Below are 72,089 nucleotides of genomic sequence, written 5' to 3'. Positions count from 1 at the left end.
ATTTGACCAATAACCTGAGTTCACCGCGACTTTAACCAATCCCAGCAGTCCAACGTGCCAGACTCTGTATCAGTACGTGTCTCCGAGAGCCAATGACCAAGCGGGAGTGAGAACGGGTTGATGTAATGCATACGCCGCCAAATTCACTTCGCTGCTGTGAAGACGAGACACGTGTGACGCCAACATCTCACATTCATCAACAAAACGTACAGTTCTGCCAACCTGTAACATTTCAAAAAAAGTACACTGGAATGATTTTTCACTCTGATGTTGCTGAAGCGGCTGATGTTTCAATTAGCTCTCTGCTGTGGGCGGGGCTGCTCAGTTCACCTCGCAACTTACGCGCGCACACACACACACACACACACACACACACACACACACACACACACGGTGGATGCAGGACAAACCAGAGACGATACAGACAGGATGGCCTAAATTAACAATGTAAAGATCAACAAGCCGCTGACAGACATGTTCAAATTTGATTCATTCAATAAATTACAATTTTTTGTCTTAAATCCACCAGCATGCTGAGTCTTTTTGGTAAGGTTACTAAGACAACTCAGCCTATTTTTTATTCTCCCCCTAAACAGGTTTTGCAATTTTTTACAAAAAGCTCCCGCAATATCAGGCATTTTGGGCAATCTCAAAAAAAGTCTGCGAAATCCCTGGAGGGACTGAGATATTAACTGAATCGGTGGTCTGTGAGCCACTCTTAAAAGAAAAATCCTTCATCCATTTGATGACGTTCTTCCAACTGGAACAAAATACACAGTAGGTTTCGGGGAACTCTGTGACATCCACACATGTGTATTCTATCTTTGGTTACAAACATATTTCCTGTACGTTTAAATGAATTAAAAGACATAATGTGGGGTTAACTCTTACCCAGATTCCAAATGATTATTTCCTTAGAAACCCTTTGCACTGATCTGCAGTGATGCTTTCAATTTCAGTAATGAGTGCAGGAGTTCCAGTCGCCAGCGTAAAGCCTTACAACACGCAGCCTTGAAGAGGGCTGTCAGAGGAGCTTCATTGTCTCCTTAATGGTGAATCACAGTCTTGGTGGCAGCGAAACAGCTGTGAAGTGAGAAGTCTGCTGAGGTTGTTATCCCTAAGTGCTTCTCTCCTTTTGTCTGCACGACTCGGCTTTCTTTGGATCACATGGCCACTGCAGAAAGAAGTCCAGACATATAAAGGTCAACCTTTTCTCTTAACTGTTCAAGGATGAATATGCTTGCCAACAGGTATACTGGAGGTTGCTTCAAAAGAGCACTGGCACGGTGAGAATGGTGGTGAAGCGAGGAGGGACATGATGTTTGGCGTTGTATGCAAAGAGTACATATGCATGTAGGCTACTCTGCATATGTGTGTGTGTGTGTGTGTGTGGTTGTTAGACTCTCCTCTGTGCAAGCCCTGAAGGTTGGCCCAGACTTTACTGTCATTTCTCATCCTAATGGTTCCTGCCACATCCTCCTGCCAACACACGGCTGGAGAACAACCAAGAGCCAGGAGGAGAAAAGAAAACTCAACAGACATTCAATCTATCTCTCTCTCTCTCTCTCTCTCTCTCTGGCTGTCTGTCTTTCAGCACAAAACTGCTGTTTCTTGCCTAGAAAATTGTTTTCACATGCATGTACAGATATATTATAAGGTGATAAATCAAAAGGCTTATTATAGTCACATCTGCAATATTAGCAACATTAGCACAGACAATCAATGATATATTGTGGGCTTGGCACTAGTGAAGACAATGCAGTACAGGGTGACACAGGAATCAGCTGTTGCTCCCATCCCATCCCGAGCACAGGAACATACTCCTGACATGTCCTGATCACGTGACTGCCCCCCCCCCCAAAAAAAAAATCCTGTCCTGCGAGCTCCTAAGACAAAGGCTAGCGGATCCCGCCCCGCTCCCGTTTCATTCCCTATGTTGTTTAAGCAAGTTATCAGACTCCGTTGCCCCCCCCTGTAGCATGTATCTGACTCTGGAGAGACACTGGATTAGTGTCTTACCTTCTATTGTTGTCTCCTCTGTCTCTGATTTTTTAGATAGCATCCTGCATTGTCATTGGTTGAGCATATTTTTCCCCGTCTTGTTCAATCCTTCCATCCATCCTTTAAACAGTCAGAAATCATCAGACTACTACCTAACTAGTATTAATACACACTTTACACAGTCAGATATCATCAGACTACTATCTAACTAGTATTAAGACACACTTTACACAGTCAGATATCATCAGACTACTATCTAACTAGTATTAATACACACTTTACACAGTCATATATCATCAAAATACTACCTAACTAGTATTAATACACACTTTAAACAGTCAGATATCATCAGACTACTATCTAACTAGTATTATACACGCTTTACACAGTTATATATCATCAAATACTACCTAACTATATTAATACACGCTTTAAACAGTCAGATATCATCAGACTACTACCTAACTAGTATAATACACACTTTACACAGTCAGATATCATCAGACTACTATCTAACTAGTATTCATACACACTTTACACAGTCAGATATCATCAGACTACTAACTATTATAACAACAGTCATATACATCAAATACTACACTAACTAGTATAATACACGCTTTAAACAGTCAGAATCATCAGACTACTATCTAACTACACACTTTACACAGTATCATAATACTACTAACTATATTAATACACTTTAAACAGTCAGATATCATCAGACTACTACCTAACTAGTATTAATACACACTTTACACAGTCAGATATCATCAGACTACTACCTAACTAGTATTAATACACACTTTACACAGTCAGATATCATCAGACTACTATCTAACTAGTATTAATACCACTTTACACAGTCATATATCATCAGACTGCTACTAACTAGTACTACCTACACTATATATTTAATACTACTACTAAATACACGCTTTACACAGTCAGAATCATCAGACTACTACCTAACTAGTATTTATACACACTTTACACAGTCAGATATCATCAGACTACTATCTAACTAGTATTAATACAGTTTTTAAACAGTCAGATATCATCCTACTACTACCTAACTGGTATTAATACACGCTTTAAACAGTCAGATATCATCAGGCTACTACCTAACTAGTATTAATACACGCTTTAAACAGTCAGATATCATCAGACTACTACCTAACTAGTATTAATACACGCTTTAAACAGTCAGATATCATCAGATTCCTACCTAACTAGTATTAATACACGCTTTAAACAGTCAGATATCATCAGATTACTACCTTTCTACAGCTGAGTCAACCACACATATACAGTAGGCCTATCAAAGCCTTAACTTTCCCTCAATCTGATTCAATAATGACACTGTGTAGTTTTATATTTATGTCACAATGCAGTGAAAATCCTATTCAATAAACCACATGCTTCATTGACAAATTAATATTGCTTCCTTACTTAATACCACATATTGTTTAATTATATTCTATAGCTTGTTCTGTCCATGTAACGTTAGCATAAAGCCACTCAAATACTACGACTATTCTACTCTACTTTCTTTGAGTTGGCATTCTAAGTTCAAAACTCATTTCCTATGCATGTTAGGGCTCTGCGCCACTTGACTCGACTCACTTTTTTGGTACCTATACTTTTCTTTTTCCTTTTTTCACTGTGGATAGTACCCCCTCAGGGTAGGGTTCTCAGCTGATCGCCTTAGCGATGTCACATGGAACTGCTGTGACATCATCTTCAAGGCGGCGCTCACTGAATCCTGTCATCGGCAACCAAACAGGGGACGGACGTTCCTCTGTTAGGTCAATTGTACGCCGTAGTTTTGGAGGAAGTGCGGTCAACAGGAAGTGGAAGGAAGTAAAAGGGCCAGAGCAACCGTATATTCTATATTAAAAACTAAAACACAGCCACATTTCTTAACAGGACTAAGTGGAAGAAACCATTTAAAGAGGCCCTATTATGCTTTTTTAGAATTTTCCCAATCTTTTAGTGTGCTCACTCCAAATGGAGCTTTCTCTCTCACACTTATTCCCAACTCATTGAAACACTTCGTCCACATTCCTGTTTGAAATTCCTCCATTAGTGATATCACTGATTGAGAAAGCAATTACAGCCCGCCCAGTGGCAGTGGTTGACCAATCACAACACAGTGGGCCAGCTCACCAATCAGAGCAGACATGGCTTTTTCAGGAAGGCGGGCCAAGAGCTCAGACAGAGTGTTCCAGGCAGAGACAGTGCAGCAATGGGCAGTATGAGAAACATGATGTGTTTTTTTGAACATCAAAGCATGTAAACCTATTCTAGTAGACGAGAAGAAAACAAACATGACGCTGAAAAGGAGTATCATAGTGGGCTTTTTAACTATGCAGAATGCATACGCACAAACATCCAGGAAAAATGACCAAAACAACAAAATCTGCATCTGCACCTGGTGGAATTTTGGGGTGGGAGAAAACCACTTTGACTTCTGTAAATCTACCCGCCTTGGCCAATCACAGGTCATTTCAGAGAAAGAGAGAGTTTGTATTGGCCGCTCTGCCAAAGCAGATGGGTGTGCAAGTCCAATTTGGTAAAGGTTCTGTTTAGGCCTGCAGCTAATTTAAGGCTAAACCATTAGATAAGAGACTTTATTGTGATGAGTCTATATACAGTCCAAATAGGAACAAAATTGTGCAAAAATGTAGTCCAGTTTATCATCCAGGGATTGGACAGTTTGTAAAAGTATGGCTAATAATTGAAAAAGCCCAACTAATTATTAGAATATTCTAGGATTTTCACTTCCAGAATCCCATTGTTGAGCTCTAAAATACACAAAATGGGTATTGTTGAAAGAAAGATTTCAACAGTAAATAGTGTCAAAATGGGGTTTGATGCATTACAAAACATATTGTAACTTTAAGAGCCAGAGAAGTTAGTTTTTCTTAATTAAAATTGGATTCAGTCATATTAAGCCCAGGCTATGCAGGAATAGATCCTGAATGCTGAACCTGTGACTCCCCCAATTATCACTGCATCCTTTCCAGCCATTCCATCTTGTCCTCCGAGCAGATTAAATGACTGCAGTGGATCCGCAACATCCTCCTCACTCTGGCTTGTATTGTGGCAGTTAGGAACTCAGCGGCGCACTTGGCAAATGTGGTGGCACCAACTGTCAGCAAGAGATAACTTCATTTTTTGAAAAGATTAAAGGATTTAATTAGCTGCACTCGTGTACTGTGAAATAAACTGCACACTGGTCTCCAATACTTTCTTGTTAGTCGCTGGGTGCAGAGAATGGGGCCGGTGGAATGAGATGTTGTCGTTGTTGCATCCGTCTTCCTTCGGATGGATGGACCATTCGTTTGCTGCTGTTGGGGAAACTTTCATGCGTCACCTTCTGCGCAAGGAGAAATTTCCCTTCAACGATGACATCTGACTTTGGCAAAGACGATGAATCTTGGACAGAAGTTATGGGATACCCTTTTCTGCAGCAGCGCCAATTCATTTGTGTTTTAGGCTGTTTATATGGGCATTTTTATACTTATAACTCGTGCCTTGTGCAACCTATCTTTTCCAACTCATGCAATCATTTTTTGTGTCTGAGCACATCAGCCGAAGGCCTGAAATGTCAGATGCAAATGCAGCTGCTAAGGTATTTTCGGACTCAGCTGCTGTCTCTGTTTTTTACCCGCCTTTTAAAGTGTCAATCAGTTGGTTTCAGTGCCCGTCCAAACCCCCCACATCACCCTCCATACCTGTTTCTCTCAGGGGACACAGCACTCTGCAGCACAAAGACCACATTGTCTGTCTCACAATAAGGAGTTTTAAATTTTGAGATGCTGCTCGAGAGTCTGCCTCACAAAAGGTAAAGCCACTTCACTGATAATAACTCGGCACACATGTACTGTCAAAGCAATATTTAACATTTTAATAGATCACCAAACCAAAGTGCATTACCTTCCTGTCATTCATTGTATAGCTTGATTATGTCTTCTAACACCTAAAGTTTTTTACTTCTAGTTTTTCAGGATTGCCTTCAAACACATTGCTGCATTTGGAGAAAAACAATTGGAAGTCACTGTATTTGCATTCACTTTGAGTCATTTTTTAGAAAAACATGTTTGTTTGAAACCCTCCTCTTATATTTGTGACATCTGTGACACTCATGTTACTGACATAACTATATCTTACATCACAGTTAAGGAGTGATTTATTCATTTCAAGTTTATTTTCGTTCCACCAAAGCGAGTTCCTTCCTGAGGCTGTTTTACAGTGGCACAGAAGCCAAAGATGATTGTGATTGGTTTAAAGAAATGCCAATAAACCAGAGCACGTTCATCTCCCATCCAGGAATGCTGTGGACTAGCCAGACCCTCCTCTGCAGCGCTGTGGAGGAAGGTCTGGCAAAGTGAAACTATGTACGGTGTAATGTAGATGTAATGTGATGCCTGTTTTAAAATCTGGCTTAAGTGAATAAAGACATTTTTGAATTTCAAAGGGCGTGAGAGTTGGATTACACACCTACAGAGCCCTTTCCATGAGTCTGCATCGATGCAGATGTCACCAAAGGGAATTACCCACAGTTCAAAGCGGTGAGACCATAGGGAAATCCATCTCCTGGGCCTTGGTCATGTGGAAAGCAACCAACTTAAAATGAAAATGCAACTAAAATAGAGCGAGTCGAGCTTTACCATGCAGTGAATATCCAATCCAATTCACTTTATTTGTATAGCACACTTTACAAACACATATGCAGCAAAATAAGTAATAAGCAAAAGAAATATGAGATGACATTAAAAAAGCTAAACACAAAATTGCAATACAATACAGTATGGACTACAGACTGCAAAGTGAATTGTTCAAACACTATTTGTGCAAAAGAAGTGTGGTAGTGCAATTAATGTGAGAAGAACTATATATTTAGGCCTGCATAGTATAAGTTTACATGCGGAAGTTGAATACTTAGCCCAATATACAAAATATGATAATGTTATAGATTATTTTCTGTAGTTAGTAACCTCAATAAAACACAGACCAAACTAAGTTCAGTTTCATTTTGGGTTTAGTTTCACTTTGACCTCACTCTTTTCCAGGACAAAGCTGTTATTTGTGGTGTAGAAATATCAGAAAGAGAGAGATCAGGGACATATGTTTGCATCCAGCATATGTTTTTCTAAACTGTCTGAACATCTGGCTGTTTCTTTTTTCAAATCACTCTGTGTTTTAGTAATGTGCCGTGTTCCCAGATCTAAAAGAATATTTAGGTAAGTGTAATGTTAACATAGTTAATAGAAACGATGGGCAAAATTGTGAAACTAAGACCAACAAACTAATAAAATGGAATAAGAGATCCTAAAACCCATTGCATCAAACTGCAGAATAAGAGAAACACGTGCACATATAATCATTGTTTACATACTATAGCTTTAGAAAATTAGACATACAGTAATATAATTAAATCTTTCTGTGTGTAAGTCAATGATTATGTGACCATCTTTACAGCATGTACATGTCATATCCCTTATCCAGTATTTATGCAGTTCATTCTTCTCTCCTCTTGAAATATGATTTCTCATTTTAAGTGAAAGTAGTGTCTTCCTACAGTATACTTTAAGGGCCTCCCTAATGCTCTATAAAAAGAGTCGGCAGCAGCCCATACAGGTTGTAACCAAATGATCAAGTTACCCTGGTTGCCTGCTGGCTAGGTAACGGTCTGGAACGTTTTATTTCTTCACGTAAGTCACTCGGACGTGCGCTGTATATTAAATGTGAGCTGTGCCAATGAATAGCCACATCCTCAACGTTGTGCAATGGTTGTGTTATTCTGCAGAAAAAAAGGAGATGGATAAAAGGTCATGACGTGGGAGTAAGAGAGGAGTAATTGTCTTTTGTGTCTTTTTTTCTAAAAGTTTCCATGAATATCTGGAGCCTGCGTCAATCATGAGCCCTAAACATCCATCTCGGAACTCACACTTACATCTGTGACAGCTTGAGTGTGTGTGCCGTCATCCTATGCATGTGCCGGCAGTTGGTATGCATTGTATGTATGTGTGTTCACACAGGTGTGTACAGAGCCATGTGCTGTACATCCAAGTGCTCCAAGTCGATATTTTCCAGACTGGCACATCTGTCGTCGCTTTCAAAAAAGATGACCTCGCCCTCTCCTATGATAGTTAATGCCTCATTGAAAGCCGTTTGATACCCTGTCCTTAATTGTGGCTAATAATCCAATCACACTCTCGGTATCAGTGTGCCAAGCATCATTAAGATAAAATGGGACCATCAAGGAAGGAAGGCAGACTAATGACATTCACAAGAAAGTGGGCGTTTGGTCCTAGCTGGAGGTCCAGAGTATGGCTTTTCATTTGATATCATTGAGATTTAACGACTATAAAATAGACACTAACGCTTGCTACTTACACAAATTGGACAATGTCCTGAAAATAATGCTATTAGCACTTATAGATCACCCAGTTTCAGACAGCTGACACTTGGACAATAAAGTGAGGAGTCTACCATCATGCCAAGCACAACAGAGAAGAATATAATTCTTCATGGTCTCATGAAGAATGACGGTCAGGGATGGTGCAGATGTGCCAAGAGCAAAGTCTTGCATCGCAAAAAACATCTTCACATACATGCTTGGATAGGAGAAAAAGACACTCTGGGTTGTTTGCATTTCTTTAAACCAATCACAAACGCCTTGGGAGCATAAAAGCTCCCGATGTAGCGACGGTGGCTCTGCTAAATAATCTCTGGATGGAACTTGTTTCGGTGGAAAATTTGCATCCCGCAAAAGAAACCACCGCGTACAATATCAAATAAAGTTAACTGTTGACACAATACAGTAACATGAGTTATTTAAATTAGCTGATACATGGTTACACCTTATTATCTCTTACCAGCGGATCTCTGTGTACTGCATCCACAGAAACCCCACCAATCTGTCCCAGAACGTCCCAGTTAGAAAGGAAATGCCGTGCGAACACAGCACCTGCAGCAGAGTGTTGGTAGACACTCACTCTTTGAGTAATCTGATGTCATTTTGCAGCTGCAGCAGCCTGAGTAAAAGCTAAAAGAATGCAAGGAGAAAAGAGTTGGCCTTGAGGAGTTTGTTTTGGCGGAGCTCATTCAAATGAACAAATATGAGACCATTACAAAGCTGCTTGGCACCTCGGTATTTTTGCCGCTGCTTGATATATGCATCCTTCCCTCCAAAGCAAGCAGAGCTTTTCAATTAGGCCGGTGACAGTTGACCGTGTTGCTATGGAGAAGACTTTGATGTGCGCCTTACAACATGTTCGGCAACTGTGTTAAAACACAGGCTGTCCCAGACACCCCGTAATATGCTTGACAACAGCGGAGCCAACGTGCCCGGGATAAATTGAAGGCCAATTCACCACATGTATTTTTTAACATATATTTTATGAGGCCCACTTGGGAAACTTTAACATCCTCCAGCTGGATTAGTATGGGCGCGGGGCATCACCTTAACAACAAATCCCAGCCCAAATACTAATTTGTCTTCTACGGATGAAGGCAACATAATAATGGTGCTTTATAGAACGGAGCAATGTTTATATTCATGTTTTTTAGTGATTAGTGGAGTCTTGCTTGGAGAAGAAGATTTCAACTGCTTGCTTGTCAGTCTGCGGCGTGGAGCACACACAGCTCGTCTGAATTACTCATGAGGTGGACGAGCAAGCAGAAGGTGACCCATTTCACTGTTCTAGTTCTGTGCCCTCCAGTCTCACAGTTCTCACTGCTCACTAGGTGTGTTTCATGCAATTGTTATCATATGCATTTTTTTTTATTTCCATCCAGCAGAAAAAAACAACATGTGTGGGTTTTCTGTTGCTTGAGTTTCTGAAAGGTTTATTGAAATGTTCACCACATTTGCATACAAATAAAAGAGACTTCAGATCCAGTATTAGGGGGCCACTAAGGCCTATATAAAAGAGACTTCAGATCCAGTATTAGGGACCACTAAGGTCTATATAAAAGAGACTTCAGATAAAGTATTAGGGGACCACTAAGGTCTATATAAAAGAGACTTCAGATACAGTATTAGGGGACCACTAAGGTCTATATAAAAGAGACTTCAGATACAGTATTAGGGGACCACCAAGGTCTCTATAAAAGATACTTCAGATACAGTTTTAGAGACCACTAAGGTCTATATAAAGAGACTTCAGATACAGTATTAGGGGACCCCCAAGGTCTCTATAAAAGATACTTCAGATACAGTTTTAGAGACCACTAAGGTCTATATAAAGAGACTTCAGATACAGTATCAGGGACCACTAAGGTCTATATAAACGAGACTTCAGATACAGTATTAGGGGACCACTAAGGTCTCTATAAAAGATACTTCAGATACAGTATTAGAGACCACTAAGGTCTATATAAAGAGACTTCAGATACAGTATTAGAGACCACTAAGGTCTATATAAAGAGACTTCAGATACAGTATTAGGGACCACTAAGGTCTTTATAAAAGATACTTCAGATACAGTATTAGGGGACCACTAAGGTCTATATAAAGATACTTCAGATACAAAATAAGGGGACCACTAAGGTCTATATAAAGAGACTTCAGATACAGTATTAGGGACCACTAAGGTCTTTTCCCATGGTAGATGAGAAGATTGATAATCATTATTACATTGTTATAACTATGAAGCTAGAGCCAGAGACCAACAAGCAACATGCTTTGCATTAATGTAAATGAACTGATTCTACATAGCACTTTTCTATATATGACTGCTCAAAGCTCTTAACATAGTACAGTAACCTTTCACCTAGTCTGGACCAACAGCACTTCATTTTCTATAATAGCTACTCCGGCGGATGTCCCTCGACTCGCAAAACTGTGTTCGTTTTGTGAAACAACAATGACCTTCGAGCTAGCAAGCTACATGCTGAACATATCAAGTCTGGAAGAAAATTTAAATCGTGCAACAAGGCATTCTGCTTGTTTTTTTTCAGGGGATGATTGTAAAGACTAACAAAATATATGTTTACGGCATTTCCTCTCCAAATAGGATGTTTTAGGAACAACTGGTAGGATTGCACACACAGTAACACTGGTAAGAGACAATGAGGTGTAACCATGTATCCTGTTAATTTATATATCTCATATTTTGTAAAGAATTCACTTTATTTACAATTGTATGTGGTGTTTTTGTTTGCTGGGTGCAAATGTTCCACCACTGCTCATTAGATAAACATTCCCACACAGATGACGCAGCATTGGGAGCAATTCAGAATACACTTGGACATGGGACAGCGGGACAATGGGACTGCACGGCCAGACCAGTCTGGGAGACAACCACTGTACTACCTGGGCCAAAGCCTCCCAAACTGGAACGAGGTTTAAACCCTCAGTCTGGCTCAGTTTAGGAAGTGACATGCTTGGCCAAGAATATGATACAGTATGAAACTCTCTGGGGAACTATAAGATGTCCTTAAACAAAAAAAAATAACATGTTGTGAAATTCAGAGATGGTGGTTAGGCAGATTTAGTTTACCTTTGGACAGAGCCATGTTAGCAGCGTCAACCTTCAACCAGTCTTTATGGTTTAATGTCCACTAACGGATCAAAGCATGTGTGTGTGTGTGTATCCAAGTAATCGTACATATTATCGTGCTGTATATAACTTTTGCATATCTGCAAACTGGTCTCTCCTGATTGAAATGTGCATATAAACCCTAACGAGTGTGAGGGATAGTATAGAGAAAGGGAGGCAAGGGGGGCGAGTCAGTTGATAGTAAGCATCATTTGTTTTACAGCAGTTTGCACATGACAGAAGAAAAGCGCCGGGCTAATACAATTAAATGTCACAAGAATAAAATACAAATTAGCAGCTAATCATATGACACATTTGTGTAATTACCAGTACCTTCCAGCTGTGTTTGAAAGTTATTTTGACTTCAGGCAATTTCACCATGTAAGGAAACGCCCCCAAAACCAGGACACATTGCTTAATAATTCATCCCATTACATTATTCAACAGCGGTAGATTTTTTTTGAATGGATACTGTTGTTTTGTACTGTAACTACTGCTGTTCTCAAGTGATGTCATGTGGCACGCAAAGCTTTTCAGAGGAGAGCTAATGACCTAGGAGGCTGGGATGGAACTTTTTTTTTCTGAACTCCATCCATGCTAAGATCCCAGCCGGTTCCCCCTCATCATCCCATAATCATCTTTTTATGGTTGCTTTCTTTTAGGACTGGCTAATGTCTACTTGGATGTGTCTTACATTATGATCACCCATCATCCCGTTTTTATTCCTTCTCCATTAGGCTAAATGTTTTATTCGTCCTTGCCACTGCCAGTACATCTAAGGGAGTGTCACTGCGGGCACTCTCAACTCACAATCGTGTTTTTGAAAGGAAAGAGACAATGCGCTGTCTTGTACCATCAGTCACAGTCATCAGAGGGTCGTCTTAAGTGCAGAGAATGACTTTTATCTTATTCATCGTCTGGCCAGGGGATGGGCCCCAACATCTCTCTTGTTGTGGTGACAGCTCTGTCTCATGCACGCTCGTGCAGACATTTTAGTTTAGGTCAATGAATTTTAAGTATGCTTAATTCTAGGATGCTTGGATTATGTAAAGTTCAAAGTTATCTGCTGTTGGAATATGTGTTTATTCTACGACCTGTATATTCCCTTAAGATGCGACACACATAGACCCATTTTTGTCCTTTTTAGGGGGTGCAGGGGATCTTCATGAGGAGATGGCAGGTCAACAGTAGGTGTCACATAGAAGGTTAAAATGAGATGCAGCTCAAGTTTTTCTAGTCAAAAAGGCGACCCATTCAATGTAGGGCTTAGATATTATGAACAAAGTATATGATTGTCAATCCCATGCTCAATTAGGTCTCATAAGTTGTTTTGGGGGTTGAAACCATTTGTTAGACAGCTTTTACAATTTTTACCACTTAATTTCTACAAATGGTAAAAAATCTTTCTGAAATACCTCATTATGACACCAAGACCTTGGGATACACCATAGCAAAATTCATGCCGTGATTTGGTATCAAACCCTATTGATAGTTGGAGATTTCTGCAATAATTACGTTTTTCAACGATTGGATGGCAAGCACTTCTGTTCTGGAAACTGCTCAGAAAGTCCCTTCTCGTCAATATACCTAGCAAAGCCATGCATCCTCTGAATGTCTTTAGTTTTGTGAGTTTGTAAGTTTTCCTAGACTGTTTTTAGCCTACAAGTCACATGTTATGTTATACAAGGCCACGTTTTCTCACTACAATTGAATGGCTGTCATTAGGACTAGCGTCATCAAACATGAACACAGTTAAACTCATTTAATCCACACGAGTCTCAGCTTTCCTCCCATTGCCAAGAAGAAAATATCATCGGTGTCCATTTCTGTGATGGGTGGTCCAGTCATGTATTTGCAAAGGGCCGAGCAATACTTTTCAATGAGAGAGTAATTTCAAATTGGCCAATCATATCTTCACTCTAAATGGGCAGGGTTGTTATCGTCAACTCTATGGCGAGAGACACCTGACGTGGAGGACACACAACAGCCTAGCTAGCTAGGTTGGTTCGCGATAAAAGCCGCTAGTAACGTTACTGTTGGCGAGGAGGACCATAGCTACGAAAAGGACAATGTGGCGAAGAGTTAATTGGCAAAGTGAGACCTAAACCAGAGCTTAATTTGGTGCAGAAAACCAAGGCTCTTGAGAGGCAATTCAATTCCAGCAACTACACATGAATTTTATTTTAAAGTACTGCAATCATCATAGGATAGGCTTAGTTATTTATAATCAAAGAGGCCGCCGTGCCAACTAGTTTTACTCTGGCGGCCGCTGCCGTCATGTTAAGTTATTAACAGATAATGGAAGTGTTGGCCAGAATATGATTGAAGTGTATAAATACACACATGGCCGATAGAAAAGACTATATATAGAACACACAGCAGATAACAGCCATCACAATTACATTTTCTCAAGATTGTTAACAAATTAAGAGCCAAGCCCCAAAGTGCTCCTGTGAAGATTGATAATTATCAAATACTGCACTTATACAGTTTGTGTAGTTTATTATCACTGTGTGCATACAAAACTGGACGCTGAAAGGTAACATCTCTGCTCAACAGATTTATAGGTTAACAAGAAGAAAAGCACACCAGAGCAATACTGTATTTTAGCCCCCATCCTACAGTTCTTTGGATTTTCTCCGACCTGACAGACAAGAAGTATAATTATTTGGACGATTTGGCTAATGATACAGCCAGTGTCTGCAGACCGAGCAGTTCTATGGATGCTGTTAGGCATCTTGTCCTTAATGGCAATTCCCACAACCTCACTTTATGTCCAGATCCAACCTGTTTGTCTGAGTTGTAAATTACCAGCTGCCACCTGAAATATATGGCAATTTGCTCCCACGTTATTGTAGGCCACCACAAGGTCAGTAGCACTGCCTGAGGTACCACTTACTATTCTTCTCTGGTCCTAAACAATGAGCTCCTATCACACTGGGAATTATGCTGAGACTACTGCACATTATTGTGTCTGATGCTGTTGTTCTGCTTTCAAGAAACAATGCAATTCAATTGGCCAACTGAACTGTAACATGCTGATGATTCAGTGGATGCCATATAGTCTTTAGAGGACTGGACCTCTTGTGACATCGGTACTTAACTGAATAGGATGCACAGTAACAATGACTCTGACAATGCTTTATTTAGACTGTACGGCACATGAAACAGCTGGTTTGGGTTTTACTTCAGGGTGGGGTGACTTCATGAGGCCTAGTACATTCACTGTCCTTAGCAACCAGTAATGAAACGGAAGTCCAGGAAGCAGGAAAGCAAAACAGACAAATGAGAGGAAGATATAGAGAAAGGGGATGCGTGGGGAGAGAGACATGAGGGAAAGGTTCTGCAGGAGGTGAATCTTTTTTCAAACATCATACTCCTTCTCAAATGTGTCCAAATAGGGTGCCTTCCACTTCCTGAGGAAATCAAACAAACAAAACGTCCAAAGATTCCCCTTATGCCTTCAGAAGTTGCCTAAGAATCTTCCCATTCGTAGGTTTTTTTCAGTATTAAAGTAAACCAGTGATAAAGTGGAACCGCTGATTGCTAATTCAACGCACTTTTAATGGTACCAATTTGCCAAAATGTAAACACAGATAAGATAAAAAGTTGTAGCCCACAGATATCTTGATTCCATGGCAACATTATACTTCCTGCTCACATCCCAACAAAGTATAGGAACTGCAATTCCAAAAATATGGGCAAGCTTGTGCCTGAAATAATAGTAAGACAAAGAATTGTGGTAGGAGTAATACAATCTATTAATGACGGCTCTTTTTTAATTACTGTCAGTAATCTTTAGACATCACTAAGGCTCATAATTACACTCCATCCCTCTCTGGACTCTAGACTAGTCCAGGTTGTAGGCAGAGGTAAACAAGCTGCCATTACTGTGGTGACATATCACCTGCAAACATGACTGGAATTTATGCAAATAATTTTATTTTCTCATCACTTGAAATGGGTCTGGGAGATCTTGTAGATCCCGCTATGTGTTGACAATATTGTAATTCAAAATCTTTTCATCATGCTGGGATGAATCATGTTCAAGTTTAAGAAGCTGAATTGTACCTTGTACGATTTCATGTAAAAAATAAAAACTATTGGTTGTATATATTTATTTGAATAAAAGGGTAACCCTATTTGAAGGGGCGTGCATGACGCTGACATGACACCGTTATGACCATGACATGAAATATGTCATGAACAGAAAGAAGCCTCTAAGAATGTTTATGATGGCTGTCATGAAGTGTCATTAAGGAAATTAGGACACTTTTAACGCAAAGTTGGCATTGTTTGAGATGTTTGTGTTGTGACATCTTGACATAACATACAACACAACCTGTTATAAATTTGTCATGGCAGGCCTAATTATCACAACTTAAAGAAACTATTTAGCTTTTATGTGTTAACATTACATTAAATTGTCATAGCTAGCTAGCTAGGCTGTTGTGTCCCCCCATATCAGGTGTTGTCATAGAGTTGGTCATAACGTAGCCCGCCCATTTAGAGTGAATATGATTGACCAATGTGAAATTACTCTCTCATTCCATGTGCCAATGCGCTGCAATAGCTGCAATCGGCACAATGACTATTATTTTTATTTCCTAGCGGGATACAGTCTGGAAATGTGTCTATGGTGCACTGTAACTTTTATTCTTGTGTTTTATGTGTCTATTTTTTTTTAACTGTCTATTCATGTGTCTTACCGGTTTTTAATGCTTATGATTTTTAACTGTTTTATCTGTTTAACTGATTTTGTGTAAAGCACTTTGAATTGCCCTGTTGCTGAAATGTGCTATACAAATAAAGCTGCCTTGCCTTGCCTTGCCTATTCTAAAATTCCACTTTTACAATCTCCTCGTCCAGACTTTTATGAAATGATGTCGTTCATCTGATCACAATGTAAGACATCCTGGACTTTAACATAGTTGATTTAAAATCAGCTAGCAATTAATGTGAGCTACAGTTTCCCTACAATGCAGCACTCTCGCTTAGAACAGTTTTGAACCAATGTTTGGACTGATTATGTTCACATTCGCACAGACTACCTTGAGAAGTTGCATTTTATTTTGGAGGGGACTGTAATCCACCCAAGCATTCATGCTTTTGATGGCAGTGAAACAATTAAACTACTCTTGTAAGTAGCAGGAGGTGCAGGTAGAGAACACAACACATGCTGAGAATCAGCAGGTGGGTTAATCCATAGATACTAGTAGTAGAAGTAGTAGTGTTTATTCCAATCTTGTACATTTTTTCTTATCTTTTTTTCTCTTCATTTCTTATAGTTGGTCACATATATTTATTATTTAGTGTATATTTGTGTGCTGTATTTTGTTGCTGTAGCCCTTAAATTACCAATTTGGGATCAATAAAGTCTACCTAAACTAATCTAATCTACTCTAAATAAATAATAAATAAATAAATAGCTGGTTTAGCTTGACAGATGCCGGATTTTATTAGTTCAAAAAATCAAAAAAAGTAATTTATGATGTCGATATATAAACTCATATCGTCCGATATTCTGCCCTAGCCCATTTTTCAGTGTAACTTCATGCTTTAGCTTTTTCTAGGTGGGCACAGGAAATTGGATTTGTGATGTTGAAACATACAATATGTGAGGTAGTTTTAGTGGTGGTGCCTTTTAACACCTCACAGTTAAATAGCCAGGGCTTCCTTGTATATCCCAGGACAGTCATATTAACTATCAACAGATTAGCAGGACTAAGGTAAGCCTGTTAGCATTTTGTCCTGTTAGCGTGAGTATTTATGTGGAAACACAAACCGGTCCCTGTTCTCTCGATTTGTCGACAGGCTGGAACAGGAGTGTGTTTGATCAAGTGAGTAAGCTTCTCTATGACCTGTCAGGACTGGGGTCCGGTACCAATGGACGAAAAGGATCCTGTTTGATGTGTCCGCCGTAGGGGCATGACGCCTGACGGCCTGGGCCATAACTGGAACTCTTGTTTGTGTTTGTCTGGTTTTGATTCCCCACCCAGGGAGAAATGACCCTGTGGGCGAGCTCCGGTTTCACAGGCAGAATTCAAACAACTTCTGCCTGAAGGATCTAGACACCCTCGCTGCAGTAGGGGCCAATTAGGATCAAGTGTCGGCCCGTTGACATGTGAAGGATGGAATGTGTGAGAGTTTGGTCAAACAAGGATAGGGAGGTAGTGTTGCTGATGACAGGCTTTGTCTCAGACACGGAAGAAGGATTTAAAACACATGGCCGGCCACCAGAAGGAAAGCTTCACTTCCAGGCTGATTGGCTAATGTCAGCCGTTCTCAGTCTTTCTTATCTGTCTTATTTGTTCTTTCATTCTCTTTGCTTTCCATCCTCCCTGCTTGATTTGTTGATTCACAGGCTGACGTGCAGCATAGTACACATTTGAGCTGCTTGTACTTTACTTGAGTCTTTTTTTTTCAGGCCACTGTCTACTTTTACTCCACCACATTCATCTGACAGCTTTAGTTACTAGTTACTTTAGTTACTATATTTGTTTTAGGGTCAGCAAAAAGAGTGTAGTTTGGATTAAAACACTCCTAAAGAACATGCATTTCTTGGGGAAAGTAATTTGTTTTCCCAGGAAGCCAACGCCCCTGCGCGGTTTGAAAGTCCTGTTTTTATGACCCGACCATCCATCCAGCACCAGTCAATATGGTGCATATAGTAATAATACAGTACATGTCAGAACAGTAGAAACAGCCGTGCTAACACACCAGTCCCTGCAGGCTCGTGTCTCATCTGTTCACATCAAAACATCATCAGATCTTCTAAAGCAGCCATCTTGAGCGCATCAGCAAACGACTCTTCAAGAACGCAGATTTGAATGGGTATGCCCATTCCGCGCATATTAATCTTGCGTTTGGCGCTTCCGTAATGGCGGCGTTTTATTATGTGGAGAACAACCCGCTGATGCTCTCGCTGGCCTCTCCCTTGTCCCGGCGTGTTTTTCCTCTGCGCTCACGTTGGCAGCTGTATCTTTTAATGAGATCAGACTTCATTAACGAGGGGCCCGTCATCACCTTCCCCAGGTCTTTTAACGCAAACGCTTCAATTAGCCGCAGCGGATGGTGGCAGATTGGAGTTGTTAGGTGCAGAAAGGAGAGGCGATGGCGAAATGAATGAGCCTAATGAAGCTGGAGTGCTTTGAAAAGTTTGTGTTGAAGAAATCTATATTTTCATGTGTGAAACTGTCGTGTAAGTAGAGTACATGTGCTTTGTTAGTCACTTCCTAAAAACATTTTAATGTAAAAGCTTGATTTAATGTAAGGTTGTGTTGTTTGTCTTTTTCATCACTTATTTGAGGTTTTGTACAAATAAAGCTATTATTATTTTACATCTGTGTGTGTGTGTGTGTGTGTGTGTAGAGCTGTGCTGACCATGTGTGTACAGCAATCTACAGTAAAGCTCCCAACCGAGTCAGTAGTCATGGGGAGGCAATTTGTTTCTCTTTAGGCACATATGTGAATGTTCTGTGTCTGAGAGGTTGTCATGGCAACGACATGCGGAAAAACGTCTGCCGTGTCACTATGGTGATAGATTTCATGAAGCTTCTGATATGGTAAGTGCAGGCACATCTGTGTAAAGTAAACACAGTATGAAGCTAACAGGACAAATGCATTGGATGTATCCTTTGTATTCAGATATGCAGTCTGGTTGAATGTACTGTATGCCTTGATGCTTATAGCTCACGCCTGCAACTCGGGGAAAAGCAGTCCCAGAGCAGCGTGGGGAGTCTAAATGTGTCTAGCTGTGGTTTGAAGTACATCACAAACACAGCCGCAAGGTGCTGGTTTTGAGTCACGTCAACAAAGAGCCATGGCTTGGAGATGAGTCTGAGGGAAATTTAGAAAGCCTGTGTTGATCGCTTGAAAGAAGAGAGACAGCATTTGATTTTGGCCCAAAGGACATTGTCCAAACACTGTTAGAACACGGTTTGTCTGTTTGAACTAAACTGTTTCCCTTTTTTAATCCTCTTAATATTTTCAAAGCTGTGGCTTTCTAAAATGACTTGGCAGCTTTTCTTCTTAAAGTGGGATCCACTTCGATGCATGACATTAGCGGTCTATCTTAAAGGGAAAATATGCTGGATTTCAGTTTTTACAGTGGAGCTGCAACAATTAATTTATCAGTTGACAACCATTACATTAATCGCCAAATTACTGTGGTAATTGATTGATCGGTTTGAGTCTTTTTATTTAAGATTCTCTTCTTCTAGGTTGTGAATATGTTCTAGTTTCTTCTCTCTGTGACAGTACACTATTTTTGAGTCTTGGACAGAACAAGGCATTTGATGACATCATCTTTGGCTTTGGAAAACACTGATCCACATCATTAAACATTTTAGAGACCAAACAACTAATCCATTAGAAAATATAGCAACAGACCGGGGATCATGTCCGGAGTGTCGCATTTCCTAAACTCAAACGCCGGTTTAGTTGTTTACTAAAGCCAACCCTATTCTTCTTTGCCAAAACCCAACCGGTTCTTCTTCTCCTAAACCCAACTTGTTCTTCTTTTCCTAAAACTTACCGGTTCTTCTTTTCCACAACTCAACAGTTCTTCGTTTCCACAACCCAACCGGTTCTTCTTTTCCTAAACCCAACCGGTTCTTCTTTTCCACAACCCACCGGTTCTTCTTTTCCTAAACCCAACCAGGTCTCCTTTTCCTAAACCCAACCGGTTCTTCTTTTCCTAAAACTCACTTGTTCTTTTTTTCCACAACTCAACCGTTCTTCTTTTCCACAACCCAACGGTTTTTCTTTTCCTAAACCCAACTGGTTCTTCTTTCCAAAACCCAACTGGTTCTTCTTTTCCTAAACCCAACTGGTTCTTCTTTTCCAAAACCCAACCGGTTCTTCTTTTCCTAAAACTTACCGGTTCTTCTTTTCCACAAATCAACAGTTCTTCATTTCCACAACCCAACCGGTTCTTCTTTTCCTAAACCCAACCGGTTCTTCTTTTCCACAACCCAACCGGTTCTTCTTTTCCTAAAACTCACTTGTTCTTCTTTTCCACAACTCAACCGTTCTTCTTTTCTTAAACCCAACCGGTTCTTCTTTTCCTAAACCCAACTGGTTCTTCTTTTCCTAAACCTAACCGGTTCTTCTTTTCCTAAACCCAACCTGTTCTTCTTTTCCTAAACACAACCTGTTCTTCTTTTCCTAAACCCAACCGGTTCTTCTTTTCCTAAACCCAACCTGTTCTTCTTTTCCAAAACCCAACCAGTTCTTCTTTTCCTAAACCCAAATGGTTCTTCTTTTCCTAAACCCAACCTGTTCTTCTTTTCCAAAAGACAACCGGTTCTTCTTTTCCTAAACCCAACCTGTTCTTCTTTTCCCAAACCCAACCGATTCTTCTTTTCCTAAACCCAACCTGTTCTTCTTTTCCAAAACCCAACCGGTTCTTCTTTTCCAAAACCCAACTGATTCTTCTTTTCCTAAACCCAACCTGTTCTTCTTTTCCAAAATCCAACCGGTTCTTCGTTTCCAAAACCCACCGGTTCTTCTTTTCCTAAACCCAACTGCGTGTCACATTTCCTAAGCTCAACCGTTGCTTTCTTCTGGCGATAACACGCTAAACGGTGTTCACACGCCAAATGGTGATAACACGCCAAGTGGCGTGTATGTGTACGCCCGCTGTATGCAGACATACAGTAAATTAAAAGATGCACATCAGGTCACTTTATAGGAGCTGTCCGTTCAGCACCACAGCTGTACAAGACAGCAGCAGCAGTTACTTTTCCACAGTGTCCTCCAGCTTGGGTTTTGTATTTTTCCTCACTATTCATGGCTAATAGACGACTTTTGTTAAATAACAGCTGTTTTAACGCTTGGTAGCTAACGCTACCTTACTTTAGCTTAGCTGCTAACAACTTTAGCTTAGCAGTTAGTTATGTCGGCCCCCTCTCCGACTTTCTCCTGCTCGGTGTGTGAGATGTTTAGTTACTCCTCTGCATCCTTTAGCGGTGATGGCGTGTGTAACAAGTGTAGTTTATTTTTGGACGTGGAGGCGAGGCTTAGTAAGTTAGAAGTCCGGATCCGCACCATGACAGATCAGTCGTCAGTTACTGTAGCTAACCTCCCCCCGGTAGTCAGCACGGGCCGGCCTGAGCCTGAGTTAGCCTCTGGTAGTTCCTCGCGAACTCCGGAGCAGCCAGGACATAGTGGCTGGGTTACTGTGCGAGGACGAGGAAGAGACAGTCGTAAGCTTTCCAAGAGATCGGACCGCCACCAGCCTGTTAGCGTTTCTAACAGATTTTCCCCACTCAGCAACCCCCCCGCTGAGAAACCAACTCTGGTTATCGGCAGCTCCATTCTGAGAAACGTGAAGTTAGCGAAGCCAGCAGCCGTAGTTAAGTGCATCCCGGGGCTAGAGCGGGCGACGTTGAGTCTTATCTGAAACTGCTGGCTAAGGATAAACGTAAATACAGCAAGATTGTTATTCACGTTGGCGTTAATGACTCCCGGTTACGGCAATCGGAGGTTACTAAGATTATGTTGAATCGGTGTGTACATACGCGAAGTCAATGTCGGACACCGTAGTTTTCTCTGGACCCCTGCCAAATCTAACCAGCGATGACACGTATAGCCGCATGTCGTCATTTCGCCGCTGGCTATCGAGGTGGTGTCCAGATAATGATGTGGGCTTTGTGGATCACTGGCAGTCTTTCTGGGGAAGACCTGATCTGATTCGGAGAGACGGCATTCATCCCACTTGGACTGGAGCAGCTCTCATTTCTAGAAACATTGACAAGTGTATTGGTGGACCTAATCCTTGACAATCCATAGTTGGGACCAGGAGGCAGAGTCCCAGTCTAACACACTTCTCTGCTCCTTTATTCCAGGTGTTACCTAGTAAAAATCCCATAGTGACGGTGTCTGCCCCCCGACCATTAAAATTATTTAAATCAAAGGTAAACAGAAGAGGAGCTGTGCATGAAAACCTCATAACAATTAAAACCACAAGTGCAATAGTTCAAAAGAATAGGAGAATTAAATGTGGACTCTTAAACATCAGATCTCTCTCTTCTAAAGGGGTACTAGTAAATGAATTAATATCAGATTCTAATATTGATTTATTTTGTCTTACTGAAACCTGGCTGAGTAATGGAGAATATGTTAGTCTAAATGAGTCCACCCCCCCAGTCATATTAATACTCACATTCCTCGAGGCGCAGGCCGAGGAGGTGGAGTTGCAGCTATCTTTGATTCCAGTCTACTAATTAGCTCTAAACCTAAACTAAATTATAACTCATTTGAAAGTCTTGTTCTTAGTCTTTCACACCCAAGTTGGAAATCAATGCAACCAGTTCTATTTGTTATAGTGTACCGAGCACCTGGTCCATACTCTGAATTTTTATCCGAATTTGCAGAGTTTTTATCGAACTTAGTGCTAAAAACGGACAAAGTTCTTATTGTAGGGGATTTTAATATTCATGTGGACGATGAGAATGATAGCCTTAGCACTGCGTTTATCTCTCTATTAGATTCCATTGGCTTCTCTCAAAGTGTACATAAACCGACTCACCGTTTTAACCACACCCTCGATCTTGTTCTGGTATATGGTGTTGAAATTGAACATTTAATACTGTTCCCACAGAATCCCTTCCTATCTGACCACTGTTTGATAACTTTTGAGTTTATACTGCTGAACTACACGCCGTTAGGCAAAACATCCTATACAAGATGTCTATCTGATAGTGCTGTAACTAAATTTAAGGATGTGATTCCATTAGCATTTAATTCATTACCAAGTCCCAAAGTAACGGAGGACTCCTATGCTAATTTCAGTCCATCCCAAATCGATCATTTTGTTGATAGTGCAGCAGGCTCGCTGCGAACAACACTCAACTCTGTTGCCCCTCTAAAAAAGCAGATAATAAAACAAAGACGGTTAGCTCCATGGTATAACACTGAAACTCGCAAATTAAAGCAAATATCACGGAAACTTGAGAAGATTTGGCGTTCCACCAAATTGGAAAATTCTCGTTTAATCTGGCAAGATAGTCTTAAAACGTATAGGAAGGCCCTCCGTAATGCCAGAGCAGCGTACTACTTGTCGTTAATAGAGGAAAATAGGAACAACCCCAGGTTTCTTTTCAGCACTGTAGCCAGGCTAACGGAAGGTCACAGCTCTACTGAGCCAAGTATTCCCACAGCTCTTAGTAGTAACGACTTTATGAGGTTCTTCAATGATAAAATTATAACTATTAGAAGCAAAATTCACCCAGACCTGCCTTTAAGTGGCACTGACTTATCTCTAAACTTAGGAACTTCAGAAACAGCTGTAAAACCAGATATATGTTTAGACTGCTTTGCTTCACTTGATCTTTATCAATTTAATTCAATTATTTCTTCATCTAAGCCATCAACCTGCCTCTTAGACCCTATCCCGACTAGGCTACTTAAAGAAGTTATACCATTAGTCAACACTTCTCTACTAGATATAACCAATCTATCTTTATTAACAGGCTATGTACCACAGCACTTTAAAGTAGCTGTAATTAAACCTCTTCTGAAAAAGCCCAACCTTGATCCAGATGTTTTGGCCAACTATAGACCTATATCCAACCTTCCATTTCTCTCTAAGATTCTTGAGAAAGCAGTTGCCAAACAGCTGTGTGACTTTCTGCATGGCAACAGCTTATTTGAGGATTTTCAGTCAGGATTTAGAGTTAATCATAGCACAGAGACAGCACTTGTGAAAATTAATAATGACCTCCTAATTGCATCAGACAAAGGACTTATCTCTGTACTTGTGTTATTAGATCTTAGTGCTGCATTTGATACCATTGACCATCATATCTTATTACAGAGATTGGAACATTTAATTGGCATTAAAGGGACTGCTCTAAGCTGGTTTAAGTCTTATTTATCAGATCGATCTCAGTTTGTTCATGTTAACGATGAATCCTCTGTGCATGCCAAAGTTAGTCATGGAGTCCCACAAGGATCTGTGCTCGGTCCAATCCTGTTCACTTTATATATGCTTCCTTTAGGCAATATTATCAGGAAGCACTCCATAAACTTTCATTGTTATGCAGATGATACTCAATTATATCTATCGATCATGCCGGATGAAACTAATCAGTTAGCTAAACTTCAAATGTGCCTTCAGGATATTAAAACCTGGATGACCTGTAATTTTCTAATGTTAAACTCAGATAAAACTGAAGTTATTGCTCTGGGGCCCAAGCACCTCCGTGACGCACTATCAAAAGAGATAGTTACTCTGAATGGCATCACCCTGGCCTCCAGCTCCACTGTGAGGAATCTTGGAGTTATCTTTGATCAGGACATGTCCTTTAATTCCCACATAAAGCAAATTTCAAGGATTGCCTTTTTTCACCAACGTAATATTGCAAAAATCAGGAATATCCTGTCTAAAAATGATGCAGAAAAACTAGTCCATGCATTTGTTACTTCTAGACTGGATTACTGCAATTCTTTGTTATCAGGCAGCTCGAAAAAATCCATAAAGACTCTACAGCTGATCCAGAATGCTGCAGCACGTGTTCTGACAGGAACCAGGAAAAGAGACCACATCTCTCCTAGCTTCTCTGCATTGGCTTCCTGTAAAATCTAGAATAGAATTTAAAATCCTTCTTCTCACCTACAAAGCTCTTCATGGTCAGGCTCCATCTTATCTTAAAGAGCTCATAGTACCTTACAACCCTACAAGAGCACTACGCTCCCAGAATGCAGGGTTACTTGTGGTTCCTCTAGTCTCTAAAAGTAGAACGGGAGCCGGAGCGTTCAGTTATCAGGCTCCTCTCCTGTGGAACCAGGTTCCAGTTGGGGTTCGGGAGGCAGACACCGTCTCCATATTTAAGAGTAGGCTTAAGACTTTCCTCTTTGTTAAAGCTTATTGTTAGGGCATCAAATTGAATATTGTTAGGGAGTGAGGAGTCGCAGCGTTCGCCTAACCCGGCCCACCTACTTCTCGTCATAGTTGTCTGATTTATCTATCATATAATCAAGCATATAATTAAACTAAAGGGAGACTTGGCATACAGCCCGATCCGGTTGGGGAGAGTTCTAGCCTGACCAGGCCCCTCTCTTTACCCTGTCTCTCTTGGTTATGCTTTGATAAAGCTTATAGTTAGGGCATAGAATTGAATATTGTTAGGGAGTGAGGAGTCGCAGCGTCCGCCTAACCCGGCCTACCTGCTTCTCGTCATAGTTTTCAGATTTATCTATCATATAATCAAGCATATAATTAAACTAAAGGGAGACTTGGCATACAGCCCGATCCGGTTGGGGAGAGTTCTAGCCCGACCAGGCTCCTCTCTTTACCCTGTCTCTCTTGGTTTTGCTGTAATAGTTTTAGACAGCTGGGGACTTCCTTTGACACACTGAGTTCCTCTCTCCTCTATCTTCCTATCTTTTCATTTATGTGCACCCATGTCCCAGAAATGCGTGTTACTAACCTAGCTCTGGGGAGTCATTCCCCAGAGTCCTTATGTTCTTTTTTTCCCCAGCATGTTCCCTCGGATCAGGGATACTCCAAAATTGTGGTAGCAGCTGTCGCCATGGTCCCACTACACGTTCTGCGGTGCCATGTTCATCTGCTACACTCTGCGGTGCCCAGCTACATCCTGCTGTGCCTTGTACTGCCGCACAGTGCCCTGCTATGCCATGAACTATTACAAAGAACTGCTACAAACTACTATTTTTTCTATTTTTGTTATTTCCACTAACCCCAACCGGCCCGTCAGACGCTGCCTACCAAGAGCCTGGGTCTGTCCGAGGTTCTGCCTAAAAGGAAGTTTTTCCTCGCCACTGTCGCACTGTTGCTTGCTCTGGAGGAAACTACTAGAACTGTTGGGTCCTTGTAAATTCTGGAGTGTGGTCTAGACCTACTCTATCTGTAAAGTGTCTTGAGATAACTCTTGTTATGAATTGATACTATAAATAAAATTGAATTGAATTGAACAACTGTCAGACTGAATTTTGTGAAATCCATGAAATAAAATTTTCTCATTACAAACAATTACAGAAGATGGGAATCATTTCAAAGACGTTTTAGCTATCTATGATAGTTTGAATGCTAACGTAAGCTCAAAACGTCATTCCAGTGACAGCCTTTGTTGTGTGTGATTGCTAGCTTGTAGCTAGCTAAGCTAGCGTTCATTTCAAAATATGTTTTAGCTATCTATGGTTGTTTGATTGCTAATGTTAGCTCAAAACGCCATTCAAGTGACAGCCTTTGTTGTGTTTGATGCTAACTTGTAGCCAGCAGTGAAGCAGCTTCGTTACTTAGGTCCATTTTTACTGTACTGACATTGCAGAAGTCTCTCGTTAGCATCTTATATGCTACTTGTCGCAAAGTGACATCTGCACTCACCTCACATTGAGCAGTGACAAGGGGACCTACGTTATGGCACATTGCATTTCTTTTTTTAGATAATTGTTTGGGGCATTTTTAGCCTTCATTTTTACAGGAGAGCTGAAGACATGAAAGGGGAAAGAAAGGGGGGAATTACATGCAGCAAAGGTCCGCTTGCGAAGGAGCAAACCTCTATGTTAAGGTGACCAGATTTCTCTGACAAAATCCGGGGACATTTTCAGCTCAGAGGAGTATTTACCTCCAAAACACGTCATGTTTTTACACGTCACACGTCAAGTGTCTGACAACATTATGGAAAGGATTTCTAAGGAGCTCGACCTTTCTGTTAAAGATTTAGATCCTTTTTTAAAACATAAAAGTCCGCGAAATTGTGTTCGCTAAACCCACCAGACTCCATGTAAATAATCAGTGATTTTAGCATCGTAAAACACGGCTTTCTAAAACATCTCTGAGCACCGCTGGCTCTGGCTGTCTTGAGTCTGAGGATGTAGGGTGAGCGACCATCGGCTACGTTTTGTCAGTTTTTTCTTTCTTTCATTCCAATTTCGGGTCTGTCAGTCACAGTGAAATCCGGGGACATTTCCGGGGACAGATCCAGCCGGGGACAGGTCACCGGGGACTGTCCCCGGAAACCGGGGACGTCTGGTCACCCTACTCTATGTATGGGGGCCAGCTGCATTGAATTTGTGGCACGCTGCTCTCTGTTTACATTATTTTCCAGGCTTACGTTGCTTGGTTAGCACAATGAGATCATGTTATAAAGCACAGCCAAAACGATTTGTCATAAACTAAGTAACAATAGTGTTAGCCACAATGCTAACATCATTGAAAAAAGCCAAACGGTGCTGTTTCTACTGCTTTAGGGATTCAAAAGCAACCTGTTTTTTGCAGATTGTCACTTTTCTGAGAATACTCTGTTAGAAGGAAATATGTGAAGTTGAAGCTAACTCTGACAGCTGTGTGGAAGCTAACATAATCTTTAGCTGTCTCCATAAAACTCCCAACTAAGCTCCTATAACTCGCGACGCAGTTAGGAAACCATAACAAGCTATTCATAACATAAGCATTTTGGCTCGGTTGATTTTTAAAGTCATGTTAAAACTGTTTCCCATCCCTTCCTGTCACTCCCCCCAATGTGAGCTGACCTGTTTCTCACACCCGTAACTTATTGTTAATCAGACCAGACACAAGAAGAGGGAGATTAGCTAGCTAACGTTAGCCAACCTGTTTATCAAAAATATCAATTTCAAATTTGAATTTTAGCAATCAAATAGTAATGATTTTTGTTTGATTCAAATTATATTCAACTTTCGGAATTCGTTCCCACAGCCCTTGTACACATACAGTAGTTGGAGTGGTTCGAGGTTGGATCACGTTCTCACCACAAACAAACTGCTCCAGAGCTTCGATTGATTGTTTGGTCCTCTTTTGGAGCGATTGCTGCCTTCCCACTTGCCCAGACGCACCGCACCAAGGCGGAAAACAAACTCTAGTGCGATTCATCTGTACTAAATGAGACAGGTGTGAAAGCCTCCTTTGTAATGCTGCTATAGTTTTAGACTGCCAGGGGACTTCCTTTAGCACAAAGAGCCCCCCCCTCTCTCTCCATCTGTGTGCATTAACGTCCCAGTAATGCATGCAACTATTAGCATTAGTTCTTTCATTTTATGTATTTTTTTCATCTGTGTTTTAATTTTGGTCTTTGAAGCAATTTGGGATGCATGCTTGCATCAAAGTGCTGTATAAATAAAGTTGAGTTCATCACTTAACTTTGAGGCCCTATTTTGAAGAGGGTCCCTGTTTCAATTTTTTACCTTAATCTATTCAGTGTGGTGCTTAGGCGAGGCCTACATGTCGCCAAAATTATTTGGCCTACTACATCAAAGTTATACCACACAGCAGATCTGGAGCAATATTATTCCAGTATATAGAAACTACACACATTGCATTGAGACCCCCTTGCATGTCTGTGATTTGTTAGACATTCTGTTTCCATTACTGTAAACATGCAAGCCAATGGTCTGCTGGAGTTTCAAAATAATAATCAGCCAGTTGATGGCGCCAAAAGCCCTTCAAATTTCTAATGTGTGTCGTCCGCCTGAAAGACTGTATTCAAGTTAAGTCAACTTTCTTGTCAATTCTCTTAAAATATGTGCCAGATTTGAGAATGCATTTCTCTCCGACCCACAGCGCAATACGTACATAATGTATACAAAGCATATACAACACAAAAAGTAAATTCTAAATTCTATTCCTTTACTTATTACTTTTAAATTGAGGCTACACATAGTAGATTATTTAGGTGTTCATATAATGTAAATTATGTGCACTCAATTATCTTATGTATTTCAGTTTGTGGGTTGATCTTGTGGAATGGTCTAAACCAGGGGTCTTCAACATTTTCTAAGCCAAGGACCCCTGAAGGAGAGATGGAGAAAGGACCCCCTACTACATTTATTGTAAAAAAGTAAGTTGCAAACTGAACCTACATTAATGTGCAGGGTGAAACTTTTCTACATTGGCATGGTGGCCCACTGTGGACTCACAGCCAGAAGGTACAGGGTTCCAACCCTGGTCTGGTCTTTTTTGTGTGGAGTTTACATGTTCTGCCTGGTTATCTCTGGGTGCTCCAGTTGTCCCCAACACTAAAAACATGTTCCCCTCCCTCCATACCAAGCTCATGCGTGTAGAGCGTCTGCTGTCGTAATTCATCACCCAGGTGAGTGCTACGTGTGTCCATGACAAAGTGTTATATAAATGTAATTAATTTATTACACATACTTTTTGCATAGAATACTAAGCTATTCAAATAGCCTAATACTTCTTGGCATGATTTTCTAAATCATGTTTTAATGTTAAACATACGTGTGGCACAGTGCATTCTGAGGATGAACTGTATCTGTGGATGGCTACTTCAGTGACCATAGGCCAGTAAGCATTATCATCAGTGGGGATTTATATTTGATTTATATTTGATTTTATATAGCTTGGATTCATGTTGAGACTTTAACAATAATTTGGACCTCTTTGGGTATACATTGAAATCATACAATTCAATGATATACAGTTCAAATATAGATTCAAGAAATAAATACTTGACCAATACAGGTGACCTGCACATATAACTAGGAATGAACACACAGTGTATTGTTGTGTTGTTTAAATTATTGTATTATTGTATGACTTAAAATTTTGTGTGCCGTATAAGCATATCTATTTCTTTTTGTATGTAATAATATGATATTGTAAAGTAGGGGCGGGGCTTTGTAAGCGTTATGCTTCTGCCTGCTCCTTCTTAAATCCATCTTTTTTGGTTTTTTAAGATGGATTTGGATTGATTTGTATATGATTTTCTTATATTTTAGTGTTTTTATCACTTTTTTTTCTTTTCGTCTTTTACAGTATGAGATTAATAAAGCAAACAAATTAAAAGTGTTAGCTACATTGTAAATTAATATAATACAAAAACTGTTGTTAATGTTGTTGTTGTTATTATGAGCAAAGATTATTTTTTTATTTTTATTTTATTATTAATTATTTATTGTCATTGTGTTCAGAGTAGAATGAAAAATCTCTTAGCCACTCTTCAGCTGTGTGATAAAATATGGGACTAAATCACACATAGACTAATAGAGCATATTAATAAGAGCATCACTCAAAGAAATAAATCCATAAAATAATGGAAACTGTTCTGGCAGACCATTACCCAGACTTATTCCTGTAATAAAAAAACGGAAAATGTTGTGTGTAGCTACAGTTAAAATACGGACGGTTTTTACTGTTATTTAAGATATTCTCACAGAAAGCTGCTCAATTAGTACATTTCTGAAATGAAGTCAGTTCTTTATTTATTAAAACCTTTTTTCAACACCTGTTTTATGCTTTTGACGCTTTTTGTAACTTGTTAACACTATGACATTTTTTTTAAGGCTTTAGTTTAGACACTTTTTTGGTGCTTTTCACTCCCACTAATCCAGTTAATAATTTCCGATAATGGCGTTGTGAACAAGGGGGTAAGCAACCAGCTCCTATGGCGCCATTTTAATGCTACCAAGCCATCACCCGCATTCCATTGACTGCAATTCATTTTGGCGCCACTTTGACAGCTAATATCTTTACATCTGAAGCGTTAAAGCCTCCATTTGTCTGTTGTTTATTTCTAAAGAAACACGACAATGTATAAAATGCTCCACTACCTTGTAGCTCACGTTAAGGCTCCGTAGCAGATGTTTTTGTGAAAATAGACTAACGATTGTGTCTTAACCACCAACTTGATGTTGCATAGTTGATAAATCACCGTATTGTCAGGAGAAGCACGCAGACAGTTTCGACTTACATTAGCTGTTTAGGTTTAATTACTAATGTTAATTAGCATGTTTAATAATTAACCTGTGCCTATGTTATCTCCTAACATATACCTGCGCTCTCCATCTCTGCTCACATTCAGAATGATTAAGATTTCACAGCTACCAGAAGACTTTAAACTTTAAGACAGTTTGCCACATCACATCTACGGATAGACAGTTAAAGAAATGGACCAACTGATCACGTTGCGCTGGACGGAGACCAGTGAAGGATGTTAGAAGCACTTTTCCGGTGCTGGCTTAGCGTTACTGCGCAGCCTCCAACTGAGCTTGACAACGTAGATGTGATGTGAGCAACCTGTCGGAAAGTTGTAAGTCTTCTGGTAGCTGTGCCAAGAGAAATCTCAATTATTTTGAATCTTGCAGAGATGGAGAGCGTAGGTATATGCTAGGAGATAACATAGGCACAGGCTAATTATTGCTAACTAACATGCTAGTTAACATTAGCAATTAAACCTAAACAGCTAATGTAAGTCAAAACTGTGTGCAAGCTTACCCTGTACTATACGATGATTCCTCTACTGTGTGACAGTAAGTTTGTGGTTATTGCACAATCTTTAGCCTTATTTTTTCAAAAACACTTACTACGGAGCCATAACGTGAGATACAAGGTAGTGGAGCCTTTTATACATTGGCGTGTTTCTTTAGAAATAAACAACGGACAAATAGAGTCTTTTAATGCTTCAGATGTAAAGTTATTCACTGTCAAAGTGGCGCCAAAATTAATGGCAGTCAATGGGACGCTAACAGCTGGTGGTGGTTTTGTAGCATTAAAATGGCGCCATAGGAGCCACGCTTAGAGAGGAGAGGCTTACCCCCTTGCATCTACGTCGTCAGTTGGAGGCTGCGCAGTAATTTAATTTTTTTATCTATTTATTAATCCCCGATGGGGAAATTACAATTTACACTCTGTGTCCACACTTGTTAGTAGTCACACACAGTCCTGAACTGCACACACACACGTTCAGGATACATGCACTAATGGAGAGATGTCAGAGTGAGTGGGCCAGCCGAAGTAACGCGGGTGGGGGAGTACGGTGCCTTGCTCAACAGCACCTGGCAGTGCCCAGGAGGTGAACTGGCATCTCTCCAGCCACCAATCCACACTCCCTTCTTTTTGGTCCATACGGGGACTTGAACCAGTGACCCTCCGATTCCCAACCCAACTCCCTATGGACTGAGCTACTGCCACCCCCCAATGCTCAGCACTCACCAGCAAACCGGTTCTAATATCCTTCACTGGTCTCTAGTGATGCCAGAATGAAGCTTTGTGAAGCAGTGTCTTTATTTTCTGAGCCTACTGACAAAGTGTGGAGAATAAACTGAATTGGACTCTTAAAACCAAAAGCGCCATCTAGTGGGCTCAGAAAATAAAGACACTTATTCATAAAGCTTCATTTGGCCATCACTACTGGTCTCCGTCCAGAACAATGGGATCTGATGGTCCATTTCTTTCACTGTCTATGATTGTGAACAGCTCACTACTTTATTGCACACGGAGCAGAGACGGAGAACGTCTGTTAAAATATACAGTCACACAACTGTAAATACACGGATATTTCTTAAAATTAACATGTAGGCCAATGCAAAGGCAAACTTGAGAAGTAGACACATTTTTAAATAGGTGATTATGATTATGATATATCATCAAATATAGATATCCAAACACAGACTGGGTATGTTTGTGTTCAAACCCCTCCCATCGGTGGAGGACAGTGGAGGACAGATGATGCGCGAGCTGAAAAACGGAGCGCGCGGTGCAGATAGGAGCGCACTCCACAGGACACACACACACATACACACATACGCACACTGACATCCACAGACAGACGGACACATAGCCTCCTACATGATCCTCCCTGTGTGCAAAAGGAAATGGAGTTAAAATAGGCGCATTTCCTACCTCATGGACTGAATGCATTGCCGACTGTCGCTTTGGATTTGCAAAACTTCACGCCCAGACACTCAGGAGAGAAAAATGTGGAGATACACGAACTTGATCGCATGTCTGCTGGTTTTGTGTAAGGATGCGTCTTCCCACAGCAAGGTAAGGAAACACATAATGCAGGCGGGTTTTATATAGGGCCTATGTATTATTTTATTTTATTTCACTTTGGAGGATTCCCATGCATTATTGCATTGTAGCGTAGCCTATTACTCTTGTATTGAAACAAGGGCTGTTCAGAGTCAGTAATGGTCACTATAGGACCCCATAATCACTGAAGAGCTATCATTACAACGTCACCTCTTCCATATCATGGTGCCTCTGACTCAGACAAATAAGTGACTTGACAAACTTTTTTCCCAAAACCAGACATTTAGGCATACATTTTCTATCCAAAACCTGCAGAGGGTTCAGGCTATGTGCCATTTTTCTGATCCGTGGTAATCCTCCCAATGAGGGCTTTTGTGTGACATGAGTAACGATGAGTTTATGTAATGATACCTCCGGTCTGTGCCAGCAGAGTGTGGGAGAGATGGCACTCAGTGGGGTAAAAGTAATATCTGGCTGCCCTTGTTTGCACAGCTGCTGGACTCCAGTAACCCCTCACTCTCTCCCTCAGCCTAATCCAGATCCCCTCACACACACACACACACTCTCCCAGAAGACAGAGTACATGTCCAGTACATGTTGTAAGACCAGAGGCTCTGTTGCATGTGTATGGCCATGTATGGTGTGTGAGTGTCAATTTTCTGATCTGGATACAATCAGAGGCCAAATCAGCAGCAATGGATCAGTGCAGAGTAAACCCCCATTAGAGTAGGTTAGTAGTAGCAGTAGTGATAGAAAATGGTATTCCTAGTAGTACTAGCAGCAGCCATGCTACTAATTATAACAGTGATTGAAGCAGCATGTGCGAGTGTTAATGGTAATAAAGGTCTTTGTAGTAAATTATGCGGTCAAATGTCTGTTTTGGTCCAGGCCCCTTAGTTCCAATGAAGAGAAATCTTAATTCTACAGCTTACAATCAAATTTTAGATTGTGTTCTTCCAACTGTGTGGCAACAGTTGAAGTTTGTCCCTTTTCTGTTTCAATATGACGAGCACACACAGTACCATAAATAAAATATTTCCCAGTTTGGTGGAAGAACTTGACCGAACCCCACCCAACACCTGGTCCATCGGTGGTGACATCAGTGTTGGACCTCACTGATGCTCTTGTGTGACCTCACTGATGCTCTTGAGTTCTTAAAATAGATTTTATGAAAGTGGTATTGGAAAAACTATCGTTTAGGAGTTTTTTTAAATAAGCATTTTTTGTAAAAATGTCACATACCCCCTGCAGTACTCCAAAGTACCCCTAGGAGTACATGTACCCCCATTTGAGAAACACTGCCCTACATCATGACACGGCACTATTCTTCATCATGCAGCAGTGTCACAGCTCCTGTCCTGTGGCCACTGGAGATGCCCAGTCATTGATCTGGTGGCACTGGCATTGATAAAAGAAAAAAGCCCATTGATACATGGAGGGCATCAGAGGGTGGCGTGGAAACCAACACATACACCTGAGGATAACCGGTCCCAGGTCTGCAAGGCGCTAGAGAGAAGGAAACGGCAGACTGGGGTGACCACAGCAGCAGAGACAGGGTCTTCGATAATTAACTAAATTGACTTGCAGCTCGGTGGCTCAGTGGTCAGCACTGTGGCCTCACAGCAAGAAGCTACCGAGCCTTTCTGTGTGGAGTCTGCATGTTCTCCCCGTGTCTGCGGGGGTTTTCACCGGGTGCTCCGGTTTCCCACACCACTAAAAACATGTTCACTTCCCTCTCTATCAAGGTGATATGTGGTGAACGGCTAGTGTCGTACAGCTTGTGTGTGTAATGATAAAGCGCTATGTTCACCTGTCACTTTCAACTGCTTTTATATTTTAACCCACATATGGAAATATTTGTATGAACAAGATTTGACAATTAAGACAGTAACATTTTGACAGACATGTGACTAACAGAAATGGAATAATGTGTCCCTGAACAAAGGGGGGGGGGGTCAAAATCTGTATTAGGTGTGGCCAACAGCTGCATTAGGTACAGCAGCGCACCTCTTTCTCGCTAACTGTACCAGACGATCAGGTGTGCTTCTTGTCTCCCTGTGGCACTGTCTTAAGCCCCTGACACACCAACCAGACGGCCGAACCCCGGCAGAAAAGGCTGTTGGACTTATCAGCAGAAATGGGACGTACGTAATGGGACGTACGTAATGACGTACATAATACTCTGTTACTGTAACCAAGTAGATTTTTCAGATATCTTTACTTTACTTCACTATTTACTTTTGTGCTGACTTTTTACTTTTACTCCTTACATTATTAACAGGAATATCAGTTCTTTCTACGCCTTACATTTTACAAAATTGGCTCGTTACTTTGGTATGAAATAATTTCCGTGAAGTTACTGTTACTATTTCTCGAGTCATCAATACCAAATTCAGTCTAATTGGATGGGAATGTACATATTGGGATGATGTAGAGCGAGGCGGTTTTCATAGCGAATACAACCCGAAGCGAAGGGGTCTTGAATCAGCCTGAATTGTTGTTATAACGTGCTGCAAATTGTGCCGAGTGAAACAATACAAACTGCTGGCTTTCAATAATTTATTTACCATAGAATTTGAAAAAAAACTTAGAGGTAATGGCATATTTTTTGTTGTTTTCTAAAGCTATTTGTTGTTTGTTGCAGTAACTTTATTAAGTTTACGTTAATGGTCAGTTACATTTGTTCTCCTGCTAGCTATGACGATGCTTGGTTGGCTAGCATTTAGTTAAGTAACCCAAGTAACGTTAAGGTTCGCCAGCGTTTACTTTATTTGAAAATAATCTAATACTAACTGATATAATATCGGCATTTTAAAAACAAATTCACTTGTCAGTAACTTGATTTAGTGTAACAGTGCTATAGTAATCTTAACGTTACTCAAGGCCGTTCTTGTTTTTGAGACCACTTAAGATAACGTTAACGTTGCTTCAAGTCGATTTTATTTTGGACTAATGTAAACGTTGATGTCTCAAACCTCTCAGACGTAAATTGGAGGACTCATGTTTGAATTCTCACAGAATCACAATTCATATCTTGCCACTCAGTCAGAATATTATCAACCTGAAGTGACAGTTTCTGTCACAATAATCACACATGTGATGTTTTCGGTCTATTGGCAGGCATCCATTTAAAATGTTGGTAATGGCATATAGTGGGTCTATAGACTGTCATGCGGCTTGGTCAGAAACAATCTCTTTTTTACTGTATTTTACTCACTGAAACGTGAAATTTTAAGCAAGAAATAGGCCACGCAGTTGTTGAATATGTCTTCATTTCAGATTGACAAAGTTTAAAAGATTTTTGTCCGATTTTGAGAGACTCTAGTCACGCTCATCCCGCTCCTCGTTTCCGGGTTAGCACTCCACCAATCAGATTGGTCATTTGATTCCGACTGCTGGCAGTGCCCGCCTTCCGACCGAGCATGTTAGGTCGGCCAAAATGACGGACGACGGCACGGAACACACCAAACAGACAAACAGACTCGGGTCACCAACCTTGCCAGACTGTCTGACGGCCGATTATCGGGTTGGTGTGTCCCTGTCCTTAGGCGTCTCACAGTAGAGACATTGCATTGTATTTCCCTGGCCACATCTGCTGTCCTCATACCTTGAGGCACCATGCAAGCTGTTACTGTCTTTTTGACATTGACATTGTTCAAACCCTTTTCAATAAAGATCTCTGAAGTTATTTAGTTTTTTCACAAAAGTATATGTTATATACAGTGTCCTGAAAAAGGGGCCTTCCTTTTTTGATAAAGCATCAAGCATTTGCTTTTTTTTAGATGCAATGCATTGTTATTAATTTTAATACTTACAGGTGCTGGAGGTTGACTTTAAGCCATAGATGATTGCCATAATTTATGTGAAACAACATGTTATCATGCCATCTTATGTTAACATGATTTAATTTAACTGAGGATATCACATGGGGTTTGATGAAGAGTCAACATCATCCGTCTGCAGAGAGTCTCTCTGTTTGTGGTTGAAACAAAGCAGCAAGCTGTTTTAAATGAGAGACACTAATACCCCATTCACACTGAGCCAATGATCCGGAAAAAACCCTGCTTTTGGTGTAAGCGTGAATGGGTCAACATCCACCATACGACCCAGGTGCACACAGCCCCGCACGTGACCAGGGTTTTACACAGGGCTGATGTTGCTTGGCTTTGGTACAAAATGGCCAACGTGGATATTATATTTTAGGTTGTTTTACCTCCATAGATTGTGCGGATGACTTCCAGCTCCCTCACATGATTTTGACTGGTCTTGTTCCATCAACGTTACATTAACTAATTCAAAGTTCCACCATTGAATCTGCATGGGTGTCAAAGTGTGTTGCATAACAATTCATTGTAATAAAGCCAGTGGTCCATTGTAAATTATAGTTAGAAGTAAAAGATGGATGGTTGGTCCTGCAGGTCCACTTTCACCAGAATCTTATCACAAGTCAATCTAACTCAGTGAAATGTTCCCTATGTGTGCATTTGGAAGCATCGTTGGTCTTTCATTTTCTCAGGCTTCTATGCCTTCACATAGTTCTGGCCGTTTTCTCCCTCTGTGCAGATCTTTTAATCCTTTAGAGCAAGATTTATGATCCCAGATACATTTCAAATGTAGTTTGTCTCTTTTCTGGAGTATACATCCTAATTTTTGTATGATCTATGTGAAGTCTGATGAAATCCCTCTCAGGCACCATTGCCCTGTAGAGCTTAACCTCATACATACCTGGGCCCTTGTTGCAAACATGGATGAATAAATGCATGACATTCGTTGTGATTCATTAAAAATTGATAACTTTAAACCTATATTAATAAACTATAATTTCTTACAAAAAATTGTTGTTCTCAATCCTCCAAAGCAGCATAGCAGTATAGACTTGGAGCGCTCTTTGTGCAGAATGTTGATATGATATTTTACAAAAATGTATGCACAGTAATTCGTATGATATCCTACGAAATGATGGTGACTGCCAGCTTGTCCTGTTAAATATCAGTCTTTACAGTTAAATCTAGCCAAGGAAAGGTGACTGTGAGCCGGGTACAGAGCACCGTGAGGTGCTGGTCCTTTCAGAGGCCAACGTGAGCGTCATGCGGCGACGACAGTTAATTCAAGACATCAAAATGACTAGTTAAGATTAGAAAAAATATTGTGGTCACTTCACCAATTAGTATTAAGCTTTGTATCAAGAGAAACCCAGGATTTTTGAATGGCCGTGCTTCCCTCCCTCATGTCCCCCTGAGACGAGAGATCCCTGTATTGTGTGTCTGGAAAAAACCCTCAGATGACGCAAATATTGTTGTTTTGCGTCATCTGAGGCATTTTTGCCCATTTTTGCCCAGAGGCTGTGGTCTACAAGGCAGCTTCTTCTGCATGTTTTCAACCCACCCATGGGGGTTGGACTCTTTCCCCGAAGCGAGTCGATTGTCAGCCATCTTGGAGCTAAGCTACAGCTCTCTCTTTTCAGCAGCAAACTTTTACAACAGTTATGTGCATTCAAACTACCGCTGTACAGATCGGAGAATATGCAGGAAACCTTATTACAGAGGGAAAACTCGACACAGTGACCAGCACCTCAGTCAGCGGTGTTGCCCTATAACTCTAGCCGGGTAAGAGGACATCGACGGCGGTGTGTGTTAAAGCGGAAATGTCGAACAAGGGCAGGAGTTCCAGCTAAGTGTAAAGCTAACGCTAGACGACCACCTGTCCGATCCATCCTGCTTCCAAGTGTCCGATCATTAGACAACAAACTGGACTACATCCACCATCCATCTTCAACGAAACTCCCAACGCGAGTTCAGAGACTGCTGTGCTTTTGTTTTTGTGGAAACATGGCTGAACAACAGTGTACCGGACTCCGCTATCTAGCTACCAGGCCTGCTAGCAGAGCCGATGCTGCTCTGGCGGGTAAGACTAGTGGAGGTAGACTGTGTTAATACAGACACAGACCGGTGCAGAAATTGGGGGGTGCTTTTATCCAACTACTGCTAACCGCTGGTGGAATTTGTGACTGTTAAATGCCGACCATTCTACAATAATTGCGTCACAGCTGTGTTCATCACTCCAAACACTAATGCTACCATTGCGTTAGCTGAACTTTAGGAAGCCTATAATGTGTACACTAAATGTAGCCTGTTTTGTCATGTCATTTTTATAGAAGGTTATGTTTATATATTTTAAATGTGTAACACCACTTGAGCCACGGTGAAACATTGTTTTGTGTACAGTACATGGTTGAAATGACAATAAAACACACTTGAGTTGAGATGAATGCCTCACTGTCTGTCTAGATGTCTATAAACGGTAGGTGTGGCTTGGGACTTGTAGAGCAGCAAAGCAAGTGCATTCTGGAATTTGGTGTCTTTCCTCCACATGAGCCAAAAACACATTTTCTGTTTTTTTTTAGCCTAGAAAGCACACATTTCAAAAAGTAATTCATATTTCTACTACATAAGTTACCTGATTTAAAGATATATTTACCTTACCAATGGTGAAATATCTATTTAAGTAGTACTCCTTGGACAAGAATACCCATTTACCGGGTGAAAATCGTAGGTTTTCTCATTAACTTTTAAGTTCTTCCATGACATGAACTTCACTTCCCCGCTTTAAGCCCTGTGCTCTGTGACCCATCCATCCACCCAACCATTTTCCTATGTGGATCTTAGCAGCAATCAATGTGCTGCTATATCCATGACGTTCACTTCCGGGACTGCTGCGGTGCCGGATGTCACTCTTTTCGCCCGGATATCTGGTACCTTCTGCTTTCTTTGTGTTGAAATTTCAGACTCTGGTTGATTTATGACGATTGTTAACTACTTTGTAGCTCTCATCAGAGTAAATCCAGACAGGTAGCTAGACTATCTGTCCAATCTGAGTTTTCTGTTGCACGACTAAATCAACTTTTAAACGTTTTTCCGCCAAAACAAGTTCCTTCCCGAGGCTATTTTGCAGCGGCACCGTCCGGCACTTAGCACCACTCATGATGATTGTGATTGGTTTAAAGAAATGCCAATGAACCACAGCACATTTTCTCCCAAAATGTGGTGTGGACTAGACAGACCCTCCTCCGCAGCTCTGTGTAGGAAGGTCTGGGAAAGCGATATTAATGTTGAGTAATACATGTGGAATACATACAAATGACAGTAAATTTTTCCCCATAGGTATATGCTGTTGGTTCACGAGAACAGTTGTAGGACATACTTCTGTCAAAGATGAGATGAAAAAACAACAACAGAGCCAAATTGTATTTTTAAGATATTACCATGGCTATCTCATCTGACCTTGCATCGCATGCGTTGGTGTTGATGGCTGGGGTCATGTTGGAGGTCCCAGTCTAGTTTGCACAGAGGTACTTCCATATTCCTTCTGCACAGTACAATTCAGGTGCAATTCTAACTTTCACTGTGGGTGCAGAAAGAAGTGTGATGCATTGATTTATATGCAGCCCAGAAAGGGTGTGGAAGTTGGGGTTGTGGGGGTGTAGTACATGACAATATCAGTGCACTGGAGCTTGTTCCTCAGGCATTTTCTATTAAACATAACTACAGTACAATGTTTCCCTAATCCTAAATGGATAGCTCAACACGGATGAAAAGGGAAATAGGCATATTCACTTTCTTGCTGTAAATTAAATTATAAGATTGTAAGATAAATATGAACCTCAATCAGCTTATCACAAAGACAGTGAGCAACACTGAGCATGCAATAACAAGAAAACAAAGTGTTAAAGCAAGATTGTGGTGTTAGGGGGGCTTATGAGCAACACTACTGTGTAAACAAGAAATAAGTTTACATAAAACCACAATATGTAGTTTTTCATACTTTTATTTTTCCACACTCTTTCTACATGAGATATACGAGATATAAAGTGGTAATTTATGAGCTTTAGAGGTGCTGGTAGTTAGGTTTTGTTATAGGGATGGAGCCTGTTTTTTTCCCGTTTCCAATCATTGTGGTGTAGATCAGATAACGTCCTGTAGCTCCAGTGAAAACAAAGCATGTGGTCATTTTTTAAGCATGCTTTTATCGTATCAAAGTGTGCATTTCCGTCTCTTTACTTTAACACAAATTCAATGTAACATTGTTATGAAAAACAAATGATTAATGGATTTCTGAGCAGCTGTCATACTGAACAATGAACATTTCATTTATTAGCATATAAAGGACTACGACTAGCATCTGCACAATAATTGCAAAACACCGCAGCAGGTTGATTTTTTAATAAAAATGTTTTTTTGTTTTTTTTGCTCAAGTAATATTATTTCTCACTCAGCTTTGATCAACTGCCACTTTTTAACATCTCCCATAACATCTGCTGTAACTAATCATCCGGGGGAAACGCATTGGCAAAGTCCATCATTCCATTCGTTGTTGAGGTCAACACACACACACTAATAATTTGTGTCTCTTTGTGCTTGTGAATGAATTACTACAGCATGTGGATTTTATTAGGAAGCCATATTGACAACTTGATTTGTATCTGTGTGTTTTCAAAAGGGATTTTCACCCCTCACAGCACACTGATGATTAAACTGTAGGGAAATAAAGCAAATGTGTTACAAAGATCCTTGTTTAAAGGGTTTTCAGAGTCTGCAATGTTGCTGTGGCAAGAAAGGAACTTTCACAGAAGTAATTAATGAATTGATTTAAGTATTACAGTAGTTCATGAAGGACAATATGTCTTAGGTTATTATTATTTTCCTTATTTTTGTTTCCTACTGTGCTGTGAAGACTGAAAAGTCTTCAAAGTTCAGAGAGTGTCCAGATATACAAACAGACCCAGCAGGAATGTAGATATGTACCCGCAAAGGCAGCAAGTGCTTGATACACTTTGTGTTTAGCTAATTAACAGGTCCGTGCTAATGCCAGTGATGTTGTTTACAGTGTATGGTCTGAGCCACCGACCCTCATGGTTCATCTCCAGACTGGAACCCTCCATGGAATCCCCTCGTTGTACCAAGTTAACCTTTACAGGGGCACAGTAAGACACAGTGTTTATCATAAGCACCGCTAATTAGATTAAAAACCGGCGGACTCTTTGGACTGGAATGTTGTTCCCGGTTTTGGTCTTGAGTACCCTTGACAGGAGATGATGTGGATTTTAAAGAGATAGTCCATCCTTTGAAATCCCAAGCTTGATGGGCTTAATACTTATTAGAATTGTTAGTCTTGATGCCTTTTGTGCATTTGTGGGAAACTAGTTAAAAAAGCCGAATTGTCTGCAGGTCATAAGAGGTATGTGTTGGAAGATAGGAAAACATGCAGCTGATCATTTAAACTTTGCCACAGGATACCTGCACCGCCTGCCTTTTTGTCCCAGTGATTACCCGAGCTGGCAAAGCACTAAGAGGAGAGGATATCCTTGTTTATATGAACAAGGCTGCAGATACAACAGGCCAGTGCTACTGAAACATTGACTTTAACTCTGAGGCTATTGTGTGACACATCTTGTGTTTTTAGCAATCCGGAGCACAATTGGGGTTTCACTTAATCACTGTCAGGGTGTGTTAGCTGTTAAAGGCTGCGGCGACTGATCTAATAGAGCTCTCTGCAGCTCTTTTGCTCCAATTGTGCAGACATGAGCCGTGTTCTTTTTGACCTCAAACTTGACTGCACTTGAGAGGTCAAAGCCAAAGACTCAAAGCTCAAAGCATGCGTTAAATACTCGGTGCTCTTAATTATTAGCATTGTTAATTGTGTTGCCTGTTCTCATGCTGGTAGGTCAGCTCTGCATGAGATGCTGGAGGCATACCAGCACATATGATTTAACAGGAGGAGGCAGGTGCTCTGATTGGCACAGTGATTCAGATAAATCTATGCCCGGCAGTAAAAACCTGCAAGGTTGGGATTTAGTCTTTTTTTTGAATTGACAAAAAGTGACGTGCCAAAGTAAATCTGGTTGGAATTTCTCTGACTTCTCCAACTCAAAGCAACTTTAGCTGATGTCGCTATGCAGCAGTCGGTCTTTGGTTGGTGTTGAACAATGCAGCTCAGCAGGGCCGTATGCATAGCCTGCATAGCCTCTGCTAAAGACGTTTAATCTGCTAATCCACTCTGTTTTCATGTAGCTGTAGGATTTGTCAACCTGCTGCCTTTTCGCTTGACATGGGTCAGGATTGGCCCGGCTCTGCACACAGGAGTCCTGCCCCATATTAGACCTCCTCCCAGTATGTCTGCAGTAATGGAGGGGGGGGGGAGTACGCACTCCACATCTTCCCCCTTCACTCAGCCTGCATTCCTTCACTAATGAGCAAACACCACCTCCACCTCTACCACTTCCCTGTATACCTTCAGCCTGCTGCTATCCTGCCTAAAGTCTTCCTAAATTGATCAAACTACAGACATCCATTAAATAACAAGCATAACCAAAATGCAAAAGCCATAATTGTTACTACCTACGCCAGCCTTTGTTTCTGTTACAGTCATGTGCTGTAAATCGCTGAATATGTAAATAATATTCCCTATCATGTATCATATATTCTTATTTTGTCCATCAGGTGTTTAACATTGTACTTCTATACATTTGGATGACGGGAATAATTATTGTTGACTCAGTTAATTGTCAAGTCTATAACATGTTAAAAGATATGACAAATGTCTCCCAATCCAAGGTATGTATTCAATCAGCCACATTGAAAATGACGGTCTCATTCAATTGGACACAAAGTATTAATTAAAGGTTTGAAATGAAATCTCTTGTTTTTTAAACCAACAGTCCGAAAATCTTAAAATATTAGGTTAACAATGGTATAAAACAGAAAAAGGCAGCAAATATATTCCCAATTGAGATGCTATAACAGGATTTTTTGGGGCTGTTGTGTTTGCTGTTTTGACATAACCAAGAGGACTTTCTATTTAAATTGGCTTTAAACCTCTTTATCATATCTTGGAAAACGTCCTTACAAAGAAGGAATGTCGCCATTTTGGAGAGAAATTGCCAAGAGATTGGTTTATAAGGTGAATATTATCCATCGGAGGTGGTACCTCATGTATATCTTTGACCTAAGTTTCTACAAACATAATCTTCACTCTTAGAGTAATACCTCCTAACTCCTGTCACATGAGGACAGGACCACAGTTTATTAATGAAGAATCTCTTTGTTGCGGAACTCCATCTCTGATAAAGGGATACCACATGTGCGCCCACCCTGCAGAGGTCCTTAAATCTCACCAGGGAGAGATGATAATCCAATCTTCTCCAACACATGATCCAACAGGCTTTAATCCAAATAAACACACACACTGAACACATGAGGGATAGCCAAACCCAGGTTATGGATAGCCTGTAATGCTCATGGTATTAAAAGCTGCATGAACATTGAGATGTAATATACAGAATGTATTGATCTCTTTTGTTAAGTCATTTAAAAAAAGAATGACCTTTGGAACAGACAATGCACAACTGAAACCTTTTGAATATGGCGTCCATGTGGGTCAGACAAGCTTTTATTACAGTAAGGCTTTAAAGGGGAACGCCACAGTTTTAACACATCCAAATTTGTTTTCAGGTGTTGGGTAGTTCTACTGCATCTGTGAAAAAAGTTGTATAAAGCCTTTTGTGTCTCCAGTTGGAGCTGTGTGAAATCTGTTAAATTGCCTAAAGTGGACTAAAGAACGTGCATTTTAAAATGACTGTTTTCATTTGAAAACATATGTTCTTCACTTCTTGAAGTGGGGAGGTGTGGAGGTAGAGAGAAGTGAGCTTAAAGACCTCTGATGATCACTCTTTACCTGTGTTGCACATAGATTGTAAAAATAAAACAGACAACGCATCAAAAGGGAAACAAAAATATCATGGGTGACATTATTATATGATTATATGATTATATGATAGTGATCGGGCGGGCGAGTCTTGGACTATACATCCACTCAACCAATCACAAGTCAATCACAGTTGTCAATCTTGATTTTTTTTGCCACGTTTTAACAGCATCAAATTACAAACCAAAACCAAACTTTTTTAAATTTTTTTTATTTAATTAACACGTAAACAAACATCAGCATGATGAGAACTACCTAAAATGACAGAAACTAGTTTTGGGTCACATTGATTTGCTGTGTTCTTTGACTTTTAAGTTTTGCCCATTTTCCATCTGCTGACATGGAGGGATTTCTAAAGACTATGGTTACCTTCTCCTCAGATCTCTGCAGGGTAAATCCTGACAGCTAGCTAGACTATCTGTCATATCTGGGTTTTCTTTTCAATAAAGTTCCTTCCTGAAGCTATTTTATAGTGGCACTATTGTTCCGTCCGGCACTTAGCAACGCCCAAGATGATTGTGATTGGTTTAAAGAAATACCAATAAACCAGAGCACGTTTTCTCCCATCCCGGAAATGCTGTGTGGACTCGCCAGACCCTCCTCTGTTGCACTGTGGAGGAAGGTTTGGCAATGCGAGACTACCACTCAGCAGATAACACTCCAGTGCTATCTATGTCCCTCTTGATTCGTTCCTTTTCCATCTTGAACTGGAGTCATAAAGCCATGCACATTGTTTAGGACACATTTGCGTCCCGTTGTGTCTTTGCATTGACATAATATCCCATCCAAGATTTTGTTTTGCTTTCAGTCTTAACACATTATTATTTATATCAGCTAACAACATGGCCACCATAAGGGACTATTTGAAAGGACACAGCTGTTGCAAAACCTACTAAGAAATATAACCTACAAGGTTTCAGTCTCTTGTAGCCCACCCTGCACTGTGAAATAGTTAATTAGTTGACTAATTAGTTTTTTGGTTTTAGTTGTCTAACATTTATTTAGTTTTTTAATGCTTTTTCATGCTAAATGACTTATTTCCATGACACATCCCTGGTAAACACAAGATTATAGTTTATGCACCTTACTCTTTGTGGAGAAACTCAGTTTTACAGATCTTTTACTTAAATCAACTAACTGATTAGTTGACAAAATCCTAATAATTTTCTTTAATCAAGGACAGCCCTAGAAATGAGGAAAGGTGGAGATAGTGGTTAGATGGAAAAAGTGGAGAAATTCACAGAGTTCTAATTAGACCTCAGTCTGCCTACTGACCATCATTACCTGAATATTTAGAATATGAACATGAACAAATGTGCAGTAAATCTGTGTAGTTGAATTTTTGAATGCATGCCATCTCCACGGTATGCAAGCTAGCACTTGTCTCACATAGGGTGGGTGAGGAATGTGTGCTCCGGCTGCAATGCACTGCTTCCTGTTTATTAAGTTAGCCATGAGCATGGCCTGCCAAACCTCTGTCATCATACATGACGCAAAAGGCAAGTTAGGTATGCACAATAATTTATATTTGTCTTTAGGCTTTTGTCTGTGTCACACCTGCTAACGTTCAAAATACGGGAAGCTTGTGGTTATTTTTCAGGATCTCTTTCCTTGCCTTGCTTTTGTTTCCAACAAAAATGGTGCTTACCCAATGCTTGTTCCAGCTCTGCCCCGTCCTCCTATTTCCATTGCAGATTTAGTACTGCCTCATGCGTGAGGCGAGCGTGGCTGGTTGTCATAGAGACACCGCAGGAAACTGCTGTGACCTAACGCGACACAAACACGCACAGAGGCAGCAAAACACTCCTGGTTAAACTACTTAAAAACGGCGGGCTGGTTCAGGTCAACCCCCCGTCTGTTGCTAGCAATGATGACGCAGTGAATAGTGACGATTCTCTCCGACCAATTAGTAGTCTGCAGGTTTTCATGTCACCTTTTGGGTATCGCCTCAGCTTGCTTGGAAGTAAAAAATGTACCTGTTGGCCGGTACCAGGGACTTTTTTCATAAAGGAAAACCCAAAAAGGCGAGTAGAGTCAAGTCGATCAGATACCATGTAATGGAAAAACACCATAAATAATAGATTTAGATCTCATGGAAGTCCAGCAGTGGTTAGACTAATAGATGAGATATTTTGGGATTGGATAAATATACAGTGCAATCCAGATCATTAATATCCATGTCTGATGCATTAAATTCTTACTCATCCCTGAATATCACCACAATAAAGATACATTTACACCACATGCAACTAAGAGATACTTGTGCATACAAATGAAAGGATTATTTTGACAACATATTGCTTTTGAAATTTATCTAAAAGATGTTGTTTGCTAATCCTCTTTTTTCTTTGTCAAACAGTTAAGTGTACATATTTGTTTCTGTATTTATTCTTTGTTCATTCCATTTTAATGTTTAATATACTTATGTTTGCACCAACAACCAAGGCAAATTCCTTGTAAGGCACTAAACAGTTTGGGGGCCAAAATACATTTCTGATCTGCTGCTACATTATAAACCCCCCCCCCCCAGACCTCTCAAGTTGCCTGGGACCCGTCTGCTTTCTGACCCCAGGGTCAGAAATAAACTGGGATAAGCAGCGCTCAGTTTCCACATATCTGGAACAATCTCCCAGAAAACGGCATTGTTCATTTCTCATACTGCACTGTGATCTTTATTCTTGTATTTGATCTGTTTTTTTTATTTTTAACTGTTCTATGTAAAGCACTTTGAATTGCCTTGATTCTGAAATGTGATATACAAATGAAGCTGACTTCCCTTGCCTTGCTTGGCAATAAATCCTTTCCTGATTCTGATTCTGACAAATAGGTCAATTCCCATTCTGTCTTTCAGATCTTTGGGGAGACTGAGCCTGTTCGGATGACGTCAGAAGGCTCTGATTGCCGCTGTAAGTGCATCATGCGGCCTCTAAGCAAGGACGCCTGCCTGCGTCTGCGGAGCGGCACTGTACGAGTGGAGGACTTCTACACGGTGGAGACGGTCAGCTCCGGATCCGACTGTAAGTGCTCGTGCACGGCCCCTCCATCCTCCCTAAACCCTTGTGAGAATGAGTGGAAGATGGAGAAGCTGAAGAAACAGGCCCCCGAGTTATTAAAGGTGAGGAGCTGAGCTGTTAAATGTAGAATATTTTGTAGAATATTCTTTTTTGTTTGTACAAAATTTAGACAATTATACCTCATATATATTTGCATAGTGCAGGATTTCCCCTACCAATATAAGATTTAGGCGCAGCACCAAAGCTGTTTTACAGCTGATTTAATGTAAAAATCAATGTCAGCACTTAGAAGCATTAAAGGTCATTCTTCAACTCTCTGTGACCTGGCTATGGTTGTATGTCATCGAAAACATCTTTAGTGAACACGTCAGCATACCTCTGCACATTTTTCCCAGGCAGGAGAAGCACACTATGTAGCCTATGAAACAAAAGGCACTTCCAGATGTCTGACTCCACTTCAAACTTTACATTAAGCCAATACATCTCTGAAGGAAATGATTACATTGAAAAGGGAAGGTCTCAAATAATTAAGCTGGACTTTGAATGAACCCGAAGACTGAGAGCACTCAGTGTGGCTGTCAATAGTGGTAATCAGAGCAAATGTCTTGGGAGGGCACTCAGGCTATTACTGCATTTGAACAGAGGCACATAAAGCTGTCAGGTTTTGTGTTCAGGAGATGGTGAATAATAACGCTCTTTTATGGCACAAATGACCAGCTCCAATCCATGGTGGACCTTCTGGAGGGAACACTTTACAGCATGGATCTGATGAAAGTCCACTCCTACATCAACAAAGTGGTGTCTCAAATGAACACCCTAGAAGAGGTAGGAAAACAACCAAACTCACGTACTTCCACATATGTATATTGTATAATCGAAGGACCATTATTGAAAGGTGGTTTATTCTGCAGGTTTCAGTCAAATTTAAGCTTCTTCAAAGGGTAAATACTGTTTTTTTAAATTGTTGTTCCCATCAGTCACCTGGGTCTAAGTGACTGATGGGAACAACAATCTTTGACATTGGTCCAGTATTAAACAAGATCACTGCATTACAATGTAATGTCCAGACCTCTGTAGAAATCCTTTCCATAATGTTGGCAGACACAGAATATTAATCTGAGCCTTTCAGTGGCAAAAACAAGCACTTTTGTTAAGGTAAATACAAGCTGGTTAATTGTCCTGTTAACTTATTTAATACTGGACCAATGTCAAAGATTGAGTCACTTAGACACAAAGACATAGGACAATATGGTCCAGGTTGAAAAAAAATGTGAGTTACCCTTAAGACCTTTGCAAGAGTTTTATGAATGAAAGACCTTTATCACAACAAAAGTACGAACGAAATGCAGAGCCACAAAGCTGCTTGCAAAGTAAATAAAAATATTAAAATTGAATAAAAGCAACATAGAGTAATAATAATATGTACATATACAGCAAATTATATTCAGAAAGTACTACAACAACACAGAATAAAAAACATTTTAATAAGCATTAGAGGTATCGCTACATGGACGTAGGAACATTTAAGACCTGTTTAAAATGATTAAAGACTTAGAATACAATACTTTTGCGAATTTAAGAGTTTTTAAGGCCTAAAATTTAGATTTTTTTTTGACTTTTTAAGAAACCCTGATGTCATTCAACGGATGGTGATTGCTGTGATAATGGTGACGTTCTCTTGCAGACAATCAAGACAAACCTCACGCGAGACAATGACTTTGTCCGAGACAGCATGACGAGCCTCACCAACCAGTTTAAGAGGTATGAGAACTACTCCAACATCATGATGAGCATCAAGAAGGAGATCTCCAGCCTCAGCCTGCAGCTGCTGCAGAAAGACTCCTCGGAGAGCAAAGCACAGGTTCGAAGAAACACTTTGGGTGTTGTTGTACAAACATGTTAGCATTACAGCAATAGTAACTTGTAGGATTGTAGCACTTCTACTAGCAGTTAGACTAGAAGCAGGGCCGGGCGATATGGAGAAAATCTAGCATCACAATTTTTTTGCCCAAATACCTCGATAAAGATATTGTGACAATATTGCAAGGTTGACTATTTGTGCTTTCACAAAATATTTTCACAATGACATTTGTGATGAATAATCATCAGTAATGTGGATATAAGGACTAACTGGGTAAAGGCAAATATTAGATAACTAGATAAATCTGGAAAGTTCAGAAAATGACATCACTTTACTGTAATACAGCCTTAAAAACCAGGAAGAGTATGCAAGTCAAGTTCATTGGTCTAGCAATTATCACAGACAGAGTCACAAAGTGCTTTGCAGGCAAAATAAATACATACATCAAAACAGATCAAAAGTCATAAAAAGCAAAATAAATCACAATAAAATGCAGTAACGCATTGTATTTATTAAGCATAAATACAAAATAATACAGTCAGCAATGTGGTTAAATGGCCTGACTAATGTGTGTAGTTTGTGTCTTTAGCTGTTTTTGAAAAACAAAACCACATGTCATATTTCAAAATCCAAAATATAAGATGATATCTAGTCTCATGTCACCATTTTGATTTATATGGATATATTACCCAGCCCTAACTAAAAGAATGAGTAGTTGTAAGATTAAAAATACTTCACAGGTGGGTGTTTTGCTCTCAGTCACTGGCCTCACATATTTCTGTCTTTGGTTTTAGCTTGCCTATAGTATCTTTTATTTTATATGTATATATTTAAGAAGGGACAATGCACATTAATTAACATGAGCACTTGAGTCCAACACGTAAACGTGCCAGATTTAGCCATACAGGCTAAATTTCATCTGCAGTCCATTGCAGGTGGATGCCATCAAAAGAAAACTTACAAGAGCACATTAACCTATAAGTACCCACACACACACACACACACACACACACACACACACACACACACACACACACACACACACACACACACTAGCAGTAAGCACAGACCCGTAAGCACATACAAATTTAAAGACATGTAAGCACATTTACTGTAAGCCTGGCCTGTCCTATCACATTTGAAACACTTCTCCATTCAAAGGACTTTACTGAGGGATCACAATTGCAACACAGCTCAATCTAAAATCTTTTGGTACTGTGTCCTTTCTCTGTCTCCAGTTAAGTGGTCTTGACTACAGCCCTTCTGTTAGTGCAGTCAGAACAGTTATGACTGTATATTTTAACGGAAATTGTCCATAGAACGTTATTCACAGTTATATTTTAGTTTTTTACATTTTAAATTGCATAATCTTTCTTTGAACAACTTCTGTTGACCACGGAGGTTGATTTTGGGAAAATCTTTTCCATTTTTTCAACGTTTCTGATGATTCCCACTTTTTCCACTGTTTTTGTGGCCTTTCCGGCATTCGTTTCTTTTTAATGCATTTCTAAAAAATATGTGTACCTACATTTTAACTGTAGGTACACACATAGTTTCCATTTTTTTATTATGTGGCAAAGTCCCATTAATGAGCTGCCAGTACCTTTTCTGTTATTTTACACATTTATTTCTTAGTGTATATTAAGTATTAGTAATAGTAGTATAAGCCTACGCATCATTTGTATGATAATATACTATGTTTTCTGTTAACTTACTGTGAGAAATTATCAGCATATATATTGCATGTCACTTTAAAGTCTTTCACATATAGAAAGTACACTAGCAAAACACGCTCTTTCATAAGCATCATCAACATATAAAACCCACAAGCCAATATTACCAATTGTCCTGACATAACATAATGTCATGTTTACAGAACACTAATGATGAGAAAACCAAGGAGGCTGTAAAGGCAGCCAACAAAAAGACCCCTGCTGCCAAACCTTCACCAAAACAGCCCAAAGAAAAGGTCGTAAAGCCCAAGAAAGAGGTCATTAAACCTGGGAAGCCGGCCAAGCCGGACCCTACGGCCAAAGCCAAGGTGGTTGGCCACCAGCCTGGAGTGATAAGGGGCATCACATACTACAAGGCTGCCAAGACCGACGAGGATGAGCACAGAGGAGGTGAGAGTCTTTAGCTTGGCCGGGACTCCCTGCATTCTCTCCCAGCACAGTGGTGGGTTTGTAGAAAGCCACCCTCTGTTAGCTAAAGTGAACAATGTGCTTGTACTTTAGCTGAGTTTGCACTCCCATCTGTGTGCGATCATATGTGAGTGATCCATTGTGAGTGTTGAAAATGATCCACATTTGTTTCTTCAGCGACCTAATCTAACCCCGCATCGTGGATCAGGATCAGCTAGCAGCCATAGAGTCATAAAGCCAGAGTCAAGATCTTTTAAGCTGGATTTAGTGTCCAATAGAGGACAATGCAAAGTTTTCCTGAGAATGTCATTTCAAGCAAGTGTAAGATAAGGCTGTGATTGTGTTGCAGACTTGACACTTAACTGCAATGCATTAAAAGAGGGAGGGTTTGTATATATATGTATATATAGTGAGAGAGAGAGAGAGAGAGAGAGAGAGAGAGAGAGAGAGAGAGAGAGAGAGAGAGAGAGAGAGAGAGCAGTTTTGATGGTGTCTCATGTTATAATGCTCCATGACATGTTTATCAGTTGCACAGTGACTATTGAACTTTAGCTATACTTGTTTCATTGCAAGTTGAATCGTAATTGCAATATCTGGCAGAAAGATCGCAAAAAGATTTTCCCTCCAAATCTTTCAGCCCTAGCTGTGTGGCACACAAGATCACCTCAATACAAGATATATTCGGGTGTTGTTTTTGGCAACACTGGCGCAGGAGTGGATTGATGGTGCGCATTCAGCGTGCAGGAAATCCAAATCTTTTATTGACAAAATACATGGAGCTGATGGAATGCTGTCTCAATGGAGCGCTGCCATGTCCATGACATGCCTCAGCTTCACTCCTCACAACGCGCGAGGACCCTCACCAATGCAGAGAAAACATTTCCTTCCTCCTTCCAATCCTCTTTAAATCTAGTTGAGTGAATAGGTATGCTGCGTTTGCACACGGCACACGCACAAAACACTGTCAGAACGTGTGTTCTGCCATGTATGTGAACCTCAGCGAGACCAGCCACCCTTGTCAAATCACTGAAACCAGTTGGCTGCATTTCCATAATCTGTGGCACAGAGCAGGATGCAGGAACTTTTTATTCATCCTATGAAGGTTGATACACCTTCCCGCTTTTTTCCTAAAATGCTTCTTTTCAAATTTAGTCACAGTGAAACACATTTTACAGGGAGCTGCCCAGTGTAACCACCGTTCTTTACTGGTGGCCACTTGCTCAGTGGCCCTTTGGTGCAAGTTGTAGGACAAGATGAAATTGTTTAACCTGGCTACTTTTGCCAGCCTACTGGTCTCTGTGACCAGGAATGCATCTAGACAACTGACTGTTCACAACATAAGACTGAGATTGAGGCATTTGTAACCAGTGAGGATGACAGGGCATTGATGAGAAGTCCTTGCAAAGTCTGAAAAACTGCTTTACCGCTGCATGATAATACTGCAATAAGTGCAGAGTGATTTAATAAGTCTGCCCTGCATTACCATGCATCTAGATTGCAACTTTGACAATGATAAAAAGAAAGTACAATGTTTCCTTGTTCATTTTTGAAAACCTAAATAACCATTGTACTGTTTGGAAAGTTATAAGTTGTACTTGGTAATATAGCATAAAGGATTTGACATATGGACTATAGTAGGCAAAAGAAACTATAAAGGCACTTCAAAAATTAATCTTCATCACAGCATCACAATGTTTTAAAAGGATATTTGATCTGTGTAATAAGTAAAGTACCAAAAGTAATAAAATATGTGTTCCATCTGCTTTACAGAACACAGATGGATGTCACTTCCATTAACAATGATTTGATGTCTTCTTTCATGTAGTGTCCACGTAGAGGTATTGGCTACACTCAAGAGATACAATGTAACAGATGTGTGTGTTTAGTTTGGTGTGGAAATGAGTGTTGCATTTAATTCCAGGTACACCTTAATCAAAGCACCTTAATCAAAGACTTCATTGCTTTCTGAAACTTCCTACTGTAAATTGTGAAAAAAAACGTTCTCTACTACTCTCAGGTCCACGTGTTTAGTTCATGTGTTTCAGAAAGATGCACTGCTTATCTACCACTGCTGTGATCTCCACACATCTGTCTGGCAGCACAGGAAATCAGAGTATGTGGACCAGAAGGAGTGCAGACTCTCCCTCTGCTAGGATTATATTTGATTTAGCCTGCTGAATTTTTTTTATTTTTTTAAAGCAGACCACAAGCGACTAAGCCTAAAAGCAAGCCTTACACAAAACAAAAAGGAAGCAAGAGTTTGATCGATATGGGATTTTTGATTTAAAATACAGAATTGTGCACATTTTCCAAAAAGATGATCAGTGTTTTACTGAATGTGATCCCAAGCCTCTGCAACAGTGTTTAGAACATCGAAAGACACTAAAGGCTTGAATATGATTGAAACAAATGCAATACGACATTTTGTCCTACCATGTCTAAAGGCAAAACTGGTTACTTCTGGCCCCACTCAAAGGCTGGGTGAAAAGGAGTGATATACATTTAATTTAGCAAATGGAGATAACATAGCTTTCAGACAGTATCTCCTCATATCCATTGACGGTGTTGTACTTGATTGTATAACACAGTCACACTCCCAACTCGTCATATACTAACACTTGGTCCGGACCCCTTTGGCGTCACCATCAACCCTCTGGGTACTGTTTAGCATCATATTTAAAGAGCCTGTCAGGAACCTCTGGTGTCACTTTTTGACGCTCTGGGTAGGGACCGGTTGGCGTCAAAGCCTTGAAAGAGAGGCCAACTTTCAAGACTTCACACACTTGACCAATCACTGCATTAACATTCAAGGGTCACCCATATTTCACCTTTGTGAATTGAGTTATCCAACATTTTTGGCAGTACAGAAAATCGGCAGACTTTCCCTTATAAGTCCCATATGGTGACACTTATACTTACATCTGTACCGTTTATATGTTTGTATAATACATTTAGATAATAGTGTTGCCAAAAACAAAAGAATTGAGTTGATTTTCCCACCCTTGTCTGAGTCTTTTTTATCCCCTCCCACATATGCTCTGATTTGCTGCTTCACGGACTGTTCAGCCCACTACTAATTCATATTCATGAACAGAACGCTCTGATTGGCTAACACTAGCGGTAGCTAGTAAGCTAGTAAGCTTCTGTTGGCAAGGTGCTAGCGAACGCTCAACAACGCTCATTAACTTTGAAGAATTAAAAGCAACTTTGGAGCGAGTCAATTTAATTTTCACTGTTGCTATTTTAATGTACACATTGCCATGGTTGGCATTGCTAAGCCCCTGTCATAACTGACAGATTGGTTTGTAGCCACCCACAAAAGCATGCCCTGCTTTATCTTCTATATATTATATAAATTGGACTCTAATGGGCAAAAGCAACATTATGCTTTGTTGAAGAAGACTTAATTGCCCTAACAATTAAGGCAATTAACTCACTTGGAAAAACATTTAATGAGGTAATGGATAAAGTAGGGTCATTTTCTCATATAAATAAACATACTTCTATTTGCAACCAGTTGAGTCACCCCCTGCTGGAAGTTAGATAGACTGCATGTTAAACGCATTGGCTGGACTTTTCAGGCCCGGAAATTGCCACTTGGAAGGGTCACAGATTCCTATGGTTATTCCACCTTTAAGTAGGTAATTGTTGGATTGTCAGCTCCAGAAATTGTCAACACAAAGATCGTCAAGTTGATATAAATGTTTTCAATGGGACTGTACATGCATTTAGTTTACAAATCTGTATGTCTGACTTTTTAGTTGTCTGAAGAACTGGCATGTTTCAAGTTCCACTTTATTTATCCTTAGAAAACAAAATTCAGTGTGCAGCAGGTTATCTAAAAAAACACATACACAGAAAAAAGCACCACCAGATGCCAACAACATCGTAACACAACACTGGACACACATCAACACACCAATGGAGACACTCCTACCCCCAAAACCAATGATAGAATCCAATCGGACAGTACAGTAAATTAAAAAATAAACATATACTACATAAAGATTTGATAAGATGTCACTCAAGTGTATTCAGGTTCCTAATAGCCACAGGAATAAAAGAATCCCTGGTACGTCTAGTTCTTAATATAGGTAGCCTAAACCGGCAACCTGAGGGGAGCAGATTAAACTCTCCAAAGAGTGAGTGATCATGGCAGTTTATAATCTGGTTAGTTTTACGCCTGACCCATTTATTATATATGTGTTGCGTCTGAGGTAGCTGTACCCCAACCACCTTAGACGCTAAGGTTACCAGCTTTGTTAGTTTACGCTTGTTGGTCATTGAAAGACCACTATACCACATCACAATACAAAATATCAAGACTGATTGAACACAACACTGGTGAAATAAAGTCATCAGAGTCCTGCTCACACTGAACGATTTCATCTTCCTCAGAAAATAAAGGTCTCTGTTGGGCTTTTTTACAGGAAGCATCTTTGTTGCTCTCAAAAGATAATTTGCTGTCAACCTAAATATTTGTATTAGTGTAGTGTCTCACCAGTCATGTTCTGAATAACAGTTTGTGAAACATTGTGCTGTAATCTACAGTAATCAATAATCAAATCACTAGTCTTGGAAACGTTACTAGACAGATCACAGATTCACACCACGCAATGAAATCATCAACTAAAGCACCACGCCCCTCCTCATCATTGTTCAAAAGGCTCTTTATAACAGTGTCTTCTGCAAATTTCACACAGTGAAATTTCATACTCTCATACTCATATTCTCATATTCACTCCTACTGTCATTTGTGTATAAAATAAAAAGCAACGTTAACATTATTGGCAGATAGTTGATAGTAGATGGTTTCTTGGTGCAACAGGTCAAACAGCTAAATTATCTTCTAAAGAACAGATAGTTGTGAGTAGTGGAGAATAGTTTAACAACCAGAGAGTAATTCCGCATATGCATGCAAGCCTTTGAATAAGACTTACAATAAAATACATTTTGTCATAGATTTCATTCACGTCTTTTTACTGTGAAAAAAATGATTTTAATGAACATTGTTTGTCTGATAAAATTAATACTGTTAGACAATCTAACAAGCATTTAATTTACGAAGTTAAAATTGAGACCCTAACACTCTTCACTAAAAGCCATAGATATAAGGCAATCATGTCAGGTTGCAGCTGTAATTACATTCTAAGGCCTCCTTTTCCAATTTTTGTTAAAAGCAAAATGCGGCTTCACTATTCTCTATTAAGAAAGCAGTTAACGCTAAAAGACAGCAGAGCAGCCTGGGTTAGGAAGGAAAGAGAAGAAAGAAGATCAGAGAAGAGGAAGGAAGTTAGTTTCCTCTTTGTTCTGCACACAGCACACTATAACGTCTCCTGCTGCCAAGGAGCCACATACTGTATGTACTGTACAGACAAATACCCCCCCCCCACACGACTGGATCATACTGCCCTAATGTAACATCACCTAACAAGAAGTAGCACATGCATTTTGAATGAAAACTAGCTTTATAGAATCTTATTCTCAGTGGTGGAATGTAACTAACTTAATAACAACCTACACATCCAGCTGAAATGATTAGATGGTTAATCACTTAGTTGATTTGCAGAACTGTTTTAATTCTTTCCAGTTTCTAAAAGGGGGAATTTTTCTGCATTGAATACTTTTATTTCAAAGTTTTTTTTTTATTGAATGACAACTTTGCAAAAAACAATTACTGTATGATGGAACATACACATTTATTTTAATTTTTTGTTAACCAGAACATACCCCCCCCCCCCAGATCTCACCCTCCCATGCAGTTACAAAGAGACCTACAGCAAGAAATTCCTACAAGAGATCACAGTTGAAATTATAAGACATAAAGGTTGAAAAGTTTAAGAATAGCAGAAACAAAGTACACACCTTAAAAAAGATAAAAGAGGAGATGGGGGTAGCTATTCTGATATTGTTGCAGTTGGTTTCTCAAAAAATGTCAAGAAGGGGCGCCATATTTTGTAATTTTTTTCCTCAGATCCCTGGGAAGTGTATCATATTCTCTCTAAATTCATACATGACATAATGTCCTTAATCCAATATGAGCCGGCCCTACGAGCCATTAAGGAGACAAAGGCCAATACCCAGAGGTGGGTAGAGTAGCCAAAAATTGTACTCAAGTAAAAGTACTGTTACTTCAAAATAATATGACTCAAGTAAAAGTAAAAGTAGTCATACATATACACTTGAGTAAGAGTAAAAAAGTACTTGATGAAAAAACTACTCAAGTAGTGAGTAACTGTTGAGTAACGTCTGATTTATTTCTTAACACAAGCATCAATCAGACAGACAAAAATACAAAATAATCATATTTAGGCAAATTATAGTTCATCCAATCAATAAAATTAATTTAAATTAATTTATTAATTACAAAATAGCTTACTTGAGAGACTTGTCACATCAAATTTGGATGGATACTGCATGTGTAAAAAATATTGTATGTAACCTAAAAGACAAACATCCACCTCTCCACAGCAGAAACTAAAACTACCGCTACGTCTCCTCAGGTTAGATGTTGAGTTGTTGAACGCTGACTTGTGCGTTTGTTTTGGTCGACACTAAACGCCGCATAATGTAGCTGCTGTTTCACACTTTTCCTAAAAGGTAACCACGCTTTCACGTCTTTGCTTTGCTACGACTGTAAAGCTAACCTGTCGCGCTGCTGAAACGAGTACGGTCACGTGACTGAACAACAACGTGTGATTGGTTAAGCACAGTCACGTGGTAGAGCCTTCAGCGGAAGACTCTCTCTCTCTGTCAAAATAAAACATTAAAATGCGGATTGAGGTACGCTGGGGTAAAAACAATGACGCGTAGTAACGAGTTCATTGTAGTCTGATGTAGCGGAGTAAGAGTACAGTTTCTTCTTCACTAATCTACTCAAGTAAAAGTAAAAGTATATTGAATTAAAACTACTCCTAGAAGTACCATTTTTTCAAAAACTTACTCAAGTAAATGTAACGGAGTAAATGTATCTCGTTACTACCCACCTCTGCCAATACCTTCAGCTTCACTTTAGGCAAGCCTGAATTTGGAGCAATGCCAAAAATGCGCATAAAAGGGTTTGGCTCAATTTGAAATTGGATGAGAGACTGATGTCCAGAACCCAGTCAAGGTGGGACACGTCCAGTACATGTGAAACAGTGACGTACTGTAGGTGTGTTCCCACAGCTATCACACGTCGGGTCCACATTAGGGAACATACGAGCTAGTTTGGTTTTAGATATGTGGATATGGTGTACTACTTTTAATTGCACAAGTGGATGTTGGGGAGCACAAAGAGGTAGTGATCCAGGACTGAATCCCACATGTGATTCATGAAGGCAGAACTTAGGTCCGGCTCCCACATCATTCTTATAGCTGCTAAAAAGGACCATGCAACTTCGAAATAAGGTTGTAAAAGACAGACATTGTGTCTCCTAATGTTGGTTTCACAGAAATAATTATGTTGAAAGGGTTAATTAGGGGGGGAATTAACTTCCGTATACAATGCATGATTTGTAGAAACCTGAAAAGACCTTCTTTACTTACGTTTTTTGTCAATTGAGGAAAACTAGCAAATACATCATTAGTAAATAAATCGCCAATGCATTTTAAGCCTTTTTTGTGCCAGATCTTAAACGCACCATCCACCATCGTGGGAGCAAACAAATGATTGGCTGCAATTGGGCTAAGAACTGAATAAATCTGCAGTCCGAGATCCCTCCTAAGTTGGGTCCAGATTTGGAAGGAATGCTTTATCACGTGATTGCTGTGGGGAATAGGAGAAGAGAGTGGGAGTGCGGTGGAGTTGAGAAAAAAAACCTCTTAAAGAATTGTACATCATCAACATTAGGTGCGTAAATGCCCAAGATAACTGACTTATTGTAAAGTTTGACTGAAATGATAATAAAACATCCATTTTTGTCATATATAACGTTTGAGGGCTTAAAAAGGAATATTACTATCAATAAGGATAGCTGTGCCCTAGCCTTAGCCCTGAAATTGGAATGGAAAAATTTTCCCCGCCAGCATTTATATTGGTAAGAGTCATGTGAGTGGGTTTCTTGAAGGAAAACTAAAAGACTTTACCCCTTATCACTTGGTGATTTAGCCCCTTGACCTTCTAACTGATTGCAACTGATTAAATTCAGATTACCCTTCATCTAACTCAGTTAGAGTGAGAATCAAAAGAGTTGCTCTGATGAGGAAAAGAAAGGCACACAAGACAGAGTACCAAAATAACGAGAAAAAGAAAATAGGAAAGAGAAAAAAAAGACAAAAAAACAAGAGGGGGTGGGGACATAAAATAAATGGAAATATAGCAGGTGGTGGCTTACCATCTAAACACCCAGTACACCCCAACCCATCCCACCCTAAGCCCACCACATATCTGGCCACAAACAGCAAACTCAGAAGGACCCTTACTAGTCTCATAATAAACATTCCAGGCTTTAATTCCTAAACTATACTAGCTCCCACATAGATCTCGTACAATTCACCCTTGAACAGCCTGGCAAAATAATGAACAATGATGTACCCAGAAAAAGGTTAAACTGACAAAAATATTAAACAGAATTGCCATGCTCTTCCAGCTGATTCAAATACAATTATTTGAATCAATTATTATTATCTAATCGACAAAACCAAACCAGGAGACTAGCCAAGCAAATTAGACAATGCAATACAGGCAGCAAATAAAAGAAAAAGCAGATTTTCTTATTTCAAAGGGCGAAAGAACAAAAGGCATGAAGTAACATCCGTCAGAGAAATTAGCTGGGGGTATGAATAGAACATTTGTCCACAGTTGAACATTCACAGTCAAATGAGCTTACTATGGGCTCCCATCCAAAGTAGAGATGAAGTTGGATTCTTCAGAGACGAACCCTAACAATGTCCTCCACCTGCTCTGGAGAGTGATGCGCAGCTTCACAGGAAATATGATAGAGGGTTGGAGATCCTGAGTTCGGCCACGACCCTTGTATTGAGCCTGCTGCATAAAAACATCCGCGCTGTAATCCTAATGGAATCGGAGCTTGCGGCCATGGTATTTCAGTTCACCTTGTTTACGTGCCTTTCTCATGATCAAGTCATTAATCTGGTAATGGTGAAAGCGGATGATAATGGGACGTGGTCTCTTGCGCTGGTCAGGTTTGGGTGCCAAAGTGCGGTGAGCTCTGTCCAGCTCCGGGTGAGAGAGGATAACTTGATCACCAAAAACCTTGACGAGAAGCTGGGAGAAAAAGGTTAGGGAGTGCGCCCTCAACTGTCAATACGAACGTTCTGTCTCCGACTTCTCCTTTCCAAATCCGATAGTTTAGACTTTAGCGACTTGTTACCTTCCTGCAGTAAGGAGGACGTAGCCTCAAGTTGCTCGACCACAGACAGCTTCCGCTTTTGCCACGAGATCAGTTACACGTTGCCCCTGTCCTGAGACCACGGCCTGGATCTTGTCTAGCTTAGTGTCCATGCTGGCGGAGGATGACTTGAACTCGACGGCTATGGCTGCTCTGGGCTGCTCGACCGAGACCGAAATTGATGTCGCCGATAAGATAACATTATCAGAGACATCCGAGGATGTCTCTGACTCTGCCAAGTCACTTTTTGCATTTTTCATTGATCTGGGCATTATTTTGAACACAGTGTTGGTATTATTGGCAATATATGCACAGGTAATCGATGAAAGTAGGGTTTAAACTAGGAATTCAGAAATAGTTAGTGGGAGCTAGAAGACGATCGCACCTACTCCATGCTCAGCAACCCGGAAGTCCTGCACTGAATACATTTAAGTTAAATAGTTTTAGTACATTTTCCTGATGATACTTTCATACTTTTACTTTACTTATACTTTTACAATTTCAATGCAGGACTTTCACTTGTAACAGAGTATTTTTTTACAATATCAGAATTAGATACAGAAAAGCAGATTGCCACAGTAAGTTACACGTAAGTGGAATTGCCTTGATATTTGGTGCATACATAAACAAACATATTGAACATTAACAATAATAAACAATAAATACAGAAACAGAAACAAATAGCTGTTTAGCATAGAAAAAGGAGGCCAAATAGGTTGAGTGCAGAATGTAAAAAAATATATAATGGCAGTGGCGCTGACAGGATTAAATTTCCTAGTATACCAAAGCAACCCGCCGGCGGAAGCAGTTAACTGCGCCAGAAATCAGCTGTTCTTAATAGCTGTTCTTATAATATTTAATGTGTATGACAGTGTGCTCCCAGCATGCTCACAGCAGACAGCTGTTGGCGAACCTGTAAGAAGATATGAATAACATGATTTCTCTGTGTGCCATGTAAAAATATCCTGAAAATGTTCAAAAAACTGGATAAGCCTCTTGAACGCAATATTGATATCCATGTTAACACACATGATTCAAACGGCAATACTTAGCATCCAGCAACCAGTTTATCCACGGGTCGAGTCATAAAACATTGTGATAATTTGTGGCTGGTATGTAAATCCCTCGGATCAGGGATACTCCAAAATCATGGTAGCAGCTGTTGCCATGGTCCCGCTACACGTTCTGCGGTGCCATGTTCATCTGCCACACTCTGCGGTGCCCAGCTACATCCTGCTGTGCCTTGTACTGCCGCACAGTGCCCTGCTATGCCATGAACTACTACAAAGAACTGCTACAAACTACTATATTTTCTATTTTTGTTATTTCCACTAACCCCAACCGGCCCGTCAGACGCCGCCTACCAAGAGCCTGGGTCTGTCCGAGGTTTCTGCCTAAAAGGAAGTTTTTCCTCGCCACTGTTGCACTGTTGCTTACTCTGGAGGAAACTACTAGAACTACTGGGTCCTTGTAAATTTTGGAGTGTGGTCTAGACCTTCTCTATCTGTAAAGTGTCTTGAGATAACTCTTGTTATGAATTGATACTATAAATAAAATTGAATTGAATTAAATGTATACACGTAAATGTATGCACAGTGCATCCAGGATTACGGCTTTTATTAGTAATTTTATTTCAAGTTAAGGATCTGAATACGTCTTCCATCACTGCTTATCCTTCTCTTTAGTCTGAACTAACTCTGTATGTCTCTCTCCCTGCCCTTCTACAGACCATTCTGCCAAAACGTACACAGTCCATCACATCACGGAAAACCAGTCAGAGGATGGAGGAGCTGAAATGGTCCTGGAAACCATAGAGGCCACTGTGGCCAAACCCATTGCCACCACTACTGTTCCCACCACTACAACTACTACTACTACCACCACCACAACCACTGGCACCACAACTCCCACCACTACTACACCCACTACCCTCACTACACCAAGTACACCAGCATCGGAAAGACCTGCTCCAACCATTGTGCTGGTGCTGGACAACTCCAACAACAACAGTCGGCCCACCCTTCACAGAGCAGGTAAATGGACTCTTCTTATATAGCACTTTTCTAGTCTCAACGACTACTCAAAGCGCTTTTACATAGTAAAAAGAAGGTGCCACCTGCTCATTAGATAAACACACACATATCTACAACTTGGAGCAACTTGGGGTTCAGTGTCTTGCCCAAGGACACTTTGACATGGGACTGCAGGGCCAGGGATCAAAACCACCAACCTTCCGATTGGCAGGCCGCTCTACCTCTGAGCCACAGCGCTAAATACTATTACAGTCTTAACCACCTGAATTGAGAGTGTATGGAGACACTTTAGAGACATTTTTGGGGTAGAGATCAAGTCAAGACCAAGGCCAATACAAGGCGTAGCCAAGTCGAGACATTGCAAGTCCCACACTGCATGACACACTTCAAATCAAAGGCATTCCTCAAATTGATCTGAAAGATCCACATTCCCATAAAAACAACCACAGAAACATATGATGACAGACGATTTCTCCTGTGTTTGTGTGTGTGTGTGTGTGTGTGTCTTTTGTTTTACGCAACACACCTTTAATTTGTTTTACCATCCACCTTACTTTAGGTATCCAATTTTTTTTAACCATAGATTTGACTGACATCTCCTCTCAGAAAGCCAGAGCTTCTTCTCCTGTCTCCCATTATTTTAAATTACATTCCAATTATTTCTAACTAGAAATGGGTCAAGTTATTTGTTGCATTTGTCGCAGGAAATTTTCCATTAAGTCACAATAATGATGTTAACAATAAATCAGAAAAACAAGCACAGGCAATGTCCCCGCAGTTTGGGCTAGACCGGTCTTCACACAAACACACACACACACACACACACACACACACACACACACACACACATACACACACTCACACATATTACAGTCCTGAGTATTATTTAAATATATAGATAGATAGATATTTATTGATCCTAAAAATGGGACATTACAGTGTTAAAATGCGGTCGTTACGAGACGGAGACCTTCAAACTGATCTCAAGTACTACAACACTACTAAATACCCCTCTGTGATTAAGCTCAGTACTGTGTTCTCACTGCAGTGACAGAGGCCAGAAGCACATAGGTTCACTCTGCCAAGAAATGTATCTGCGTGAAATCGATTTATGCCCATGTTAATTCTCTCCCATGCGTACACGTTGAATGTGCTGCTTGTTTCTTTCAGGGAAGATCCTAAACTGTGAAGGAACTCTAGCGTCCATTGACCAGCCAGAGAAGCAGCACAGTTATGGGCGCAACGAGGGAGCCTGGATGAAGGATCCCCTGGCTAAAGACTCCAAGATCTACGTCACTAACTATTACTATGGCAACAACTTGGTGGAGTTCCGCAACCTGGAAAACTTCAAGCAAGGTGTGCTTATTGTACCAAGAAAATGCTAGACAAATGTATTTTACGTGATCCAACAATGTCCTGCTTTATTTTAACACAGCAAGTGTCCCATTACTGAATAAACCACTCCAGTACAATGCTCATTGTACACGCTCAATGGTGTTTTTTGCCTTCAACGTCGCCTTCCAGGCAGCTAACCCTAAACACACCCATTGCCGCGTTGCCTGGAAGGAGACGTTGGGGGCAAAAAAAACCGCAAACACCCTTATACACTTTGACCAATCTTTTCTTGGACAATTGTAGTCCTGATGTGTTACATTTTTGAGGAGGCGAACGATAGCTATGAAATGGCCTATGGCAGATGTTTTTTTAACTGTGAGGTAAGGCTCCCTAAGGGCGGTGCAGTAAAGTTGAAGGGAGGGGAAGCCCAGAGGGAGAATCGAAAGGCAAAGAAACTGCATGAGATCAGCAGTGGCAGTGAAACACAACTCATGGAGGCAAGTACAGTATTTTAACCCTCATATAAGACTAAATAATTCCTAATTTCTGTTTTTCTAACTCAAACATTAGGTATAATTTCCTATGAATGATGTTTATAGACCATGAATTCCAAAAATAACTGCCAAACTAAAGTTAATAAGCTAGGGTTACGTAATGTTGAAAACTTCAAAAAAAAGTGACAAACGTTGAAAAAAGCGTCAAAAGTGTTGAAACAAGGTATAAAAACGTAAGAAAAGTTAAACACATCGATTAAAAAGCATCAACAAAAGTGTTGATTTTCAATTTTGACGGGAAGATAACACAAGGGTTGAGTAGCAAAATGAAATTTTAAGCTATTAAATGAAATGAGTCAGGGAGGAGGCTTTCTTGATTATGTTTGAGGGCTTTTACAGTATCAGACTTGTCTGGCTAGACCACACAGCATTCTGGGATGGGGGAAACACATGCTCTTGTTTATTGACATTTCTTTAAAACAATCACAACCGTTGTGGGCAACACTAAGCCCCTGACACAATGACGGTGCCTCTTAACAGCCTCAGGAAGGAACTTGTTTTGGTGGAATATGTGTACGTTCAAAAGTTGTTTTAATTGTCAACAGAAAACGCAGATTGGGCAGATAGTCTTGCTAGCTGTCTGGGTTTACCCTGCAGAGGTCTGAGGAGCAGTTAACCATTGTCCTCAGAAGTCCACCGGAGTTTAGAACGGCAACACAAAGAAACAGGGGTGGGACATCCAGCACCTGAACAATCCCAAAAGTGGAACGTTGTCAATTGGGACTATACAGTATGTGATTTAACCCCTCATCCCACGACCAAACCTTCTCAGTCTGAAGTGCACATTACCCATTCCTTGTTTGAATAGCTACTGGGATCTGGGTTGGATGTGTGGATGCGCTGTCTGCATCTGCAACAAACTGGTCTAACTCTAGTTTCACCCCGTTTTAATGCATAGCTGTGTTTTCACTAATACCATTGATGACATTGATTTGTGTTGATGATCCAATGAGCTCTGTGAGATTGATGAGATCTGTGGAATGCAGGTCTTAGTTGTATCATGGCTCCAGTGGGTGAGAAAATCAACTTCTTTCACATCCAAATCCACTGAGGAATTAGATTACACTCTCTAAGAGAGTCAAGATGATCTCCCCTTGTAGGACTTGGCTTGTTGATCTAGATGTGTTTGGACAATGGGCTTTCTAAATGCACTTACATGCGAAGAGTCCTGCGGTGTGGTGAGCTCACAGCTGTGTGCGGATGACTAGATTTTTGGAGTGGCGGTGATGCCTGCTGTTCTCTGTGCTCTGGCCTTTCCTTTGAACTGGGCACAGCGGAGAGGGATTAAGAGTGTGGGTTGGCCTTACAGACGGGGATAGTGGCGGTGGGGTGGGGGTGTACTATTTCACGTTGTTTTTGTCCTTCACTGGGCTTTCCATTTATTATCATTATCTAAATCGCACTTCCTGAGGTTGGAAGGTTAGGATAGCAGATAGGATGTGATTAGAAAATTACACCTACAGTACACAGAGTGTTTGTTCAGGAGTGAACTACTAAACACACTCTGTCACTGTCACATGAAGCGTGTGTGTGCACAGTCTGGCATTGTCAAAACATTGTCATTTCTACACAAATAGCTAGCTACCAAGCTACATGAATGGAAAAAAGTGTGGATGAGCTTGACACAGCTGTACAGGTTGTTAACTTACAGAAATAACAATCTTGAATCAGTAAAGGTTTGTATGTTCTTAGAAAGCATTTAGTTAACTCCGAGCAACTACAAATGATGATGCCTGAAAATGGCATTGGTAGGATGAATCACGTTGATCGCTACTGATCAACTAGGGCAACATTGACATGAATCAGCTTATAGTTCAATAAAATAAGGGAGACCACACGTAGTTAAGGATTCAATTAAAACCAATGTATTTAATCCAAACTAAAAATTATTCAAACCAACCCAAACCAAGAACAAACCGTGAGGCTTTTTGGCTGTGAGGACCAAGAGCCAGCACTGCAACTCCAGCCATCTTAAATTGGAGTACGTTTACACGTGGGCGGTTATTTTCATAAACGGACATTTCAACCTCTCTGGTTTTAAAAATAACATTGTGCACACTTTTCCCATGTATCATGTATCTCATTTATCCCATGTATACTGTATATGCCTTCAATGCCATGAAGAGCATGCCAAACCTGTAGGTGGCAGTGTAACAAGAAGCTCAAGCCCATGTTAGCCAATCAGAATCTCAAAAATAGCAACAGAAATGAATTACTTCCTCTCTCTTGTCTTCCTCACTTACTCAGCCACTTAAACCTCTGTTTGTCTCAATTTACATGCAAACATGCAAACGAAGATTTCCAAAATCTCCACTCTGGCCGGAGGTTTTAGAAAGACTCGTTTTCAGAGGCAGATTCTCCAAATGCCTGGAAACGAAGCGTACAAACGCAGCAAAATGTCCCTGTTTGTCAAAACCACCACGTAAACATGGTCTAGGTATCACAAGGCAATCATGCAGACTGGATTCAGGTGTGGCCGATTCTCCAGCTGCAGGGAAAAATACCAAAGAGCCACACTCAAAATGGGAGGGTCATCACAAGCATAAAAGCCTTTAGCAATTGTTAAATGCTTCAGAGCATGGATTTAACTACCATTAACTAAGAAGCAGTGGAACACATAGTACAGTATATGCCTCTGAAAGACACAGACACTGTGGTTGAACTGTACTGCTTAAACCTTCACTTATCCAGAGTCAAGCTGCTGCTGATTTTTCCACAACACTGACTAGCTAATTAGCTAGGTATCAGAAGTTGACGTGACAAGATGGAAAGTATTAAAAGGAGGTAGGGCAGAATAAAACAAAAACAGTCTCATTTTTTTGGAGCCACAATGGAGCAGCCGCTGATGATCACAGACACTTCCACATGGGCAGTTATTGTCCTTAATGTAGGCAGATGCATCTGAGGAGAAACAGTGGTCCGTTTTGTGCAAGATAATGTGTTCATAAGTGAATAAGAACAGTGTATTCACCCATGCTTTATAATAAATAAATAAATAAATAATAAAGCTAATTTAACATTCTTGTTTATTGTAGGCCGATGGAGCAACCTCTTTAAATTGCCTTACAACTGGATAGGCACAGGCCATGTGGTTTATAATGGAGCCTTCTACTACAACAGAGCCTTCACCAAGAACATCATCAAGTATGATCTGAGGATGCGATATGTGGCGGCCTGGACACTGCTGCATGACGTGGTTTACGAAGACACCACCCCCTGGAAATGGAGGGGCCATTCGGACATTGACTTTGCAGTGGACGAAAGCGGCCTGTGGGTGATCTACCCTTCCATTGACTATGACTACAACCAGCAAGAGATGATCATCATCAGTAAACTGGATCCTGGGGACCTGTCGTTGAAAAAGGAAACAACCTGGAGGACAGGCCTCAAGCGAAACTCCTACGGAAACTGCTTCATCATCTGTGGTGTCTTGTATGCCGTCAATGTGTACAACCAAAAGGAAGGTGAGGTGAACTATGCTTATGACACCCACACCAACACTGAAGCCATCCCACGCCTGCCATTCACCAATGAGTACTCCTTCACCACCCAGATTGACTACAACCCCAAAGAGAAGGTTTTGTATGCCTGGGACAATGGACATCAGCTCACATATCGGGTAAACTTTGTTGACCAGTGAGCACAGCCAGTTTGTGCTACAGATCAGCTCATTGAAGCCTGCCAGTATGGCACCTAAATAACAAGATGCTCAGTATTTGACAGTGTAGAAGCAGCCATATTGGACTCAGGATGACAGGTAAACCTACACCAGCCTTCCAGAACTAATGCACACTATTCACCTGACCTCAAAGTGTACCAAAAATACATGTCTCAAATGTGTACTGGGATGTGACTGTACAATATGTTAATAGAATGGAAAACGAACAGTGAAAATAATCTCACAGGGAGTTGAAGACTCGTCGGGCAGATTTTAGAAAAACAAAGAGATTTCTTTATATGTTCATTGATGAAATGTCAGCAGGCTGGCTAACTAGCAGGACAGATATCGCTATAAATGGTTAGTTTTAAGTTGACATAGCATGTGTTACATCATGTGTTACGGTAGATTTTGTGTCCACTTTGCTTTACAGTGGAATCACTTAACGACCAATATACACAGAAGACATGATAACAGCGTCAAACAACTCTTTAAAATTTGAACTTCTACATGTGTTGTATTAAAAGAGACAGGGAAATTTCTAAAACTGCTAATGAGACAATATTTCTTTTTTTGGATTGTTACCAAGACGCAAATTGAAGAAGTAAAATAGTCAAGAGTCATTGAGACTATCGTCCTGTGGAAAGAGAAAAGAAGAGATTTCAGTCAGAGACACTTAAGAATGTCGAGAAATTGACCATACAGTATGTGCCATTGGGCTGGTTATGACAGAAAAGGCTCTGCTCTTTGAAGGAACTCTTAAAGCATCAAAGCAGCAATTAGGACAATACTGGGATAACTAATCTCCCCTGACATACCCGTACATACATGATTTTAATTCTCAGTGAAGTCATTGAAACGCCACATAACATATTAAATTAAGTTAACTGTTGTGAGCTATTTAAACAAGCTGGATACATGGTTAAACATAAGCTCTTACCAGTGGATCGCCGTGTGTGCTTCGTCCATAGCAATCCCACCGATTGGTCTTTAAGCATCCCAGACAGAGAGTAAATGCTGTAAACATTTTCTTTGTAAATCTTTACAATCATTCCCTGAAAGAACCAAGCATGCATACCTTATTGCACTATCCATACTAGCTTGTTTGTTGTTGTTTCCCGAAACAAACTGAGTTTGAGAACTGCAGCACACACAGAGAGTGGAGGGGGATTGACATCCGGCGCAGGAGCCATGATGTCAGGCAGTTATTCTGGAGAAGTACTTTCATAAACCAAACTAACCAGTAGCAAACCGCCTTGACAGTGCTGACTGTTGAGGAAAGGAAAGTCCAAAATGTAGGTATCTAACGTATTATCAACTTTTTATTTCCCTCCTGTGCCGGAGTATAAACTGCTCCCTGAAACAGACAGTTATGAGACAAGAGTATAAGTACATCTCTTGAATAAACTGTGAGAATGTGCTTTTATGACCATAATATAAACAAGTTAAACAGCAAATAGGCAGACACAGTCCTGTGAAAAGTCACTATTTCAGCAAGCCTCTAGCTCTGACAATTTAATGAGGAACTTCCCTTCCCAGGTATTGAAGGAAAAGCAGTGTAAGCCATTTGCATTTACCTTCAGTATTCAGCCATGTTTGCTGTCACTAAGTTTGATCTCTTCAGTTTTAAGATAGTATAACCTAACTAGCTATAAGTAGCTAACCTTGTACCTAACGTAGCATGGCTAGATTTAGCAACCATGATCATACTTCCTAATTTTAGATACCCCGTGTTTTATGGCTTCAAATATTTCTTAACAGCAAGTGTTACTTGGCTCCAACCCCCATCATTTAACACAATAAATGAGATTATTTCTGCCTCCAGAGTCGTTCTCCTTCTGGGAATGTTTGTATAACTATACTATCAACTGTCAATCAATTTGCCTATCTACTCCATCCTTTCACCAAGCACTTTGATCATTGATTATTATTCCGGCCTCATGATGCTTCCTGTCTTTTTACCATTGATGTTGTTTTGAGGGATGTGTTGAATATATTATGAACCCCAAAAACAAAACAAAACAAGGTACACAATTTACAAAAAGCTTAAGATTTAGAAAAGTATTTACATGAATTCATTTGACAATATAATACCACGTTTTTTCGAATTTTCATGCATCTTGTTGAATTTCTAATTTGTTGTATTCAAATATGCAGCTTTCACCATTAATAGCAGTTGCCTAACCACTACTTTTGTTGTACATTTGTCGTTAGGGAGTATTTGAACATTATCACCTGAATGGACAATAACACCCGTGATCAGTCATGTTTTTACAAAAGGTGTACTGTACCATTACCTGTGCCATCTTCAATAATGAACACCATAAACCATGAATGTTTTTTATTTGTGATATAGCAGACAGTTCTATGTGACCACATAATGAAGAGGTGAAGGGGCTTTAAAACCCATGAGGTAACTCTTACCAAATTGTTGTTTTGGTCTTGTACACTATTAACACTTAGCTTGTTCTTTAATTATCCGGAGTGTTTTGTTAAGTTTATTCATGAAAAGGCATGCTGATTGCAATAAAGTAATTTGTTCAATTGCAAGGTCTTTATACAGTACATAAATAATAATGTTATGAAATGCAACACTTGAAACCAGCTGTGTGTGTGTCTGGGCTATGAGAAGAAAATTCCATAAAAGTCTCTTGCAAATCTTACAGTATAAGTCAATCCACAGTTATCCTGTAAATGCCATGGGATAGCAGGACTGGCCTTGCCCAGCTCGTGTTGAAGGGATGATGACTCAGATCTTCTGATTTCTGGAGTACAAAGCTCTTATGAGTTGGGTTTAGATCTGGGTCAAAGGTCACTATGCTCTGCTTCATCTCAATCCCAAAATACACTCAAAGGAGCTGCATTTGGATGTGGCCACCTCATTTCTTGGCTGGAAATTTTAAAATCTTGAACTTTAGCTGCAAGTCATGATATTCTGGAGGGAGACATTGAAATAGACCAAGAGCTATATAACTAGTGGGTGGGGTAGGTCCTTGCATGTGGTCCTCATTTTAGAAGTTCTTATTGCACTGTTCTTTTTTGCACACACATAATGAGGTTTATTAATGAGTGCAAGGCAAGGCTGTAGGTTT

At 40.3% G+C, this 72,089-nt stretch overlaps 1 protein-coding gene across 1 annotated transcript; it reads left to right on the top strand.

The window, feature by feature from the left end:
- Positions 1-33,012: 33,012 nt before the first annotated feature.
- Positions 33,013-71,544, top strand: LOC116684809 (olfactomedin-like protein 2A). Its single transcript, XM_032510241.1, has 8 exons — positions 33,013-33,321; positions 47,921-48,184; positions 48,801-48,908; positions 49,768-49,944; positions 51,821-52,067; positions 63,145-63,450; positions 64,621-64,806; positions 68,375-71,544. The coding sequence occupies exons 1-8, from the start codon at positions 33,190-33,192 to the stop codon at positions 68,977-68,979; spliced, it is 2,025 nt and encodes a 674-aa protein (XP_032366132.1). The 5' UTR covers positions 33,013-33,189; the 3' UTR covers positions 68,980-71,544.
- Positions 71,545-72,089: the final 545 nt, after the last annotated feature.

Source organism: Etheostoma spectabile, unplaced genomic scaffold, assembly GCF_008692095.1.
Source record: "Etheostoma spectabile isolate EspeVRDwgs_2016 unplaced genomic scaffold, UIUC_Espe_1.0 scaffold00569331, whole genome shotgun sequence".
In the NCBI taxonomy this organism is placed as follows: Eukaryota; Metazoa; Chordata; class Actinopteri; order Perciformes; family Percidae; genus Etheostoma; species Etheostoma spectabile.
This window is presented reverse-complemented; position numbering and strand designations above follow the sequence as displayed.

What these genes read in the sequence shown, in the direction of transcription:
- LOC116684809 (XM_032510241.1), top strand. Translation starts at nt 33,190, where the DNA reads ATGCATTGCCGACTGTCGCTTTGGATTTGCAAAACTTCACGCCCAGAC. An exon ending in GCCCACCCTTCACAGAGCAG is followed by an intron (nt 63,451 to 64,620) that starts GTAAATGGACTC and finishes TGTTTCTTTCAG; the next exon opens with GGAAGATCCTAAACTGTGAA. An exon ending in CCTGGAAAACTTCAAGCAAG is followed by an intron (nt 64,807 to 68,374) that starts GTGTGCTTATTG and finishes TGTTTATTGTAG; the next exon opens with GCCGATGGAGCAACCTCTTT.